Source organism: Carya illinoinensis, chromosome 14, assembly GCF_018687715.1.
Source record: "Carya illinoinensis cultivar Pawnee chromosome 14, C.illinoinensisPawnee_v1, whole genome shotgun sequence".
Classification (NCBI taxonomy): domain Eukaryota; kingdom Viridiplantae; phylum Streptophyta; class Magnoliopsida; order Fagales; family Juglandaceae; genus Carya; species Carya illinoinensis.
The window spans coordinates 12059837-12131925 of record NC_056765.1 but is presented as its reverse complement, the minus strand read 5'-3'; the positions used below and the strand labels follow the sequence as shown (position 1 = coordinate 12131925).

Sequence of the window (72089 nt, the reverse complement as noted above, 5' to 3'; positions counted from 1 at the left end):
AAAAGTTGCGCCGGTTGCCCAACATCTAATGAAGAAATTGAAGCTACGTCAGTAGAAATTGATTTTGATGATGAGTTCAAGCATTGATCTTGTTGGCATCATTGCCGAATAGTTAGGAAGCCATGAGAATGGTTGTGAAGAATTCTATTGGGAAGTTGAAATAGAATATGACGATATCCGATATTTGATTATTGCTGGGGAGGTGCGCAAGAGAGGTTCTGGTTAAACCTCAAGTTCGAGCTCCATACTTAATGTTGATGCTCAGGACAGAGCACATGATAAGAACTTAAACCGGACCAGATCAAAATCGAGGAACATGGACAAGAGTAAGTCAAGGTCTGGGTAGCAAATAACTTGCCCGAATTGTGACATGTTTTGCCATTTTAAGAGGAACTGCAAAAATCCAAAGAAAATAAAGAATGACGCTCTTAATGTGGTAGCTGAAGAAGTACAGGATGCTTTACTTCTTGTAATTCACAATCCGATTGATGATTGGGTATTAGATTTAGGGGCTTCTTTTCACACCACCTCACTCTGAGAAATAATGCAAAACTACATTGTTGGTGATTTCGGTAAGGTGTACTTAGTTGACGGAGCAGTATTGGATGTAGTGGGAGTGAGAGAAGTGGATATTGTACTCCCAACAGGAATGCGTGGACTTTATAGAAAGTCAGACATATTTCCGAGCTAAAGAAGAACCTGATCTCTAAGGACAGTTTGATGATAGTGATCATTCAGTAGTTTTCTCGAGTGGCACGTGAAAGGTCACACGAGGAGCGATGGTGTTGGCTAGTGGTCAGAAGACTAGTACTATGTACAAGAAATCAGGATCGAGTGACATGATTGCTAGCACTAAGGCTGAGAGTACTACAGAGTTATGACATTGCAGGCTTTGCCACATGAATATAAAGGAATGAAGGAACTACTATCGAAAGAAAAGCTACCAGAGTTGAAGTCGGTTGATCTGGACATGTGTGAGAGTTGCACTCTAGAGAAGTAGAAAAATGTTAGTTTCTTGAGGGGTGATAGAGCACTAAGGTCAAAAAAAATTGAAACTAGCATATACGGATTAGTGGGGACCTTCCTTAATCTCATCTTTTGGAGGTTTTCGGTACTACCTTACATTCATCGATGACTACACTAGAAAGGTATGGGTTTATTTCTTGAAATTGAAATCTAACATATTTGATATATGCAAGAAATGAAAAGTCCTAGTTGAGATAGAGATAGGTATGAAGCCGAAATGCTTGAGGTCTAACAATGGTGGAGAGTACGTTGATGGAGGATTCATGGAGTATTGCACAAGACAAGGTATCAAAATGAAGAATACCTTATTTGGGACCCCACAATAGAATAGTGTTGCTGAGAGAATGAACAAGATCATCAATGAGTGTGCTAGGAGCATGAGGTTGCATGCTGGTTTATCACCGATATTCTAGGCAGATGAAGTTAGCATTGCAGTCTATATGATAAATCGAGGACCATTAGTTCTATTGGAGTGCAGACTACCTGAGGAGGTTTGTCGTGAAAAGATGTGAAACTTTGTCATCTTAGAATTTTGGTTGTGTTTCTTACATGTTTCTCATTATAGTAAGCTTGATGCCAAGTCAAGAATGTGTTATTTCATTGGCTATGGAGATGAGTTATTTGGCTATTTTCATGGATGAGCAGGTAGGAGAATCATTAGTACTATGAAAGTTACTTTTAATGACAAAGTTATGTATAAGGATAGGTTTAGTACAGTAGCAAATGCAGCTCCTTATTAGTCTACATATGTGAGCCTGGATGAGCTTCTTGAGAGTAAAGTGCATAACAGAGGTGTAAGTGACAGGGAGAGTGATATGATGACCCATTTTTTAGTGTATTTTCGCTAAAATGGTTGTTTTTATTTTAATTAATATATTAGTTATTTATTTTAATTTATTTGCGTTTTAAAATTATTTTTTTTAATTTAATTGATGTTGTGTTTTATTTCTTTTAGTTGTTTACAGTTTTTAATCTCTTTTCGGCGGTTTAGTTTTGTTTCCCGGAATGAGGATTAGACCTCATCTCTTTTTCCCTACATCTCTTTTTCCTTTTTCCTTTTCTTTTTCCTTTTTCTCTTTTTTTTCCTTCTTTCTTTTTCCTTTCTTTTTCTTTTTTTCTTTCTTTTCTTTTTCCCTCTCTCTCTCTCCCCGCGTCGACCCCCCGGTCTCTCTCTCTCTTCTCTCTCTCTCTCACGCCAGAACCTTCAGCCGTTCGAACCGCCGCCGTCCGACCACCTTGTGGCTCACCGCCGGCACCGTTCGGTTCCCCTCCCTCTGGCGCACCTTCCCACCAATTTCCACCCCCAACCGGCCGGCCGTTTGGCTGGAAAAGCCCTTTGAAGCCCGCACGGGTTTGGCTCCGATCCGCCGCCGCCGTCGCTCCACCTCCGGCCACCATTTCTTCACCACTTCATCACCGGTCCCTTGCCGTCCTAACCCACCTATTTCCGGCCTCCAACGACCACCGGAATAGCTCCTACGAGCTAGCTTTCCTTTTTGGGAAATCCGGCCTCTTTCCGGCGATTTCGCCGCCACCCACGGCCAACCACCACTTCCAATAGCTTCACAACCATCCCTAGACCATTCCCTATCAATCCCAAGCTCTAGTTTGTCCCCGTTCAAAAGTGGGTTTTTCACAACCCACGGCCACAGTGAATTTTCACTGTGACGTTGTTTTTTCGCCGCCGTTTGCAACGCCGCGTGTTTTCTAAAATTGCCATATAGCGCTGTAAGTATTTTCCAAACCCTATTTTCAGATTTAAATGTATATTGCTCTTTCAATTAATTAATCTGCTGGTTGGTTGATTCCGGACTGAGTCCGAGGAGTTCGGGGGTCGGATGGATGGAGGACGGAGTTGCCTGTTTAATTGTTTTATGTTGTTGGATTATTTTATTATGCATTGTTATGGCATTGCATGGTGCATGCACGTGTGTTCGTGAAATAGTGTGAAAAGCCTGTATTTGGCGTAAGTGGTCTTACGGGTGCGTGTGTATCACGACCCCAAGCCGAGATGGGGTATTATCCCGGTGGAGCTCCTCTGGTCACTCGGGAGCGGAATAAACTGAGTGATGTCCCCTGCGTCGTCGCTAGACGATGGGAGCGGGGGCTAGGGGTTGCTTGGCTACGAACGCGCCGGGCACGGAACCGGGCATCGCTCTACGCACCGACTCCGTGGCCTTTCGCTGGTGAGGGCTAGAGGATGCTTGGCTACGAATGCGCGGGGCGCGGAACTGGGCATCACTCGTTAGGTGTCACATGCATGGTGGTACTCTGCGGTGTGGCACTGGAGCCAGGGTGTGCGGATGACCCCTAGGGGAGGTCATGGTGCATACGGGTTAAAATGGATTATGGTTTGAGATGAATAAAGGCCAAATGTGACTTTTGGCGTGTTTTTGGAACGGGTTTGTTTTTGGGCCAAATGGGATTTTTGGCGTGTGTGGAAAATTATGTTTTATGGGTTTTGCGCATTGGCATCACTTCATGCATGTTGTTTGAGTTATATATGCTTTTATCTGGTGGTGTTTGGATTTTCCTTACCTGCGGTACCATTTTTGGTTCCGTAGATTTTGGTGCAGGATTCAAGGAGGAGGAGGAGGCTAAGCCCGAGGATGTCCCGTAGGTAGTACCAGAATGTTTTTAAAGTTGTGTTTTAAATTTTATTTTAAGTAAAGTTGCTTTTGAATATGTTTTAGTTGTTTTATTTGTTTGAGCTTATTTGCTTGTATGTATTTATTTAGTTGTGTTATTGCATGCTGGTTTCTTTTTTTGTTTTCTTGTTATGTGGTTTGGTTTGAGTTTTTGGTTTTATGTTGTTGGTTTTATTTGTTTTTCTTAAAGGGGGTCAAATGTTGTGTTGTGGCAGGAAGGCGGTATAATCGAGGATACTATTATTAGGCTTGAACCTTTAGTGTAATAGGCTTGAATTTTTTTGCGATGTGGTTTGCTTTTACGATGATTGAGGTCAAGGTTTTATAGAATTTATGTAACAGGGCTATAGTATAGGAGAGTGTAGGTTCAACAAACTTTAAGGATGTGTTTAAGGGAATTTTGTTTAAGGATTGGGGTCTATTGCCACTGTAACCTGGTAGCACTTTAAGAAAGAATTTAATAATCGCTTCTTTCTCGCTCCGTGAGGCGGCAAAAAGCAAGAGAGTTCTCAACCTTAGTCCAAGGGAGCATGACCGTGGAACAGTACGCCTTAAAATTTATAGAACTTGGGCGATTTGCTCCCCACCCCATCGCCACAGAAAAAATGTGAGCCGAGCGTTTCTAGGAGGGTCTACATCCTGATATACGCCGTATGGTGGTCAGCCACCGGATATCCACTTTTCAGGATTTAGTGGATGTGAGCACTCTTGTGGAGCGAGAGAATAACTTGAGAATGGGCTCCCCTCCAGGACATAAGAGGCGGAGTTTTTTTTTGGTGAAGGAAATAGTTCGGGTTTGCCTCAGAAGTTTGTTCGGCAGACTGGGATTCGACCATTAGCAGCCTCGGGAGTGCGTATGGGAGGACGAGTGCCAGTTTGTGGAGGATGTAATAGAGCTCATGGAAGGGAGTGTCTTCTGGGTAGTAACCAATGTTTTGAATGCGGCCAGACGGGACATCTTGCTCGTGAGTGCCCTAGTCGAGTTCAAGAAAGCCGTGGAGCTCGTCGCAGTGGTAAAACTAACCAGAGGCATTTAGCTCGGGCTCATGTGCGCAGTGACTCTTGGTACCGTTGGAGGCGAGGTTACGGAGACTCAGAATGCTAAAGTCATGACAGGTAGGGGTCTAATCTAATCTTTAGTGATGAACGCCTTGTGTGATTTGTTTTTCTTATATTATAGAGGCTTAGAGAGAGTGGCATGATCTGGGTGATCTTTTAGGGAAGTAGAATAATTGAGTTCGTTAGTTCCGTGGAGTTTATGAAATGGTCTATAGTGTAGTAGTTTGTAAATTCAACAAATTTCAAGGATAGATTTTATGAAATTTCATTAAAGTTTTAAAGTTTGGGGCCTTATAGATTTTAGGAAAATAAGTTTATGGTAATTAAGGTGTTAGGTTCGACAAGCTTTGGGGGGGAAATAATTAAATTTCGAGTTTTAGATTTCATGATTCGGATGAATAATTTGGTGACAATTGGGGCTTTAGATTTTACAAGCTTTTAAGGTGAATGTTTTGGATTAAAGCTACCAATCTTGAGAATTTCAGAAAATGATTTATTATCTAGTAATGTTTTAGAATTTGAAGGATTTGAAAGTCGATTTTCTTTTATGGGATGTAAGTTCTTTGATCTTAGAGATTCCGGAAGATGATTCTTGTTTGATTTAAGGTTTTAGAATTGCAGAATTGAAGGATTGATTTATAATTGGAATTGAGTTCTTAGTTTTACAGACTTAGTGCTATAGCTTGATCTACTCTAGTGAGTGATTAGTTTGTAACCATTAAAATGTGGTTGATTAGAGTTGAGTTATTGATATGAAAATTTTTCTAGAGTAGATTTCTTTGAGGATTAGCGGTAATGATCTATTTCGTGTATTTCTTTGAGGATTGAAGATATCAAGCTAGTTTAGAAAATAATTATTGTTAACTCGAGGTTGTAGTGACAGATTTTAGGAAATGATTCTATCGATTCGAAAGATATAGGTCTATTAGGGTGTTGGAAATAGTAGATTTTGTGTTGGTATTGTATACGATTGAATTTGAGGCTATATGATCTGTAGACTTTTGGGAATGAATTCTTAGCAGGTTCAAGGCCATTCTCGGTACCAAACTTTAAGCAATGGCTAGTTGCTGATTTAAGGATATAAGTTGAGTAGATTTAGGAATGATTCTTGTTGAGTTGAGGATATAAGTCCAGGTGATGGAAATGTAATAATGGATCACTTGTACGTTTGAATAATTTGTGGTGTTGGCTAAGAGTACATAAGATCGATGAGTAGTAATGGTAAGTGCGTATGGATTTTGGGGAGTACTGGTTCTAGTCTCATCTATTTTTGGCTTGGTAGGAGTTGAAGAGGAATCTGTGTGATAATACTAAATTCAAGAGATTTTGACTCTGAGTCATTTGGTAAGTTGAATGGAATGTACAGTCGAATCGAGTTACCCATTGGGATGATGGTTTGAAACGACTGTTGTATTCATCTTGAGAATTAATTGCGACTTGAAATCATAGGAATTTAAATTGGTGAGGCTATACTTTTCTTTGGAGATCAAGTATTCAATTGGGAGAATTGGGGATATGGTTATTTAACTTGAAAGGGATCGTTAGGTCTCCATGTGTGGTGTATGAAGTAATAAAGCAGTAGGATCCATGAGTGTTGTTTAATAGTTTTTGATGGATTGAAGATTTAAACACTATGACCTGTCTTGAGATGTTTTTTTGTGAAGTGCTATGAAGGAATTAGTTGTGCTAAAACTATAGTTTTTTATAGTACAAGTAGGTGGGTGAGTTACCAAGAGCGTTTTGATTATGTCTAGATGATGTCAATGGTAGTTTATAATGAGTTTGAAGTATGGGATATCGGATAGAAGTTATAAGCGCTCTCGTTGGTTGGCCGGGAAAGACTTGGGCCTTTTGGAGATGTTCCTTATCTTTAGAAGAGACAGGTGTATTTTGGGATGGTGTTATGTGTTTTCAAATTGGGGCCTGGAGGTTGATTAGTACTGGTTTCTGTCATCAATCAATGGATGTATTTTTGTGGAATGTCGATTTTCGTTTAGGGCAGCGATGGCCAACTGAGGAATGAGTGGAGATTTGTGGTTTTTGGAAGTATATGATTGTGGTAAACGTTTTCTTGTGGTTAGGTGTGAATTGAGCTTGTACTTCATGATATTAATTTTAAGGATATAGCCTTTATGTATGTTGGTGAGTTATAAGAGTGCGCGCGAAAGCATGATTTTTGGAGATTTTTAGAAGTTCAAATTTTGTATCGATTTTGAGGAATTAGTAGTAATTCAGAGTTTTAATGGGAGATTAATCTTTTGGTTGTGCAAATTTTATTTATTGATGGTTAATTTCGGGAAGTGGCTATTAGGTTACCAAGGTTGGAATAGGATGAAAACTCGGAAGGTAAAGCAAAGGCGTCGTCGACATTAGCAATTTATGGTGTAAAGTTAATAACCATTGGTTTTGTTGGGAGTTGTCGACGTTATGTATCTCTCAAATATGTTCGTAGTTGTACCTTGGATCTGTTTGGCGCTGATGGTTGATCTTGCAAATTTCGAGGACGAAATTTGTTTTTAAGGGGGGAGGATGTGATGACCCACTTTTACGTGTATTTTCACTGAATTGTTGTTTTTATTTTAATTAATATATTGGTTTATATATTTTAAATTAATTTATTTTAAATTGATTTTAATTTATTTGATGTTGTGTTTAATTTATTTTAGTCGTTTTACAGTTTTTAATATCGTTTTCGGCGGATCGGTTTTTGGTCTCCGGAGTGAGGATTGGATCTCATTTCTTTTCTTTTCTCTTTTTCTTTTTCCCTTTTTCCTTTTCTTTTTACTTCTTTTTCTTTCTTTTTCTTTTTCTTTCTTCTCCTTTCTCTCCCACGTACGCCGAATAGCCTGTTTTTCTCCTTCCCGTCGCCGCCCCTTTGATCGCCCAGTTCTCCGCCGTCCGGCCACCGTTTAGTGCACCGCCACCACCATTCTCTTCCCCTTCCACCAGAGATCATCCCCACCAATTTTCAGAGCCATCGGACCAGCCGTTAGCTTTCGAGAGCCACCGGAAGTCGCTGCACCTGCTCTGTTTTTGCCCCTGTCGCCGGTTGCTTTCGCAGCCCAGAACCGCCGCTCGCCGGCGGCGTGGCCTACACCACCCACCCAGTTTTCTTCCCCTCTCACCGGTGAACATCCCCACCAAGTTTCACCTCCATCCGAGCCACCGTTAGCCACCACGAGCTCCTCCAAGCCATACAGTTTTTCACCGATTCCGGCGCCGTCGCACCACCTCCGGCCACCATCTTTTCACAGCTTCTTCCCCTACCTCTTGCCGACCTAAACCACTCATTTTCGGCCTCGATCCGTTGCCAGAGCAGCTCCCACGAGCTCAACTCTGTTCAGCCCCTTTTTGGCCTTCGACTGCCATTTCCACCACCACCCACGGCCAAAACTCATTTCCTTTAGCTTCATAAATATCTCAAGACCATTCCCTATCAATTTCGTGCCTTGGTTTTTCCCCGTTCGAAAATGGGTAATTTATTACCCACGGCAACAGTGTAAATTACACTGTTACGTTGCTTTTCTTCCGCCGTTTGCAACGCCGCAAGCTTTCTAAAAATACCATATAGCGCTGTAAGTATTTTTCAAACCCTATTTTCAGATTTAAATATATATTGCTCATTCAATAATTTTATCTGTTGGTTGGCTGATTCCGGACTGAGTCCGAGGAGTTCGGGGGTCGGATGGATGGAGGATGGAGTTGCTTGTTTATTTGATTTATGTTGATTGATTATTTCTGTGCATTGATATGGCATTTACATGGTGCATGCACGTGTGTTTTTGTTTAATTGTGAAAAGCCTGTTTATTGGCATAAGTGGACTTACGGGTGCGTGTGTATCACGACCCCAAGCCGGGATGGGGTATTATCTCGGTGGAGCTCGTCTGGTCACTCGGGAGCGGAATAAACTGAGCGATGTCCCCTGGGTTGTCGCTGGGCGACAACAGGAGCGGGGGCTAGGGGATGCTTGGCTACGAACGCGCCGGGCGCGGAACCGGGCATCGCCTTACGCACCGACTCCGTGGCCCTTCGCTGGTGAGGGCTAGAGGATGCTTGGCTACGAACATGCAGGGCGTGGAACTGGGCATTTCTCGTTAGGTGTCACATGCGTGGTGGTACTCTGCGGTGTGGCACTGGAGCCAGGGTGTGCGGATGACCCCTAGGGGAGGTCATGGTGCATACGGGTTAAAATGGATTATGGTTTGAGATGAATAAAGGCCAAATGTGACTTTTGGCGTGTTTTTGGAACGGGTTTGTTTTTGGGCCAAATGGGATTTTTGGCGTGTGTGGAAAATTATGTTTTATGGGTTTTGCGCATTGGCATCACTTCATGCATGTTGTTTGAGTTATATATGCTTTTATCTGGTGGTGTTTAGATTTTACTTACCTGCGGTACCATTTTTGGTTCCGTAGATTTTGGTGCAGGATTCGAGGAGGAGGAGGAGGCTGAGCCCGTGGATGCGGCTCCGCCGGAGTTTTGATGTCGAAGTTATGCTTTATAGTTTGGTTTAAAACTATATTTGTGTTTTTGTAATATTTTAATTATGTATGTTTTAAACAGCTTGTATTATATTAAGAAAATTCTGGTACTTAGTTATATGACTTTCGTTATCCGCTGCGTGTTCATTCGTGCACATTTGTTACTTTTGCACACACTTGGCACTTGTCGATAGGGTGGTGACTCGGGTTGTCACCATCTGGACGTCTCGATTTCCCCGTGTCCGTGCGTGGGGATTTGGGGGCGTCACAATATAAGCGACGAATGTGCACGAGAAATACGCAGCGAAAAGTAAGTTAATAACTAAGTACCAGAATTTTTCTTGTTTAATAGAAAGTTGTTCAAAACATACATAAATAAATATTACAAGACACAAACATAATTTTAAACTAAATACAAAGCATAAACTTCAGCACCCCGGTGGAGCCGCGTCCTCGGGCTCAGCCTCCTCCTCCTCATCCTTGATCTCTGCACCAAAATTCATGGTACCAAAAATGGTGCCGCAGGTAAGTAAAATCCAAACACCACCAGATAAAAACATATAGAACTCAAACAATATGCATGAAGTGATGCCAATGTGCAAAACCTATAAAATCATATTTTTCCACACACGCCAAAAATCTCATTTGGCCCAAAAACAAATCCTTTCCAAATATCACGCCAAAAGTCACATTTGGCCCATATCCAACTCAAACCATTTACCAATTAAACCGTATGCACCATGACCTCCCCTAGGGGTCATCCGCACACCCTGGCTCCAGTGCCACATCGCTGGTAACGACCACGCATGTGACACCTATACGAGTGATGCCCAGTTTCGCACCCCGCGCGTTCGTAGCCAAGCATCCTCTAGCCCTCGCCAGCGAAGGGCCACAGAGTCGGTGCGTAGAGTGATACCCGGTTCTGCGCCCGGCGCGTTCGTAGCCAAGCATCCTTTAGCCCCCGCTCCCGTCGTCGCCCAACGACAACTCAGGGGACGTCACTCAGTTTATTATGCTCCCGAGTAACCAGAGGAGCTCCACTGGAATAATACCTCATCCCGGCTTAGGGTCGTGATACACACGCACCCGAAAATCCACTTACGCTAATAAAATAGGATTTTCTCAATTTAAATAAAACGCACGCGCAAGCACCATGTAACTGCGATATCAATGCACAAAAAGATCAACCAACCATAAATTAATAAAACAAGCAACTCCGTCCTCCATCCATTCGACCCCCGAACTCCTCGGACTCAGTCCGGAATCATCCAACCAACAACAAATAATTATTGAATGAGCAAAATATATTTAAATCTAAAAGTATGGTTTGGAAAATACTTACAGCGCTATATGATATTTTTTGAAAACACGCAGCGTTGCAAACGGTGGAAGGAAAGCAACGTAACAGTGAAATTTCACTGTGGCCGTGGGTTGTAAAATACTCACTTTTGAACGGGGACAAACCAAAGCTCGAGATTGATAGGGAATGGTCTAAGGATATTTATGAAGCTAGTGGAAGTGAAGTTTAGCCGTGGGTGGCGGTGAAAACGGCGGTTGAAGGCCGGATTTCCCAAAAAGGAAACTAGCTCGTGTGAGTTGTTCCGGTGACTATTAGAGGCCGGAAATGGGTGGGTTAGGACGGCAAGGAGTCGGTGATGAAGTGGTGAAGAAGTGGTGGCCGGAGGTGGAGCGACGGCGGCAGATCGGAGCAAAATTCGTGTGGCTTAAAGGGCTATTTTCGGCTAAACAGCGGCACGACTGGGGCTGGGATTCGATGGGGTGGTGCGCCGACTGGAGGAGATTCGACCAGCGGGGGCGGTGTCGACCACAGTGGCCGGACGGCAGTGGGTCAGGGCTGATGGGTCGAACGACGTGAAGGAGAGGAGAGGAGAGAGAGAGAGAGAGAGAGAGAGAGAGAGAGAGAGAGAGAGAGAGAGAGAGAGAGAGAGAGAGAGAGAGTCGACGCACGGGGGGCTCGGGGGAGAAAGAAAGAAGGGAGAAAAAGAAAGAAGAAAAAAAAGAAAAAGAGAAAAAAGGAAAAAGGGAAAATAAAAGATGTAGGAAAGAAATGAGGTCCAATCCTCACTCCGGAAACCAAAACAGATCTGCTGAAAACGACATTAAAAATCGTAAAACGACTAATTAAAATAAACACTCCATCAAATAAATAAAAATAAATTTTAAAACGCAATAATTTAAAATAAATAAACCAATATATTAATTAAATTAAAAACAGCCCTTCAGTGAAAAAAACACGTAAAAGCGGGTCATCACAAAAAATGTATAAAAAAATCCATAAAATACACTACCAAATACGTATTGTAAATGAAGGGACGGAGGGAAGACCCACACATAAAAACCCCATTTCAAATTGTTATTGAAAATTAACCATCACCAATACCAACAAGAACAACAATAGCATTGTCCAAAGTAGTTCAAAGAAACCCCACAAACAAAAACCCCTTTTTAGACTTGCTCAAGACTACATTGAAATTTATTGTCGAGGGCAGATTCAGATTTCATGTCATTGCATCATAGGCAACCCATTCTTCATCATAGGCAACCCATTCTTCTCAAATTAACAAAAAATCCAAAGAAATGTCTAAATCATGAGAGAAAAGAAGATATTACTGTCGGGATATAAGTTACTTGGTGGGGAGATTGAAACCCCAAATTTCAAATCATTCGATGCTTAAAATTCATCTTCAAAGTTGTAGATTCTTTGTGTTTCCAATGCCATATATTGCCAGATTTTATCTAGTTGGACGTGGATGACAGTTAGGGTTTGGAGTGGCCTTGTTGGTTGGGGGCGATGTATTTTTGGGAAATGCTATGTTTTGCTTTTCCGTTTGGTTTTCTTTTTTGTTTATCTTACGTTTTCTGTTTGGTTTTCTTTTCTATTTATCTTTCATTTTCCGTTTGCTTTTCTTTTTTGTTAATCTTATGCTTTCCATTGATTTTACTCTTCCGTTAGTTAGCTTCTCTATGTCTTAGAGCATTCACATCCCATCTCCTATAAATTTCCCTAAATTTTATCTAAAATACATCATTCTTAAAATTTTGTTCTAAATTTTACTAAATCTTTCAAAAATCTCATACATCTCATTTCCTATACTTTCTCTATTCTATTAAAATAATATTTCTCTATTATTTCTTATTATTTTTTTCTCTCACTTCCATTTACATTTTTTTTCTTATGTTGAGCAATATGAACTTGTATGTAAATATTAAACACGAAGTTGATTTTTTATCTCAGGTACGAGAATAGTTTTTAAATTATTATCGTTTTACAAATAATAAATATTTTCCTTTTCTAATGGTATTTTATTTGTAATGGATAAATGAAAATAAAGGCTATGGTTTTGCCTAAATCTAACGGTGATCGAAATGATTTAAGCTTTGGGCACACTTGAAGGAAACAAATAGATAAACCTTTTTTTTTTTTTGCAAGTTAAGATAAATTACACACTTCAAAAACTACGAATTTTTTTCTCAATAACTGAAATAGTTAATGAAAAGAGAATATATACGTCCATAATATTTTCCAAGTTCTATAGACAAGTATTACTATTGCCTATGCACCGGCCCCAAAAGTTCATTATATGTGTGAACAATAAAACTATATTATAATTAAAAGTATTGAAACTACCCATAATGCCCCAAAAGTTTAGTACATGTCGCCATAAGATTGCTCATAAATTTCTAAAATAAATTGTTAAAACAAATAACCACGACATCGAAATTACTATAGTGAAACTGGTTTTCTCTTGTTCTCTTACGCCTCTTTGAAAAAATTTCTAGTCTATTTTGACTGGTTTCGATATCCATTGATGCTTGTATCTTTTGAAATTTAGTTTTTAATCGGTTAATTATCTTTTGGCCATATGTTAGTATTTCTAGATCATACCAACAGAAACTTGCAAAGTTGCCTAGTTTGCAAAATTGACCAGTATTAAATCTATAAGCACGACACTACCAACATATATTAGCAAATAAGACCACTAAAAACTGAAAAGTACCTCATAGTTTTGGCAACCGAAAAATTGGCACCCCTCATTATCCTCCATATGAGTAGCTCTTCGACATGCTTTAATACCACAAAAACATAATATGTACTCATTTTGACAATAGTTTGTTGAGCATGAGATATTACTAGTGCTACTACGTATGCAAACTAAATTCAAAATATTTTTATTACAATTCACAAAACCTTGATTAGCCGGCAATTTCCTCAATGACTGCAACAATCAGTTTTCAATATTTCATCGGTCATCTGAGTTATCCTGTCATGAAGTGTTTGCCCATTTCCATTGTCGACAATCAAGTTTCCCTTACCCCCTAGAAAAAAAAAAACATACCCAAACCATTAACCAAAGAAAGTGACTCAAGAAAGAAATGGTAACACATAGGGAGTGACAACATCCTCCATGGCTACAACAATCGATTGCTAGTAGTGATTGGCCGTCTGGGTTACCCTGTCATAGAGTATGTTACAAATTCCTTGTGTTTCTACTCAACTTTGTTTTTATCATAGCTGAGGGGGATACACAACCAAAATCAAACTAAAGAAGAAAAAGGATCAAAAGAAAAAATTACAAAAGTAGCATGTCAAAATAGCTGAACAACCTTGATCTATATTGTTAAGTAGGATGAAATATCACAGCATGGAAGGTATCACAACTCAACAAGTCAAAGAAGTAAATAATCCAACCAAGCAAAGAATTTCATGACTGGAGGGCTTATAAAAATAAACAAGATTTTCGGTTGAAATGGCATTTTTAAACTCACAAGATAACTTTGAAAATAAAAAGTTACGATTTTTAAACACAATTGAATGGAAACGAGATGAAATTAATCCAACCAATAGAATTGAATAGTAGAATAGCCAAAATGGCAAAGTAATCCAAGCAACAAAACTAACAAGGTCAGAACACCGCTTATGGCAAAGTAATCAAACCAACAAAACTAACAGCATGCCAAAATCACAGCAGAACAACAAAAATTATAAAGGTACTCATAATTACAGAACAAAATTATAAAAATTTAGGAAAGAGGCTTAGAATGTTTTTTTTTTTTTCATGCACAGGTAAACAAATAACACAAGCTTGAATGGCTACAAAACGGTTGCCTTTGTGAAACATTCACAAAAAAAAAAAATGACCATCCAGGTTACTCTGTCATTCATAGAAGTTGTGATTTTACACATTTATCATATTCAATTTTACCATTATCACAGCCTAATCACATTACACGTACAGCCTCAACGGCAACCTCTACATAACAAGAATTAAAGCTGCAAAGAACAAAGCCATAACAATAAGAACCAGAAAGCCAACAACTAGTAAAGCCAACCATACAATAGTAGGAGAGCAAAACCAAGTGTCAACTTATCCAAACAAAAAACAAAGATGCAGATATAAGTAAAATTTGTAATATTGTTTCCTCATTCAATTGTTAACTTTGAATTTAGAAAAAGTTACCAAAGTTTACAATTTTTAATTCTGAATTTAGAAAAACTTACCAAACTTATTCATAGAAAAAAATGGCAAGCTCACTTGAATATATTACAAAATATTTATCAAAATAGAAAACAAAATCAGCAGTGTTTTGAAATGGCAAGTCACTGAGGGTGATCTTAAGCAAATAAGCATGTGAAATTATTCATGAAATCAAATGGCAAGCTAGATTGAAAAAATTAGAGCACATTTATCCAAACAAAAATTAAAGAAGTAGTGTTTTGAAATGGCAAGGTCACTGACAGTGATCTTCAGCACATAGAGCATAAGAAATTATTCATAGAATGAAATGGAAAGCTCACTTGAATCAAATGGCAAGCTCGCAAAAGCAATGACAAACCCAATAAAGTATACAAAATATAAATTTCACGAGTAGTAGAAGAAAATGGCAAGCTCACTGATTTTACAGAGCACATCAGCATCTTAAATTACACATGGAGTGAAATGGCAAGCTAGATTGAATAAATTGCACAGCAATTATAAAAAACACAAATCAAACAAGCAGTACAATCAGCATGGCAAGGTAACTAACAATGAAACAAAACATATTAGAGTTGCATGTAAAATTCTTCATAGAAATCAAATGGTAAGCTAGATTGAATAAATTAGACATAAATTTCACAAAACAGAAATCAAAGAAGCAATAGAATCAGATGGTTTGGTCACTAACAATGAAAGAAAACATAAACTTGTCAAATTTGTAGCACATTGTGATGGCAAGCTAGATTGAATAGCAGAACGCATATATATCACCAAATACAAATCAAACAAGCAGTGAATCTATATGGGTTGGTTACAGACAATGAAAGGAAAAAATAAGCATGTCAATTTCGTAGCACACTAAAATGACAAGATTAGATTGTATAGCATAACACATAAATTTCACAAAACAAAAATCAAACAAGCAGTGAATCTATATAAGTTGGTCACTAACAGTGAAAGAAAGCGTTAGCATGTCAAATTTGTCGCACACCGAATTGGCAAAACTAGATTGAATAGCAGAACATATATATTTCACAAAACACAAATCAAACAAGTAGTAGACGTGATGGGTTGGTCATTGATTTTACAATTTTTTCCCTAAATCTTTACAAAAATCACCATTGTAGAAACCCTAAAGAAGCATACAAAAAAACCATTTTGGTCTTCTGGCTAGGGTTTTCGAGATCTACCTCAAGATTCAACAATGGAGTTACAGATAACCAAAATGGTAGAGCACAAATGAAATCGAGAAAACATTTCTCTCAAAGCTGATGACATGAGAGACAAAGACTCTTTGTGTGTAAGTTTGTGAGAGAATGAAATCCTATAGTGGAAAATGTTAGAGGGGCTATCGTCGATGGATGAGTGCGAGAGAGAGCCGATAGCAACTAGGGCATGAGTGATAGTAAACACAGGAGAGAGAGAGAGAGAGAGAGAGAGGGAGGGATAAATAATTAAAAATAGAAAAGGAAAAGCACGCGTAAAGATAAACCCTAAAGTAGGAACCAGATGGGAGGACATAATGTAAGTTTTCCCAAGCTGCATCCCAAAATTGGAGAAGAAGAATGTATAGGGAGCCATATGCCAGTGCTCTTATGTCCTTTAAATGAATTGGTATTCACGTGGTGTTTTACGTTTCTCTTACATTTTTGTTCGATTTTGCTAGGTACAAGAGGGATGTGCAAATGGGAGGTAATCGGGTTGTACGTAAGACTTATGTGGAATAAGAAAAATAAAAAGGACAAAAGGTAACCTCTCTCCTTCTCTTTCTTCTTTTCTCATCTTTTACTTTTTTTTTTCCTTATTTATTTTTAGTACACCCATTTCTTTTATTTCTTTACACCCATTTCTCTTCACCTTCAAAATTTCGGTACACCAATAGCTAGAGCAAACATTTCTGTGCATGACCAACCATTCGGTAATGAATCATTGATAGCAAACATTTTACTAAACAAGACATTCGGTACTCAACTATTTTCAGCTTTCTTTTTATCTTTCCTATGCTTATAGGAGCCATTCTTAGAAAAATGTATTTGATTTCGGAGCTTTTGTTGGGGACTTAACCATTGAGGAGGTCTGTTTTGTTGGGGATTGGACCATCTAAGAGGCTTGTTTTGTTGCGAAGAATTGAGAAGCATTAGGATGTTTTTAAAACTTCTAGATATGTAACAGTATTGGGAATCGCATGGCCATGAGTTCAAACTTGATACACTTCTCATGCTTGATGTCAAGGGTGCAGATGGAAAAACTACCTTGTTCATTTTGTTGTACATGCTTTGTTTGCTTTAGCTGAAATGAAAATCTAAGAGAGGGCTCGAGAGACTGAGGTTCTATTTGGCCCTAAAAAATTTTTATCTCAAATATAAAATTTTCATCTCATCATTATAATTTTTTTAAATTTCTATATAAAATATAATAAATAATTTAACTTTTTTTTAACTTTTTCAAATTTTAATATAATAATAATATTAAAATATAATATTTTAATATTTAATTTTAAAATTTAAAATTTTTATTTAAAAATTTTTAGTGATCAAACCGAACCTGAGAGATGGGAGAAGACCCAGAAGATAGGAGAGAAGGGGGAAAATGCTTTTGGACGAAGAAGCAGGATGCTCTTTCTTTACAGTTTGTCCTTGTGTCACATGTTTTTTAAAAAATAAAAATAAAATGCTGACAATGTCAACACGTAAAACAATACACTTTTCATCCATATGTTTAGCATTTAATGCATGGGAACAAAATGTATTGAGGAAGGGATAAACAAATAAAAAAATTATTAAATGGTTGGTTGCAAGCCATTTGTACTAGGCGCTTGCAAACAAACATTTTTCGTTTTTGTTAAGTATGTATAGCATTTTCCTTTCAACAAAGGAAAAATTACTGTTAGGATTTGTGGAGTTTGCACCTTTTGAAATTACTATTTAGGGATAATTAACGATAGTTTTAAATTTAGATTTTAGATTTCTTTACTATTTTTAAAGTCCTTTTACTATTTATTATAAAGTGGCATGCCATTTACGCATTTTGTTTTGATTGTCAATAATAAAAAATGATATTAGCAATCATGAAATATGTAAATATTAAATAATTTTAAAAAAAAATAAATATAAAAAAATTACACGATATTTATAATATAAAATGTCTTATCTTTTGATTTGACGACAGCGTCAACATTTTGAAACTGACGGAGTCCTAATGAGAGGACCAATTTAACCTAAGTGTTGTTTTAAAAAATTTAAACCATCGGTGAAAACATGCAGACTCAGGCCTTGAACAAAAACCTAATCGATCTTCTTTGTTGAATAAAGATGAGTCAATAGAATAAAATTACCATACTTGGTCAACTAACGATAGATAACCGCGGTTAACGAAAACTGGACCATTGATAAGGGAAAATGTTAGGATAATAATTATATTTTAAAATAATTTTATTACACATTATCTACATGATATAGTTTAATTTAAAAAATAAATTTTAAAATTTAAATCTTAAAAATCAAATTATATTATATTGAAAGTATGCGGTGTACTTTCAAATAGCACTACAAGTCTAGCTGAGACTCTTTATATATATACATATATATAATAAAATAAAATAAAAAGTAGATACCGTTATAAAAATATATATATATATATATATATATATATATAAAGTCACTTTGTTGTAGGGGAGTCTATTTTTCTACAAAAAATTACAAACATGTACACCTCAAACTTGCATATAAGTGTTACTCTTTAAACAAATTCTTTCCAATCCCATTCTAAATGGATTGATATTTTTGTATAGAGTATTATTTTTTTACAAAATGGTAATATTATATATAGTCGTAAAAAGAGTGATATTTATAATTAAAAAATTAATTTTTTTTTTTATATTAGTCTTATATTTATTTATTTTTTTAAAAATAATTATACAACAATTACACACTCACGATTACAAGTATTATTTTTTTTTTTACAAAAATGCCCTTCTTGTGCAAGCGGCTGGAGAGGTGTAATAAAGTTGCGTTTCTACTGTTACTCTTGAGGCAATCCTTCGGCAATGGAGAAAGGGTAATAATATCCTTACAATTGTTTTATAATTGGTTTATTATCCGTATTAGTTGATTTTTTTTTTTTTTTTTTTTTTTGAAAAGAACATCTCTATTATATTCCTTATGAATGATCTGTATACAAAGTTTCTTGTATAACAAGATTCTGTATCTCTGGTGGAACACTCTCCATCCAGATCCTTTCCTCAACTATAGACAAAGAAATTTTTGCTAGATTATGAGCAACCTGGTTGCCTTCTCTATGGATATGTTGTACTCTCCATCTTGATCTATTTCTTAATACTCCTTTCATGTCTTCTACCATTTGCCCGAACCACTCCCAATTCTCCTTTTCACTGTTAACAGCCTTCACAGCAATAAGGGAGTCACCTTCAAATATTACCTTCTCAAAGTTCAGTTCTGCACACAATTTCATAGCTCTCCAAAGTGCATGTAATTCTGCTACAATTGGACTGCAGCACACTCCCTTTGAACTGCATAAAGCCACCAACACCTCTCCCTTGTCATCTCTAACCACAACACCTATCCCTGTTCTTTCTTCTTTCAGATTCACTCCCGCATCCCAGTTTACTTTCACCACCTCATCACCTGGAGCCTTACTCTTCTTCCTTCTACCGGACATCCCTTCCCCTTTTGATCACTTCTCTGTGCCAGCTGAAACTCCTCGAGAGTTGCTTCAGCTTGTTTAACAACAGCACTAGGACTACCAAATTTTTTATCAAAAAGAAAGGTGTTCCTTCTCAGCCATACTCCTCTCATCACAACTGCCACCCACTCCACCTCATCTCTATTCAACTTCTGATATAGATTTTTCCAAAGGTCCATGAACTGTACCTCAGTACTTGCCCACTTCTGCACCGGGCTTTTCCTTTCTGCCCAGACATCCATAGCCCCTTTGCAACTCCATAAGCTATGCGTGACAGACTCCACCTCAGATTCACACACTGGACAAATAGGATTTTTCACCACTTTCCTTTTAAACAAATTCCATCTAGTTGGTAGGCTATCATTTAAAGCTTTCCAGAGAAAAACTTTAACTACCCCCGACACATTCAACCTCCACACCCCCTTCCAGTCAATATTGATCCCAGCTGACATCTCACCACTCTCCCTTTTTTTCCTGCTCACCTCTAAATGATAAGCACTTCGTACACTAAAAATCCCATCTTTTGTAAGACCCCATATTTGTTTGTCAGGCACACCAGATTGACTGATAGGAAGGCTGCAGATAACCTTAGCCTCATTTTCATTAAAGATTTCCCTTATCAACTCTTCTTTCCATCCCCCTGAGGGGTCAATTAATTCCTGGACTCTAGCCTCCTTACTGAGCACAGTATTTTGAGTTTGAATACAATGAGAGACCATGGTTGGGATCCATTTATCTTCCCATATTTTGATACTATGTCCAGTGCCCACTCTCCACACTAGACCTTCCTTCAAAAGTCCCATTGAACTCCACAAACTCCTCCAAATTAATGAAGGTCTGTAGCCTAGCTTGGCTTGTAGTAGATCTGAGTTTCTATAGTACTTATCTTTGAGCACCTTTGCAGCTAGGGATCGAGGATTAGACAGCAACCTCCAACACTGTTTTGCAAGCAAAGCAGAGTTAAAACTCTCAAGCTCCCTGAAACCCAATCCTCCTTCAGCTTTAGATACCCCCATTGCAGGCCAGCTTTTCCACTGGATCCTCTTATCATTTGCCTTGTATCCCCACCAAAACCTTGCCATAACAGCAGCTATTTCTGTACATAGCTTCTTTGGTAGCCTGAAAACATTCATATAGTAGTTAGGGATAGCTTGAATGACTGCCTTTAGAAGTACTTCTTTCCCAGCTGGAGATAAAAGCTTATTCTTCCAATTATTAACCATTTGCCAAACCCTGTCTTTAATGCACCTGAAGGAATTATACCGTGATCTTCCAACCATTACTGGCAACCCCAAGTACTTCTCACAGTTCAGTATTAATCTAGCCCCAAGCTCCTTAAGAATACCCATCTTTACATTTGCCTTTGCATTCGGACTAAACAACACTGTGGTTTTTTCTTTATTGAGACTTTGACCCGAGGCCAATTCATATAATTCCAAGATACTTCGAATTCTTCTCCACTCAATCCAACTAGCTCTCCCAAAGATAATACAATCGTCTGCAAACAGGAGGTGAGTCACTCTAGTCCCACCCCTAGCCACAGCCACACCCCTTAGTTCCTTCCTCCTCTCAGCCTGATTGAGCATAGCACTTAAGCCTTCAGCACACAAAAGGAAGAGGTAGGGAGACAATGGATCTCCCTGCCTCAAACCCCTTGTTGGTTTGATAATCTCACCTGGCCTTCCATTTGTCAACACTGCATAAGAAACAGTTGATACACACTCCATAATCAATTGTATCCACCTGTCACCAAACCCCAGCTTTTGCATAATTCCTTGGAGAAATTTCCACTCTACTCTGTCATATGCCTTTGAGATATCCAATTTAAGAGCCATACTTCCCATTTTATCCTTCTGTCTTGTCCTCATGGAATGCAGTACTTCATAAGCAGCCACAATATTGTCTGTGATTAACCTCTCGGGTATAAAAGCACTTTGATTGCTTGATATCACTGCACTCAGCACTGTCTTCAATCTATTAGCAAGGACTTTTGCAATGACTTTATACATCACGTTGCACAGACTTATTGGTCTGAAATCATTTACTGACTTTGGCTCCTTTAGCTTAGGAATTAATGCCACAAAGGTATGATTTAATTCACTATCCATCCTACCACCATTAAGAAACTGCAAAGCTGCTCTACACACATCCTCTCCAACAATACCCCAGTAATTTTGATAAAAACATGCCCCATATCCATCAGGGTCTGGAGATTTGAGGGGACCCATCATTTTCAAAGCTTCCACCACCTCCTTCCTTTTAAATTCCCTCTGCAGATAACTATTCATATCTGCTGTAACCCTACCCTCCACTGCTTGTAGACAGATATTAATGGTTCTTTTTGAAGGTGCAGCAGTAGTATATACTCCAGAAAAATGCTTCCTAAAAGCTTCAGCAATCCCATCCTGATCTATCTTTAAATTGACATTTGAATCCAACACTGATAGAATCAGGTTCTTTTTTCTTCTCTGGTTGGCACAAGCATGGAAGAACTTTGTGTTCTTGTCTCCCATGCAGTACCAATTCTTCTTTGCTCGTTGCTTCCACTTTAGATCTTCCTGCTCCAACAGCACTCCCACTCTCATCTGAAGTAGTTTTAGTTCCTCAACATTCTGTGGCCCTTCTTGTTCCTGCACCCCTTGAATTTTTTTAGTCAGCATTTCAATGTCCTTTACCCTTTCTTTATCCTTCCTTCTAAACCACCCTTGAAGAACTCCCTTGCATGACATCAACAGTTTTTGTATTTTTTTTATAGGGTCCTCTCTCAGCCCTTCCTTATTCCAACCCACCCTTACTAATTTTTCAGCCTCTTCCTCCTTCATCCAGCTTGCCTCAAATCTGAATGGGCATTCCCTTCTCCCAATCTTTCCTTCATCTCCCAACAGAGATAATAAAATAGGTAGATGATCAGAACATCTCCCTGCAAGACCCTCCACCTTAACCTCCTTATACATCAATCTCCATTGATTATTTGCTACACACCTATCCAGCCTCTCTTTTGTGAATGTATTATCTTTATGTCTATTACTCCATGTAAAAAAGCCACCATGACATCCCAAATCCGAGAGACTATTACACTCTAAAGCCTCACGAAATTGTAACATCTGATTTTCACTCCTTTGATTACCCCCACACTTCTCTGCCTGTACCAATACTTCATTGAAATCTCCAGCTACACACCATCCCTCCTGGTTTGATGGCCTTATTTTCCCTAACAAATCCCATGACATACTCCTTTTGCTTGCATCCGAATGGCCATAAAAGCCTGTAAAGATCCATTCACTCCTCCTTCCTTCCTTCTTTATCAACACACTAATATGCCACTGAGAAAAATTTACCAGCTCAACCTCACTCTCATACTTCCAGAACATGGCAAGCCCCCCTCTTCTTCCTATCGGATCTACAACAACACAGCCATCCATTTGCAATCTCCCCTTCAGACTCTCCACCTTTCCTCCATTCACCTTGGTTTCCATTAAGAAAACCACACTGGGCTGCTTATCCTTTACCATAAGGTAAAGATCTTGAACTGTCCGAGGGTTCCCAAGCCCTCGGCAGTTCCAACTCATTATTTTCATAATACCTGGCGGGGCTGCATCTCAGCCACCGCCTCACAGAAGTCCAAATTAGACTCTGCACCAACATCTGTTCTTGCCTTTTTTCCTGCTATAACCATCTCCAAATCCATTTCTTCATCTACTAAAGATCTTTTGAAATTAGGCACTGGAATACGTACCTCAGTAGTTTGATTTTTCCCTCTAGCTCTTCTTTTCCATCTTCTAGTGCTTTCATTTATTCTACCTCTATCACCTGTCTCCTCACTTTGTGCTCGATCCACCACTGATTCTTGATCTGGTCTAACTGAGTTTGGCCTTTCCTTGACTATTAAGCACCCCACCTCTTCTTGTAGATCTGACCTGTCCTGGCTAGGTTCCTTTAACTCCCTTCCTCCATCCCCCAAACACTCCATCTCCCCTCCCGGTTCCCTTACCACCTCCCTATCCTTCTCAGACAAAAACACAAACACCTTCTCCTCCTTATTCTGTCCATTCCCTTCCATAACTTCCTCCCCCTTCTTCCCCTTTCCTTCATCACCTTCTTTCTTTTTGTTACCAAATGTAGTTCGATCACTCTGTTTTTTATTCACCACCTTTGCTCTCAACCACGTGCCATATTGCACTACATCTGAATCTCCTTCCTTCGTACAACCATCCTTCCCGTGAACAATACGTCCACAATCAAAACACATCTTAGGTAACTTTTCATATTGAAAAGGTACCCACAGTTTACCTCTCATTGTCTTTACATATCTTCCCCTAGCCAATGGACTCTTCAAGTTACATTCAACTTTAACCCTCAAACACCGTCCCCACGCCATTCCATCTTCAGTGACATCCACATCAATTACCTTTCCAATCGACTTCCCGATCTGTTCTCCCATCCACTTATTCATATGTCCCAGCGGGAGATTGTGCATTTGAATCCACAGATCTGCAGTGTCAAAATCCAGCAAGTTAACTGGCGTCTCACCATCATAGTCCTTCAAAACAAACAGGTGGTTATCGAATAACCACGGACAACCATCCAGCACTCTGTATTTATCTCTTGAACATGCTAACGTTATAACAAAGCAATTGAATCTGATTTCCTCAAAGTCCAAAGGCTTCCTCACCCTCCAGATCTTCTCCATCGTCCCCTTTACAATTTCCTTTCCGATTCTCCTCGTCGAGCACACTTTCCCTACAATACTCTTTTCTCCCCTTTCTCTTATACTTACGTCTACTTCCTCATTCACTTCCAACGGCGTATTCTCATCTTCATTCAGCCGTAACCGACTCCATACCTCAGCTATCTCTTCCATCACTACCACCGTAGTGAGGAGGAAAACCACCCTTCACCTCCCTCCTGCGCGGGAAATAAAACGGACTGAACTTCACCTTCAATCGCCTCTCAGCAGACGGTTACGAGAGAAGACTTGCAATCACCTAAGATGAATTTAGATGTATTGACATCATATCCGTATTAGTTGATTAAATTGATTTTCTTGTGACTTATACAAAAATACCATATATTAAAAATTCTAACTTAGATTCAATTAGCAATTAGAAAAAAAAAAAAAAAAAAAAAAAAAAGAAAGATCTTAATAAAACATTAGTAATGCGGGTGTAAGTAGTAAAAGTAACATAAGAAATACTAAACCTACCGAATCACCGATTGAGGGTCCCGATAGTATATCCCAATCTATTTTTTATTTAATAATTAAGTAAATATTTTTTTAATAATATTATAATTAAAAAATTAATATTAGATTCATTCCCCTGCGTGTCCATCCGTACACACACATTTAACAGAACTTAAAGAACGAGACATGTAAAGAGTTTAACCAAGCCCCTCTCTCTCTCTCTCTCTCTCTCACTCAAACATGGCTGAGCAGCTAGAGGTTTTTCTTTCTTTCTACAATTTTCTTTTTGTTGTTACAAAATAATAAGAAAATAGAGTTCAGAACTCAAATCTCAGTTTTAAATGCGTTTTCCTCCCCAATTAGAACATTCTATAACACAACGCTTAATGTTGATAACGATGCTCAACCCAATTTGTCCAACTCGTCCCCTTCAAATAGAACGTACCCAAACAAGAATCTCCAAATGAAGCATTTTTTTCTCCGAGTTTCCTCCTAACCAAACACCATCACTCTAGTTCTGCTCCAAAACCAATTATATCTCTCCCAAAAGTTAAAGCAGAAAAATAAAGCAGAGAGAGAACCACGTTTTGGATGTTTAAAAAAATGGAAATGATAGAAGCAGCCACACATGAGTGCACTAAGTTTGCTGATACAGGGAAGTTCTGTAGAAGTATTTCTCTCGGAAAAGAAGAAGTTGAAGAAGGAGTAAATAAAAAAGAAAACATTTCTCGGGGAAAAATCTTCTTCTCACACCTGACACCTGGCAGCATGGTCAGGTACTGAGAATGGCCGCGAATCGCGATTTTCTCTGGCTGGAGAACGGGCTTCGTATATACTGGCACTCGAGGAATGCTGGCAGATATGCTTCGACAGTTTGACTTTGAGCTATGGAAAAAGCTGGCTTGTCTACTGCTCAAATGTACTGTTTAGAAAAAAATTAATTACTTTTTTATTTAATAATTAAAAAAATAATTTTTAATATATTAATCTATTTTTAAAATTTTTAAAAATATTTAAAAAAATATGAAAAAATAAATGAAAAAAAAATTTGGTCTAAGCGGCACGCCCGGCGGTATAGTAGAGCTCCCTTCCTGATACCCACCCGAAAAGAAAGCTTCGGTACGTGGATTAAAAAATCTCCTCTGCGCATTTAGAGGGGAATTTGAAGCTGTTGATGTGCTCGGAAGTCAGAGGCCATCGATCGATGCCTTGGAAGGTGGATTCAAAAATCTCCTCCATCTGCATCCAAAAGCACGTAATTTAGATGGCTTCAAAATCCTTCCTTAACTTTGGAGTATAGACAAACACTGGGCGGGTATGAATGTGTGTGAAAGCGAGAAAACCAAAACTACACATGATAACGCAATTTGCATTTTTTAATATATATAACAAAGCTGTCTCTGTTGGGGAAGGTAAGCTGCCATGGCAGCCACTTCGTTGACAAAAATGGACGGCTAGGATCGATGTACCATGCCCTCCTCGCTCAGTGCTGCCATTGACCGAGCACCACTAGGTAGTTGTCAACGCGCAGGCTTCAATACTCAAAAGATTGCAGACATCCTCTCTCTCTCTCTCTCTCTCTCTCTCTCTCTGAGCTCTTCGTTCTCTCTTTCTCTGATCCTGGAAACTCCTCTTTATCCCGTTTTTTAACTCACAAGTTTTGTCTCTTTTCCAGTCCAATCAATCTCAATCCCAAGAAACACCTCCATTCACATGGTTACTCCAACCCTTCCATCATCTTTGGAACACGGTTCAAATCAGTGGAATTATGACATCTTCCTTAGTTTTAGAGGTGAAGACACTCGTAAGAATTTCATCGATCACCTCTACTCCGCTTTGGTGAGAGTCGGGATTCATACCTTCCGAGATGATGACGCTCTTCGAAGAGGGAAAAATATCTCTACCGAACTACTCAATGCGATCCGTGGATCAAGGATTTCCATTGTTGTCTTTTCCCAAGGCTATGCTTCTTCCAAGTGGTGTCTTGACGAGCTTGTGGAAATTGTGCATTGCAAGAATACTAAAAGCCATACTCTTTTTCCTGTATTTTATCATGTGAGCCCTTCGGATGTTCGAAACCAGACTGGAACTTTTACCGAATCATTTGCGCGGCATGCGGAGCGGTTTCAGGAGGACCTGATGAGGGTAAAAAGGTGGAGAGCAGCTCTTACCGAAGCTGCAAACTGTTCGGGCTGGGATCTTGAGAGTGTTTCCAACGGGTATTATACTATTGTTTTTAATCTAAATCCTATACGCATTCAAAATTAATCTAGATTTGCTTGGAATATGGAATAAAGTTGATTTACTTGGAAAAACTGTCCCTGAATCTTGGCAACTTCTTAACCATTACTTTCTTCTGAATCCTTAAACCCTAAGTAGAAAATATTATCCTTTTTTTTTAATCTGTCTGTGGGGAATTGCTATAGAGCATGTGGTAACAGTTGTAATTGATCTATCCATTGGCAGCAAACTAAAGATTAGGTAAGAAAAGAAATAGTATCTCTACAAAAACTCATGACTAGTTGTTTAAAAGAAAAAACAAATCATATCAAGTCTCTCCACTGGATCACATAATATGTTAACCCTTTTCACTATTCTTTGACTGGTCCTTTTTTGCTCATCCAAGCAGCAAGCAAGCAAGCGGGATTGGTATTGTGGATTTTTTTTTTTTTTTTTTTTTTTTGAATCTTTTCTTTTGTGATCCATTAATCCATCCCGAGAGGATAATATTCTTGGATCCACTACTGAAATGGTGTTTGGGCACATACCTTATAATCCAAGAGTTCTGCAATATTCTTATATATATATATATATACACGCACATGTACATAGATTTTATATATATATATATATATGCACACATATATAGATAATACACACGCACAAATGTTATTAATGTTAATGAATGGTGCTTCAAAAGACTTGTTTTTGACATTTCAGAACGTAGAGACCATTCAACCAAAGATATTTTCTATTCCTAAGCCTGAGGTATCTCTACCTTTTTCTTTCTTTGTTTTTCACCATCTAACTGAAATTCATTATTTTTCAACTAAACAACATGCAAACAGAAGAAAGAAAGCACTATCAAGTCCCTAAAGTTTTATTTCCTTTAATTCTCCTTTTTCTTTATAATCACCGGGAAAGACTCGTGGTTTGCTGAATCCCATACATAGGCATAGCGTGCATGTATGTGTATCTCCAATTGTAAACTTTACATGCTACAAATCTTAGTAAGTGTGATGAGTTTGATCAGTCTGCCATGTGTGACGTATGACAAGAACCTTGACAGAAATAAATGTAAATTATATTCTTAATAACTATGATAACTTAATTGCTTGGAATGACTTGCTGTTTTATTTTCCATTTGAGTTGTAATGTGCAGGTTTGAAGCAAAGTTCATCGAGAAGATCACCAGAGAAATCTTGCATCAATTACACCCTAATCGCTTGAATGTGGCCAAACACCCAGTAGGAATAGATTTTCGAATTATGGAGATGAAAGCCTTATTAAATCTGGAAACAAATGATGTTCGCATTGTTAGTGTCCATGGGATGAGTGGAATAGGTAAAACAGTCATAGCAAAAGCTGTTTATAACCAAATAAGTGATGGATTTGAAGGAAGTAGTTTTCTCTTAAACATTAAAGAAACTTCAAGACAGTCTGATGGTTTATTCAAGTTACAAAAAATTCTTCTCTTTGATATCTTGAAAAACAGAGATTTTCCATTTGAAAATGTTGATAGCGGAATCTATTTGATTAAGAAACTCCTTGCTAGGAAAAAAGTTCTTGTTGTTCTTGATGACGTGGATCACGTTGATCAACTAAGCGCATTAGCCGGAAACAGTGACTGGTTTGGTGCTGGAAGTAGAATCATTGCAACGACTAAAGATGAGCATTTGCTGAAGCAATTAGGAAACTATAAAAAATATAAAGTGGAAGAATTGGCTTGTACGGACTCTCTTGAACTTTTTAGCTGGCATGCCTTCAAGATGCCCCATCCAATGGAAGATTACCAGGAGCTTTCGATTAGTGTAGTGAAGTATACTGGAGGGCATCCATTAGCTCTTGAAGTTTTGGGTTCTTTTCTCTTGGGAAGAAGCATTACCGAATGGAAAAGCACAGTGGAAAAATTACAAAAAATGCCTGACCATCACATTCAAAAAATACTTCGAGTAAGCTTTGATTCATTAGATGAGACAACAATGGACATATTCCTTGATATTGCGTGCTTCTTTATAGGGATGGACGCAAAATATGTTGCCAAAATTCTCGATGGGTGTGGTTTTTTCCCTGATATTGGTATTAGTAATCTTGCCCGGAGGTCTGTTGTGACAATAGATTGCCATAATAAGCTGAGGATGCATGATTTGATTCGAGATATAGGGAGGGAAATTGTTCGCGAAAGTTCATGTAAAGATCTAGGAAGACGTAGTAGGTTGTGGTTTCATGAGGACGTGTTCAATGTACTAAACAGTGAACATATGGTAAGACATTCACATTTATGCATAACCATGTGCACGTATATATCCACACGATATAAATGATCTCTTGGCTTGCATAAGAGTTCTATCTTGTCGATTTTCATGCATCATTGTGTGAACATATTTTAACCATATGTAGTTCAATCCAATCCAAACTTCTCTAGATCAGTTAGTTGAAAGTTCATCTGACAATATTGAGAAGTATTCAATCACGTTTTAAGCAATTCTATTCATATCTAAATCTCTCAATTCTTTGTCTGTGTAGTTATGAGCAGAAAAGCTAGGCCTACAATTCAAGTTTGTTCCAGCCTTACGAAAGATGAGGTATACATTCCTAATCCAACTTCATATTTTGCTAGGAATCTCATGTAGTGGAGGGTCTCATGCTAAATCCACCTGCACCTAAGGAGATACATCTAAAAACCGATGCATTTGCAAAGATGAAGAATTTGAGGTTGCTCCAGATCAATAATGTAAATCTCACAGGACGCTTCGAGCTTCTTTCCAAAGAGCTAAGATGGCTATGTTGGCATAAGTGCCCATTAAAAATTCTACCTCCAAAATTTCATCTTGAGAACCTTGTTGTGCTTGATTTGCAGCATAGTAATTTTATAGAAGTCTGGAAGGAGAACATGGTAACGAATTTTACTGTACCTTTTATTCCTCTTTTGATGTTAGTAATCATTCACACACACCAAAAGTCTTCGCTATTCCAAAAATCTCAGTTGTTATATACATAATGCAGATATTCAACAAGTTGAAAGTCCTTAATCTCAGCTATTCCAAAAATCTCTGCAAATCACCTTGCTTCTCACAAGTCCCACATCTACAGATGCTAATACTGGAAGGTTGCATAAGCTTGGTTGAGCTTCATGATTCTGTAAGATATCTTGAAGGGCTTGTTTTGTTGAATTTAAAAGGATGCAAGAACCTTAGGAATCTCCCAAAAAGCATCTCTAAATTAGAATCTCTTGAAACTCTTAACTTGTCTGGTTGCTTAGAGCTTGAAAAGTTGCCAGAGAATTTGGGGGATATGTTGGCTTTAAAAGAGCTGTTTATAGGAGGAACTGCCATTAAGCAACTCCCATCGTCCTTGAGTTTTTTGATGAATTGGAAAGGCTTATCCTTATCCGAATGCAAAGAACAATTCTCAGGATCTTGGCTGTCACGTTTCTCATCATTGTTATCACCAAGAAATTGGAATCCCAGAACTTTGCTACAAGCTTCTGTTCCTGGGTTTGACACTTTGGGAAAACTGGTTCTTAGGGACTGTAATTTGTCGGAAGATAAGATTCCCCTTGATCTTGGGGGATTCCCTTCCCTCCAACGCTTGGATTTATCAGAAAACAATTTTCGTATCCTACCAGATGGCATCAGTGGCCTTTCTAAATTACAAAATCTGTATTTAGATCAGTGCAAGTCTCTTTACTCGATTTCGGGACTCCCTGCAAATATAGAGACCCTAACAGCATTTTGCTGCTCATCATTGGAAACACTCTCATTTTCCTCGAGTTCTGAGTTAGCTGCACTTTACCTTGGTGACTGCTCCAACCTGGTTGATATTCAAGGCTTAAACTTGGAATCTAACATACAAGTTGATTTGGTTGGGTGCAACAATCTGTCATATGATTTTAGCAAGAGTGTTCTTCAGGTTCTCTCTCTCTCTCTCTCTCTCTCTCTCTCTCTCTCAACAATTATCTGAACCCTTTTTCTTTTGTTTGATACAGTCTACGCGGACCAACTATACTCCTTGTTACCGTATGATTATCTTCCCTACTAGTGATATTCCAAATTGGTTCAGCAATCAGGAAATGGGACCTTCCATATCCTTTCATGTACCTTCGCTTTCAGAGGGTGATTTTCGTATATTATATATTTGTGCTGTTTATACATGCACAGAAATGTTCCGGTTAGATACCGGTATCGAATGGTCTCAAATCAAGATGGCTGTTCACAATAAAACCAAAGGCTACCAACAGATTATTCTTCCAGCTGCACCAAGTATCTTGCATGTGAACCATTCAGCTAATTTGTTCCTATTCCGATGGTCTATTTTAAGAAACAAGTTTGTGATCCTTGGTAATTCTTACAAAATAATGGAGCTAGTAAGTGGAGACGAAATCGAGTTTTCCTTTGATTTAGGGGCATTGGCTGAGGTGAAGAAGTGTGGAGTTCATGTCTTGGTTGATGCCCCAAACATAATGGACAAAAATGCGAGTGATATCCAATATATCTGTTCTGATACTGTTACTGATAGGGTATCTGAGGATGATGCCTTTGTAGTTGATGAGGTCTCTGAATCAGGTTTTTCCATTGATAGTAAGGTTTGTGAAAATGATATTAGTACAAATGATGAGATCTTTGAAGCTGATGCTGCTACAAATGGTGTGGTCTTTGAAGGCCATGTTGCTACGCATTGATGAGGTCTTTGAAGCTGATATTGCTGCTATGGATGGTGTGGTCTTTGAAGGCCTTGTTGCTATAGATGGTAAAGTCCCTTAACATGATACCACCACAGATGGTGAGGTATCCGTGGTTCGATATGACAAATGTAAGTGATCCCATCGGCAAGCCGAGGGTTACAAACCTCTCGAACAGAGTAATGCTAGCTGTCATCCTAGATTGACATTTCTGGTCATAGCTACTGATGTGATACATTTTAAATGATTTTTAAGTTTGTAATATAATTTTTTAATATTATTTTTGATTAAAAATTTAAAAATGTTAAATTGTATTTTATATTTTATATTTTATTTAAAATATGATAAAGTTAAAATAATTATATAAAAAAATTAAGGGTTTAAAATTTAAAAGTATTTATATTTAAATATATTTGAAAAGAAAATAAGATGTGATGAATTTTCATTTTCTACAAATACTATTTTTGGGTATTTACAAAATCATGTGTAGAGACTCAAATAAATATTATGGTAAAAAAATTTTACAGTCCTTCGTTATTCCTGGGCTCCGACTCCGACGGAGTCGGAATTGCCATTTCCGACCTCCGACTGGAGTCGGAACCGGAAGTTCACTCCGACTCCGACTCCGACGAGGAGTCGGAGTTCGACTCCGATCGGAGTTCGGAGTTAGGAACTCCGATCGGAATTCGGATGGCTTCCAATCGGAAATGGGACATCCGTGGAAGAAGTACCGGTCGTATCCTTCGATTCCGTCGACCTCTCCTTCTTGAATCTTGACGACCGCTACCTTCACTTCCTCCTCCTCACGACGTCGTTTTCTCTCGCCAGACTCCGGGGTTGTATCCGAGTTCCCGACCTCGAGTGGGAAGTTGAGGATCGCTTCTATAGCTATGTCGAAGGTCCCGAGCCATACACGAGATCTGCGCCGGTTAGGGTCTCGGATCTCCGCCGGGTACTTTCCCCAAGGCCTTCGTCGAACCCCTCTGTAGTGCTTTGTGGCTTCGAGACTCGCATTTTGCTCTACGGAGGAGAGCGATGATGCATCCGGCTGCCGGCTGGTGTTTGGGATTGCCGATTTGGATCCAAAAACGGCGTCGTTTAAGGTTTTCCTAAAAAAAATAGTTGCAAAATGTGTAATGGTGCATGAGGGGATTCGAACACAGGATCCGGAGAAACAAAACCGAGCCTCAACCATTGAGCTACCTGACTACGTAATATTCATAATACAATATATAATATATAAGGTATAAATAGTCGGAGTTCGGAGTCGGAATTCGGAGTCAACAAGGCCTCCGGACTCCGACTCCGACTCCGAATTCCGAGAACTCCGATTCCGTCGGAGTCAAATTCGGAGCGGAATTCGGAACGGAGTCGGAAATCTCGGAAATTTGCACAGCCCTATTCGTTAATGCTAATTTACAAAGTTATATGACATGCAGTGCTTACGGATAAGAAGGTAACAAATAGTTTCCGCAGTGAACATGTTGCCCTGTCATTGCACTTCCTTTTTGCAATGTTGACCATCAATGATCAATAAGGGAAACTGGCTTAAGTTCTAAGGCACTTTGTCCATATGTCACGTAATGGAACTTGTCGTGCTAAAATAGATATTTTAAGATTGGTGATCACAAGTAGAAAATAGAATAAATTTAAATAATGCTACTTCTAATTATAAAATGTGTAAAGATTGTGCAGTCATTTTAAAAAATAATAGAATTTATTATTAAAAAATTAATTTTTTTATATAAATTTTATATTTATTTATTTATTTTAAATGATTGCACCGCACGCTCATATTCACGACGACTGAAAGAATTATTTCTCAACAAATTTTAACAATTACACGAGAGTCTAAGATTTAAGTGGCTCGATTTAAACAGTCAACGTCCATGATGGAGACGGAAAAGTCTACTAATACACCTAACTCGCTCACACTTCAACACCAAAATTCTCTTGAAGTATTTGAATTAGATTTTGAGAAATTTTGGTCAAAAAACAAAAAACAAGGTAAGCCAGAATATCCAAAATTTACCACCATGCTCTTTATTTGAGAAGAAACGGGAAAAACACAGCTCTCGACAGGTGGGAGTTAGCTTCTTTTTTTTTTTTTTTTTGAAGGCAATGAAAGGTAATAAGGCAATGAAAGGTAATTTTTACACTTTGAAAATGTTTTAAATGGAGAAGTCTACTTTTATTTGCAATACCTCTAACAATATTCCAAACTGAAATTGAATTGATCAGGAAATTATTTGAGTTTTTGTTTTAGGAATACTCTTTTTCATTTCATGTATTTTGACATGTTAAAAAATATTTTTAATATATTTTTCATTTCATGTATTTTGACATGTAATATATTTTTAATCATGATCAATTATATTTAATCACAATTAAAAATAGTAAAAATGTAGTTACGTATTTTTGCTAGTTACAATATTTAAAATAGTTCTGTTATATACAATCATTTTTGCGTATTCTTTATGCACTTCATTGATGTGATTGGCTAAAACAGTTATTTTATATAAAAAAATATTGTAGCTAATCACATTAATTAAGTATATAAAAAATACATAAAAGTAACTGCATATAAAATTTTTATATTGGTATATATAAACTTTAAATTAAGTAGTGGCGGAAATTTCAATCCGCTTGCCATATATAGAACAAATTATTTGTGTTATATATATAAGCAGTGGCGGAAATGTCCTAGTTACAGTTTTGCTATTTTTAAATATTGTATATTTTTTAGAATTGAATTAATATACATCAATTTTGAAAATTTAAGAACCAATACAAGACCGATTCACTACCGAAACCACAACTTTTACTTTTTTGGTTTCAGTATATTTTTTTTAATTTTACGGATTATCAATATTAATAATAATATACTATGAGTTTTGCTAGGTACAAACAAGTTCGTATACTAATTCGCGCACCGATGATTTGTTTTATTTTAAAAAATATATAAAAAAAAATTTAAGAGAAGAAGAAAATCTTCTATCTCATAAAAATTATTTTCGTCTTCAATTTACATCGTTTCGTTTAACATATGACTTACATATCAATATCGGTGCACGAATTGGTGCACGAACTCTGCTTGCAAGAAAATTTTTCTAAAGTAATAAAGGATCAACTCTGGCAGTTAGTATGTTCCTAATATTCATCACCGAATTCATGTGCTTATAAATAACATTTAAAGATAACACATAAAATTCATTCATAAATACAATTCGTCATCACTTTTCTGACTTAGGCATTGAAGATCCTCTAGGTACATTGTGCCGCCATCTTCTTTTTTACGGGTCACACGTGTAGTTGGAGGTGTATTTATCATTGATATATATCTTCTTAAATATAATAGTCCCAATGTGAAAAGCAATAGTGTTTTTTGGTATGACATTATTCTTCCCATTTTACCCCCATGTGCATTTGTAAATCACGGTTTCGTCCCTCTTTTCGCCTTGCTGATGAATTTTAGAAGATGATTCCACCACTTTGCAATGATAGAATTTAGTCGGGGGGGTTTTTCAAACAAAGCTGAGCCCAGAAGTAACTCATCAAAAATAGGAAAAACAGAGATAGAGTTAGTTAAGCTTCTTATTGAATTAATGAGCCCACGCTTTCACAAAACGCACCAAGGACAGCAGAGTACCGCACTCAATTGTTCTGTTTAAGACATGCAACACAGGATAGATTACAGATGTCCTGATCCAAGAAATTCTATACCTACTTATTTTATAATTTTAAAAATACAAACAACTCTTGACTCTAACGAACGCTAAGAAATTTAAGTCAAGGCACTATTTGATAATTTACAAGTTAATAAAATGCAAGCAAGAAATAGGCTAGCATAAGTCCAAACTCAACCTACTAAATACACAGATCAAAGACCAAAGAAAAGTATGTTATTCTGTAATATAAATGATAATTACAGTCGTGAGTACGCATGCACCGACTAATCATTTTGAAAAAAATAAATAAATACGGAACTTATATAAAAAGAAATTAATTTTTTTAACAGTGTACCTAACTTTTTTTCAAAGCTATTATATGATATTTGTGTATTCTACGACTATACGTAACATTGTTTAATCCCAAAAAGATAGTTTCTCAGATCTAAATAGAGTCAATCAGCCAATAAGGATTCGAGTATTGCAATATCGAGCTTTGAATCTTGATAGCCTCCTCGCTGACATGGGCACGTGTGAACGAAACCACTCGTATAATTCTACGTAACGTATCAACTAATTTGATAATGCTATCCTCCTAGATGTTCATTTATGTCCCCACAAAATGTATTTTGATACAATGTTTTAACAAATTGTCTTTTTAATAGGTTGTATTTTGATATGTTAATAAATTGACTTATAAATATATTTTAATATTTATTATTGTCTGCATTAGTTTGTTAACAATACTAAATACTCATTAAATAGTATGATATTATATCTAGATCTTTTAATTCTAATAACACAAGAATATTAGAATTAAACTGTGTCATTTGCTAACCAATATCTCATGATCTATAAATAGGAATTATTTGTACACAATGAACACACTTGAAATTCCCTTTCTCGCATCACCAATTTGTTGTTCAAATACCTTCACGAGGGCATCACCATATAATCAAAATTCTACATTTTTATTCATATTATTTGAGAATTTCTATATACACAAAAATAAATATTTAAAATGATGTGGTTTTATAGAATTTGTTATATTTATTTTATAATAAAATAATTTTATAATCTGATATATTATATCAATTTATATATTTATTTTTATGTAATCTTTTTAGATATAAAGTATTTCTCTTATTCTATATAATTCTACAGAATTTGAATACCAAACCGATGCTCAATATTTATAGTCTTTTTTTTTTTCTTCTTTAATCAAATATTTCGAGAAAAAATATCAACAGCTGGGTAAAGATTGAAGTTTTCTTTATGCTTTCTTCTCTCTTAAGACACTAGCGCATTTGCCAATAAAGTGATCAACGACTGACATGATATGTTTCGGGTTCGTCTTACACGTGTAGGGCAGGAAAGCATCGGTCATCTTGATGCTGCTCGATTCTGAATTTCCGAAGTACCATTGCGTTGTAGTTAAGAGAAATTTTATAAATTGATTTGATTTAACGTGTTTTTATTATATAAAAATTATTTATATTTTATCAATTATAAATTTTATAAATTGATTTGATTTAACGTGTTTTTATTATATAAAAATTATTTATATTTTATCAATTATTTATTATTAAAATAAATCTATTCTTCTCATAAATAAATATTTTTATTATAAATAATTTATTATACATGATTATTTTTAAATTTAAATTATAAAATTATTTTTATTATAAGATAATCAAACAAATTAAATAAAATTACGAGTGCTTTTAAATCATAATTTATTGCGTTGGCACCACGGACCATTTTATGACATCATTTTTTTGACTTGGTATCATTTTATGACATCAATTATTGCCTTGGCAAACGTGGCACCAAGCGTTGAACATAGCGTCACCATATTTGTGTCGATCGTGATTTGAAGTTTTCGTCGATCGCGATTTGAAGTGTGAACCATCGTCCTACGTGGCTATTAACGATAGGCAAAGACAAAGTAGTAACATTCCACGAAGAGCGGTGCGAGCTGGGCTATGTGCTGGCCAGCGTTTACCGCGTGACACGCCAAGGCATTTTTTTTTTTTTCATATTTTTTAATATATTTAAATATTTTTAAAAAATAAAAAATACACTAATAAACTTAAATCATTTCCTTAATTATTATATAATAAAAAATAAAAATTTTCACCAACAGTCAACTAGCGCAGTCAAACATAAGTAGCATACAAGCTTTTCCCGATGCTACTCTGTCGTCTAAGTAGCACCGTTTGTTTGTAACATTAATTGTTTTTATAGTTTTTTATTATTTTTTATTATTTTTATATTTTTTTAATATATTTAAATATTTTTAAAAAATAAAAAAATACATCAATATACTTAAAATTATTTCTTTAATCGCTAAGTTAAAAAAAAATAAAAAAATTACTTAGTGGTACATTCTAACAGTCAACTATAGACAGCATATAAGCTTTTATCTTCAGCAAAAATACCATAAACTACTGTTCAGGGTGTTCCCCTCACTGAACCTAGTCCCCCGTTCTACAAGCCAGAACAAGGCTATATATACATGTGGTTTTAATCAAATGCATCCACTGTAGATGGAAAATCCTTAATTAAAGGCTTTTCCCACAGGCTTCCATTTTCTGAACACGGCAATGTTATTTTTGCATTTGCTTCTTTCTTCGTTGGTTGGCTCATTAATCCCAAGTATATGGTAACAACTAAAGTTGCTGTGGCACATTCGTCACAAATACGACATTTTATATTGGGGTTACCATTCTTGTTCTATCATTTCTCAAAATTATTGGATGGCTCATCTATGTCCTATCGCTCTTTGCAATTTCATTAATATTCAAAACGAAATTAAAAGAATATTATGATCAAGCTAGACTTCTCAATACGACAAATACTGGTGAATTTTACCAGGCCATTTTACTCCTGTCAGCCTCGCACCTTTACAAATTTTTCGCCGCTATTGGCCATGGCCGCCATCGTGATTTTCGGCTCTAGCCTCTAGCCATCTCTGATTCGTTGAACGTTTCTTCTCCCTCGTGAGTTCCCGCTCCATGCTTCTCTGATTTCAAAAGCAAAAATTTTTTTGAAATTTTAGTCTTAAAAGTTTAAAAAGTTATAATAATCATTCTCGAGCACCATATATCATATTTATTTTTATTATTTTATTATTTTTTTTAAATTAATTAAATTTTTTTACTCATCATTTATATATTACATATTTAATAAGAAAAAATAAAAATATTTAAAAATATATATAATATATCTTCTATATATAAAAAGTGTGTATGAAACGGAAAATCTTGTTTTAACGGTTTTTCTTGTTTTTCCGTTAAAGTTAACACCGTTTGTTTTAACGGTTTGACATATATATAAAATGAAGACATAAATATTGAGAGAGATAGCATTCAATGTTGTTATATGATTTATTAATCACAATAATAATAATACTTAATAGTTTATATAATAATAAGTAATTAAAGATTAGTTATTATATTTTTCTCAATTTCCTTAACATATACACATGTATTAGGTGCATAAGACGTAAATCCCAAAGTATAATATACGTGTATTATACGTTTCATTAACTCAGATTATTGAATATTTCAAATTTAAAAATCTCATATAATATATAATACAAGTGTGTTTAATCAAAGTGTTTTTTCTTTTCCCATGGTAGTAGGACGTAACTTCCGCTAAGTCATATTCCACACGTAGGCTTGCTATGATGGGTACGTGACAAAGGCCGTGATCCTTGAGCTAATCAAGAAAGAGTAAATTCGGCCAACAATTTCAAAATATATTTTAGGATTTATATATATGCTATATATAGAAAATATTATACCACAAATTTTATAAAAAGATTATGTTTTAACTTTATGTTGTCCCTGATCGACTCAACCAACAGCAAAATAAGAATTTCAATGTTGTCTCTATTGATGGTCTACAGGATGACATAAATTGATGAATAATAATACAAACATCAAACGACACATATTTTGAACTACCGTTTATGTTAGACTTTTATTAAATTTTTCGTATACATCTTTGTTAAAATTATAGATGTTATAAACATGTATTGGATTATATGATATTTTGAACTAATTTTTTTATTTTCTCTAATATGCCTTAAATTATTAAGTGACATTAATAATTTTTATAAAATATATATTATTTTTTACAAATAATCATTTCATAAAATTAGACAAACGTGCTTTGCTCGTTGCTCCTACCTAGTAACATATAAAAAGAGCAATGCTACATACAGTCGTAGAATTACAAACAACACGCAATCGCTTTGAAAAAAAGTGAGGTCCACAATTAAAAAATTAATTTTTTTTTTCATATGGGTCCCATATTAATTCATTTTTTCAAAACGACTACACACCGCTTGCACAACCACGACTGCAAATATCATTTCTCATATAAAAATGATAAAAATTTTCCTTCGAAAGAGCACACATATTTTAATGTAGTTCTGATTATATTGCCTTTTTTTATCTGAATAAGTACTATCCTCTCTCTCTCTCTCTCCCCATCATTTCTTTTCTCTTTTCTTAATTTATTTTATTTCATTCAAGACTGAAAAGATGAATCTACAGCTTTCTGACACCTTCTGTGAGGCACGACCAGCACAAGATATTTCCTAGATTGATTGTTGGGAAGATAATAGTGGATCACCAAATCAAGTCGTACAGATTTAACTTTTACGGCTGATTTCGAAGTATACCGAAATAGATCTAAACTATAATTTATCATTTTCATATCTATCTTTCTGTTTTCATTATTGTTTCATTTTATTTAGTTTATAATAAAAAAAAAAAGATTATCTCTTGGACGTTTTATTCGTAGAAGTTAAGTCCTCCCCTCCTATGGACGGTGAAGTATGAGTCTATATTTTAGACATAGTGCTATTACTAAGACGATTTGTCTATAGAAAGCTACAACAATAATTAAGACTATACCTATCAAAAAGGTTTTTTTGTACTGGTTGAGCTCCAAATGCAATAGTTAGCTTATGATATGAAAACTTTCTTATATATATTTGGTCATGGATGTAACTTTTCTCCTATGAATGAATGAAGTCAATTTCTCACAAATTTTTTTTTAATGTAGTCCTTTACTAAAAAATAAAAATAAAAGGTAAAATAGAAAGGGATAATGCTTTATCCACAAAGAAAAGCCACTGATTCCCTTTTTTACTTAATGACTAAGAAAATATTTTTAAATGATATTGTAAATTTTTTTTAAAAAAATTAGATTTAAAGATAAAAAAAAAAAAAAAATTGTATGGAAAAAAAATTGCATGTTCGGTAGCCATCTTCGATGGTCTTTCTCTTTGGCTGTATCTAGGTGCAACAAAAAGAGATAATAGATGGGAATAGATGGGTGTGGTGGTGATCGACGGATGGACGGTATGAGACTTCATGAACGACAAGACCCAGTTCAAGAAGAGCGTGTATGAGAGTTTCGCAGCTCTTGACCTTAACAAGGACGACATCCTTTCTTGCATGAAACTCCACAACGCCTTCAAGACCATGAGGCTAATCGAGACCCACTTCGGCATCGATGAGACCACGACCCTAGAGCCACTCACCAAGCTGTACGATTCCATCTTTGAAAAGTTCGATTGTGATGGGAGAGGGACAGTGGATCTGGAGGGTGAGGGAGGAGATGAAGAAAATCATGCTTGCTATTGCAGATGGGCTGGGGTTGTCCCCTAAGTTGGATAGGACTAGTTTAAGAAGTTTTCTGGGTTCTACAATATCCAAATTGCATTTATCTTTTGACATAAGATGCTAATATTTTTGTGGTTAAGCAATCAATGTCGATGATCTTGCATCAGTACAAATCTTGTATTTCTTCATGAACGAAAAAATATCTAGTGTGGTGTCATGTCATGGAAAAGAGAAAAAATATAAAAGGATGAATGGTAGGGGATGAACCTTGTGACAGTGCGGCATATGGATGCAATAGTGCAATACCTCTGCATCACAAATGTGCAAGTAACAATTTTCGTTGAGACAAGGAACTCTCTCTCTCTCTCTCTCTCTCTCTCTCTCTCTCATTTTTTGCTTAGCTCTCTCTCTCTCTCTCTCTCTCTCTCTCTCTCTCTCTCTCTCTCTCTCTCTCTCTCTCTCTCTCTCGTTTTTTGCTTAGCTCTCTTATTCGCAATAATCAAAGTATTGATAGCATTTTCTCTCTCAACCTCGTTTTACATACAATTGACGACAGATGTTAGGTTTCTGGGTTGCAATGTAAGAACGTAATGGATGTGAGAATGGGTTGTAAGTAGGAGTGGTAATATGCGATATAACCCGTTAACCCAATATGAATACGACACAATAAAAAATGAGTTTGGGTTTAGTCTAAATGGATTTGGGTTAAAACGGTTTAACATTAAGATACGATTGTTTAATGGGTCAACCCGTTAAAAAAAGTTAAATTTACATTTTTACCCTTATACCTAAAAACTAAAAAATCCTACTCCAATCGCACTCTAACTCAAACTCCATCACAATCTCGAATTAATTCTTCTTCATATATATTTGAGTCTCTCTTAATTCTTAGTTGAGTAAGTTTTCACGAGTCATGACCACCTCTCACACTTCTCATAGATTGTAATTTTAGTGTTTTTAATATTTGGATTGTAATTTTAGACCTATATAGTTAGTTTTATATTTTTTGGAAATATTGTGATTTTAGATTTTATGTAAAATTATGTTGATCATATCAAATGGATTATTTGAGTCAATTCAACTCGTTTACAAAAACGGATTGAAATGTGTCGATATATTTTTAATTAATTCATAATGGACCAAAACGAGTCGTGCCTTATCAACTTATTTTTTTAATAAGTCGTATTAGGATTTGGAAATCTAACCCATTAAGCTGGGTCGTGTTTGAGTTTACCCATATCGTATATTATACACGACACGAACATGACTCATTAATACGATTTAACACTCATAGTTGTAAGACTATTAGGCTGTTGATGCAATGAATTAAGATGCATGTGAGGTGTTTGAGAATTGAACTGAGAAAACTGTATTGATAATAGGGTTTTTTCGAGAGAATTTCTTAACCTCCAAAATTTTCCAACGTAAGCAATTTTTAGATGCCTTTTCTTTTGCTAGTTTTCCTATTAAATCTTACCCTCACCCAACAAACTCTATAGCAGACTATACTAAAATAATAAACTGACCAATAATGTAAGAGAAAAATAATAGTAGCTAAACACATTGTTTGGTGTCTTTAATTCCCAAATGGTGCATATTACAAAGGACCACAAAACTACAACTATGACTTAATTAAACGGTGCGTATCACAACACTAAAACGATAGACTCAACCAACAACGATCAAATGCGTTGATTTGCCTAGTCTTCAAACATTGTCTTCCTCGTCAACCAAATGATGCCGTTTCCAATTTAACTTCTTTCACCTCACTTCATAGAATCATTTCTTCAGTTCAACACTTCACTTTTTCCTTTCATCTTCTTCCTTAGGTTGCCGATGGCCGATTGGGTTGCCGGCCTTTTTTCTATAAATTTTTTATTTTGATTTTTTTTCTTTCTTGTATTTATTGTTTTTAGAGGCAAATTAAATGAAGTGTAATAATACACACAACACATTTTTACAATATATTTCACAAAAATATTATAAAATAAAGATATTTTTATAAAATAATGTTACATATATAAGATGTTTTACAAAAATAACTCTAATTTAAAATATAATTTTATAAAATATTGTGAAAAATTTCGAGGGTAAATCTATATGTACCCTCTATCCATCACGCATGCGCCGTAACTTGCTGCCACCTAACTTCTGTTGTGAAAAAGATAAAAAACACTTGAAGTCTCGTTGCAAGAAAATGTCTCACAAGGTACTGAACTTCAAAAGAACAAAAACAAAAAACATTTGCAGGGTTATATATTTTGACACATCTGTAGAGAATTAATTGTTTTGATGCTCACAATAGAAAATATCAATACACACTATTTATTGATCTGTTTCCGTAGTCATTTATATAGAGGTATTTCAAAGAAACAATCTAAGAGATTTGTACAGCTAGGAAGATATTATAATTATCGTATACAGATTTGAATTACAAAAATAAAACAAACTACAGCAACTAGAGATCATGAAACTCGGCTTGTTGGTTGCTGCAGATAACTTCCAAATTTGTTGATGAGTTTGAATTCTATTGTTATCTTGTGACACTTTCCTTAATATGCCCCCGCAAAATTGAGCTTCCATCGGCAAGACCAATTTTGGCTCTTAGAAATTCTGTGCGTTCCCTGGACAGCGGCTTAGTTAGTAAATCAGCCAATTGATCTTGAGTATGAACATGACTTACTTTAAGTTCACCTTTCTGGACTTGATCACGCACAAAATGAAGATCAATTTGAATATGTTTCATTCTGGAATGTTGGACCGGATTGAAGCTGAGATGAGTAGCTCCAAGATTGTCACATAGAAGAGAAGGTGGCATATTTAAGGAAGACCCCAGTTCTTGAAGGAGACCAAGTAACCACATTGTTTCTGATGCACCATTGGCCAGCGCATGATATTCTGCTTCTGTGGTGGATCTAGCAACAACACGTTGTTTCTTTGAACTCCAGGAAATGGGATTGCAACCCAGAAAAGTTATGTAAGCTGATGTGGAAGTGTGATCATCAATGTTTCCAGCCCAGTCTGCATCAGTGTAGATTGTTAAACATGGTGCTGCAGTGGATTTGAGGTGAATACCATGAAAGATGGTCTTTTTGAGATAGCGAAGAAGTCTCTTAGTGGCAGTCTAATGAGTGACTGTTGGCTTGTGCATAAACTGAGAGAGCTTATTCACAGCAAAGGATATGTCGGGCCGAGTGAGGGAAAGGTATTGTAGGCTACCAATAACAGTACGCCAGTACTCCGTGCTATTTACAGCAGCTGTACCATCCACCAAGTGAAGGGATTGAGTGGTTGACAACGGGGTGGAAACATCCTTTGCACCATCCATGTGTGTAGATTCCAAGATGTCACGAACATACTTATGTTGAGAGAGAAAGACACCTGCAGTAGTTGGTATAACTTCCACCCCGAGGAAGTAATGAAGGGAACCCATATCTTTTAAGGAAAATTGATTACTAAGTTTGGTAACAATATGAGCGATAAACTTCTTGTCATTACCCGTAATGACCAAATCATCAACATAAACAAGGAAATAGTAGATATTGGAATCATTGCGATAAACAAAAAGAGAGGAATCAGCTTTAGAATTTTGGAACCCAAGTGCTAAAAGAGCAATTTTTAATGCTGAATACCAGGCCCTTGGGGCTTGTTTGAGACCATAAATTGCTTTCCTTAGCCGACACACATAATCAGGGTGAGACAAATCCTTGAAACCAGGAGGATGCATCATGTAAACAATTTCAGTCAGACTTCCATGTAAAAAAACATTATTTACGTCCATTTGTTTTAAGGACCGCCCATTCATGACTGCAATACACAGTATTGTCCTTATGGTGGCTGGTTTAACCACAGGACTAAAGGTTTCATTATAACCAACTCCAGCTTGCTGATTATAACCATTGGCAACAAGCCGGGCTTTAAATTTATCAACTGAACTATCTGCTTTCCTTTTAACTCTAAAAACCCACTTACAACCCACTAGATGACAGTTTATGGGAGGAGGAATTAAATCCCAAGTACCATGTTGCATGAGAGCAGTCAATTCACTAGACATGGCTTCACGCCATTCAGGATAAGATACAGCTTGAGTCACGCATGTTGGTTCTAAAGGTAAAGGAATGGAATGCTTGGACACAGTGTGAACTTGCTTGGGTTTAAAAATTTTGTTCATAGATCTAGTGGTCATGGAATGGGTTTGGTGGGAAGTGGATTCGGCTTGGACAGGTGATGATGAACCAGGAATTAAACTAGATGCAAGTGGATGTGAAAGAGAGTCATGTAAAACATTCATATGTAAATCGGCATATGAGTTCAGATTTAATTCACAAGCATTATCATTCGAATCACAAGGAAAAGAAGGAAAGATAGAGGGTGATGTACCTGGAGGTTCAGCTTGAATGGTAGCTGCAGATTCCAAGTTCGGTGGTGGCTCCAAGAGGCGATCGGGACATACTGGATGTGTAGAATTTGAAGGAGCAGAGGATTGGGAATTAGGGCATGGGATTTGCTGAGGGAAATAATGAGGTGCAGGGGAGAGGAAATGTATTTCGGCAGATGGGTCGGTCGTGGGCCAGGCTTGTGACTTTGAGGCTAGGGCGGACGTGGAAGCTTCAAACGGGCTGTGCAATTCATGAAAAGTCACATGTCGTGAGGTGTACAGCCTAGATGTTAATGGATCCATACATTTATAGGCATTCTGGGTTTTGGAATAGCCTAAAAAAATACAAGGAATTGATTTTGGCTGCAATTTATTAGTATTGTATGGCTTTGTGAGAGGGAAGCATAAACAATCAAATTTTCTCAATTTGAGATAATTTGGGCGTTGACCAAAAAGAACCTCAAATGGAGACTTGTTTTTAAAGAGAGGTGTTGGTTGACGATTTATGAGGTAAGTGGCTATTTGGAAGGCATGGGGCCAATAAGAAAGAGGTAAAGAGGCATCGTGAAGCAATGTGAAACCCGTCTTGACAAGATGACGATGACGTCTTTCAGAAACACCATTTTGTTTAGGAGTATAGGGGGCGGTGGTGTAGTGACTTATACCATGATCGGACAAATATTTTTTTAATTTTAAAAATTTGCCACCATTGTCCGAGTACAAGCTTTTTATAGAGCATTTGAATCTTGTTTTAACAAGTGATTTAAACTGCAGAAAAATTGTAGAAACAAGAGATTTTGTGGACATTGGGAAAAACCATATATATTTGGTGTAATGATCTACAAAAATAAGATAATAACGTTCACCATTCAAACCGATAACGTGCGCGGGACCCAAAACATCACTGTAAATAATTTCAAGGGGAGAATGACTTTGAAAACTCGTAGAGCCAAATGGTTGTTGATGTGCTTTATTGATTGAACAGGAAGTACATGACAATGGTAATTTATTTGTGGTGAGAGGAAGGGAAAAAAGATTAACAAGATTTTGAACAACTTTAATCGATGGGTGTCCAAGACGCTTGTGCCACCCGTCGATTGAAGTCCGTTCATGCACATATGCAACCATTTTAGGAGGAGAAGAAGCCACCACTGAGTTGGGAAAAATGTAGACACCATTCTCACATGCACCTTTTAGGAGTATCGCCCCCGTGGTTCGTGCCTTCACAAGAAAATATAAAGGGTGAAACTCAAGGAAAACATCATTTTGCTCGGTGAAATGATGAACAGAAATGAGATTTTTATATTTGGAACGCATAACGTATCATGTAAATGAAAATTTTTTTTGGGTGTGGATAATGCTAAAGATCCAATATGCGTGACTGCCAAACCTGTACCGTCACCAAGAAGGACTTCGTCAGTGCCATCATACTCAGAGTGAATTGATAAATTTTTTATATCTCCTGTGATATTGTGAGAGGCTGCACGTCAATTAACCATTTATTTTCTTGATCACCTGAAGTTCCTGCACAATTAACAGTCATTTCAGAAAAATTTAATTGAGGGCAGGCTTTTGCCGTGTGGCCCATTTGATCACAATACTAGCATTTGGGCTGATAGCGTCGCTGAGTGAACCGGCCCGGATTATTGGATCTGCGTGGGTCACGAAATGGGCCATTGGAGCTAGAGGGCCGATATTGGCTTGGAGATCGAGAAGACCCAGTTCTTCAAAGGAACTTTCTGCTGCTGAGAGGCTGAAAAACCAGATTGGCGACTTGTGAAATTCGCAGCAGCCACAAGCTGCTGTGTTGAAGTCTCCATCCTGCGCAGGTAATTTTCGTGCCCAATGAGGAGATCATGAAGCTCCTCAAAGGTAAGAGATTTTTCTCTTGCCAGAATAAGGGCAGCAATTTCATGGCATTCAGGCCCTAATCCGTGGAAAACATAGAGGGTAACATCATCGTCAGAGATGGGTTGATCGATGAGTGCGATCTCATCGGCTAGGCCTTTAACGGCATGAAGATACTCCGGAATTGAACGATTGCCACGCTGGATTAAGGTGAGCTCCTCCTTGAGCTGCATAGCCCTGGTACGTGATTTACTGGCATACATGGTGGAAAGTTTTCTCCAAGCATCGTAGGAGGTTTTTGCTGTGGCAATAAGAAGGGTAATGGTTGGGAAAGTAGAGGCAAGAATAGCACTAAGAATTAATTTGTCTTGCCTAACCCAGTGGTGTTTCGTGGCTATAGACGATGGGGTACCGTCGGAGAAGGGGCAACAGAATGCACCAGTAACGTAATCCATAAGATCATAGCCGATGAGGAGAGCCTCAAACTGAGCTCTCCATTGGGGAAAGGAGGAAGGTGTGAGTTTCTCATTTATCTGAACTGTGGTGTTAAAAACAACAAGGGGAATTTCGGAGATAGGCTGAGTTGGGGAAGACATTAGGATCGAATTCTCGTTTGAGATGGGGTCGTCTGATACCATGTAGAGAATTAATTGTTTTGATGCTCACAATAGAAAATATCAACACACACTATTTATTGATTTGTTTCCGTGGTGATTTATACAGAGGTATTTCAAAGAAACAATCTAAGAGATCATATACAGATAGGAAGATATTATAGTTATCGTATACAGATTTGAATTACAAAAATAAAACAAACTACAGCAACTAGAGATCATGAAACTCGACTTGTTGGTTGCTGCAGATAACTTCCAGATTTGTTGATGAGTTTGAATTCTATTGTTATCTTGTGACACTTTCCTTAATAACATCTTGATATACCAGTCATGTGGAAAGTAATCACATTAATTTATAATTTGATTTTTTTATAGGTATATTTTGACACATAGTGATATACCAGACTTGTATATAATATAACTCAAGAATCGTATTTTAAATTGCATAATATACAATGTTCCAAACTTTGAAAGTATTATGAAAATATAGCTCTACAAAGTCGTCATCTGAAAGTATCTACTAAATTTCTTTCCTTGAAAAAAAAAAATCTTCCACGCATTTGAGTAGACCCATTCTAATTCAAACAAATCATGTATGTTTATATGATCTAAGATGGTGCATTAATTTGAAGTATATCGGTTTATGCACTTGATTCAACATTATACACAGGAATTGAGACATGATGGCTACCAATGAACAATAGAACAAGCAAAACCCTGTGAATATGGTCAAAGGAAAGTGTGTTTATGTGGGAGAATGTGCTTTGCATTTTTTGGGCAAAGCAAAACCAATTGGGATTAAAATTACAACATACAAAACTCCTTATTGTAATGAACGCTAAGAAATTATCAACAGGAACGGATTCATCTTCCATCGAATTATCAATGCACTATTTGATATATGCACAAGTCAATAAAATGCAAGCAAGTAATAGAGTCTAAATTGAACCGAGTAAGTCCAAATACATAGGCTTAGAAAAAAACAAAAGAAAAAAAAAAAAAAAAAAGCTTAGAAAAAGTCCAAATACATAGATCAAAGACCAAAGAAAAGTGGCATGTACTTGAAAAAAGATACTGATTTGCACGAAAAATAAAAAATAACAAAAGGGGCCACTTTTCTGTAAGTATTGTACTAATTGAAGGTTATATATACATCCACTGTAGATGGAAAATCCTTCGTTTATGGCTCTTCTTCCATTGCAGAATGGCATATAATTTCTTCCGGCTTTTCTCAAACTTTCTGCACCAAACTCTATTTTCATGGCAACCTTCTATGTTTTTAGGGTTGTTTTGGATTTGTAATTTTATGAATTCTTTTTTAATTTTGATTTTGTGTTTTTGTTGATTTATCAGTTGTGGGTATTTTCGTTGTATGATAGTTGTTTTTATTTTGATTTTTGTTGTAATAATTTTCTCGTTTATTAACATAATTCAAAGGACTAAATTGGAATCATAATTATTATATCTATTGTTATAAAAAATTAGACAATTTTATCTCATCTAAATAGGGTCTCTTTAAAGTTGCGTTGGGAGTTTTAAAAAAGGGCAGTTCTATATACAGGCCGATTAAGTGGACTGTATTGCAGTCCGATTATGAAAATTATCAAATTGTCCTTACTTTTAAATATGAATGTACTAAATTACCCCCATTCTACAAGAGCTCACTCTACCAAATTGTCCCTACTTTCACCGACCTCACCGTCTCTTCCACGCCCTTCAATGCCTTCGGCCCTTTTGTCATTCTCGGTAACTGAGTTGTGCGTATAATTTGAAAAGGTGGAATCGAAACTCTGGCAATTACGGAAGCTTTTGGGGAATTCCGGTGAGAATATCGCATCTTATTGTTATTCCTAGTGGAACTTGAAACTTGAAATACTCATTTGCCTTAATAGAACATCTCTATTTTACGGCTTCTCTTTCAGGTCTGGGAAAACACAGCTTGCACATACTCTATGCGTTTCTACCCAGGTTCCTTTCTCATCAAGCATGTATTCTTTGCCGTATTGAAGTCCATGTTAGTGGCATTATCTCAAGCATAAACCAGTAAGCAAAGGGGCATAACAGCAGACAAATTTGGAAACGACGCTTGCAAATATAAACCACTAATAATAATCTTGATGGAATAATCTCAAAATATAATGTTTTTATTTTATATTTTTTTGAATCATCAAGATATAATGTTAAGCCTAGCTGATTGTGCATCCTGATGATTCGCTGTTAAATATTCCTGGGCACTTGAATCTTAACCTTACACACATCGATTTTTCGGGTAATAGGCTTAGGGGGGATTCCCAGCTCCTTCACGCTTCTCGAAGACCTCGTACTCTTGAATCTTTCGTCGAATGGGCTCGTTGGTGAGATACCCACTTCATTTGGGGACTTGATTTCACTAAAGAACGCGTCCTTGGTGTCGAATTCTTTGTCCGGGTCGATACCGGAGTCGATGTCGGCAATACCCAGCTTGGTTCATATTGATCTGAGCTCGAACCAGTTGAATGAAGTTTTTTTTGCTGCTCTCTGAGTGATGTAGACGCAGCTCTGCGCCGATTGGAAGCGGCGACGACGACAGCGAGGGGGTCTGCTGGGTATCGGTAAAACAGCTTCTGCCGACTCAGTCTTGGGTCTCTGGGATGAAAGGACTTTGCAGCGTTTTGCTATCTCCCTTGGGTCTTCGTTAAATGAAACGCAGTGTTTCATTAAAATGAAACGCTCCGTTTCATTATGTTTGTATTGCAGGCCTCTTAAGAGGACTGCAATAAGAATTTTCCTTTAAAAAATGCTTAAATATTCTTAAAAGGTCTTTAATGAAAAAATTAAATCGTTTAGATGTTACATATTAAAGTACTTTTAATTTCAAATAAGTTAAAAAATACATTTGAGGAAAAACATCATTTTCTTAAAAGTACTTTTTCAAATAATATGAAACGTAATTTGAATTTTAAAAAGACCGTCAATGGACAAAAATATCCATACAATTTCAAGATAATTATAACTTTTAAACTTTCAATGATATAATCATAATCTTTAAAAATTTAAATAATTATCATTTTTACCTCAAAAAATATTTTTTTAAATTATTTCCAAATAAACAAAAGTATTTTAAACATATAATTACCAAACAGAATAATTTTTTAATAGTAAAACTCATTACTTAAATTATAAGTTATAAATTCTAAAATTATAAGTTATATTTTTCACCACAACTTCAAACATACATTTATTATAATTTTTTTAAATTTTCATATAAAATATAATAAATAATTTAATTTTTTAAATTTAAATATAAATTTAATATTAAAAAATTATATTATAATAATTTATTCAATACCATTCAAAACATCTAATAAAATATCTAACCGGGCCTCGTCTCCCCTACAGCTCGTGCCGCCGTCGTCCAACTCCAGTAGGGGTAGATCTCTCTCTATCTCCCCTTCTCTCCTCTTCGACCTCTCACCCTACTTTCTCCGCATCGCCGTTTGCCCTTTTGTTTTGTTTTGCTCCACCGTGTCCTGCACGACCAACGCAACCCCCCCATAAACACCTTAGCCGCGACAACCCCTCGCCGCCGTCACACCGACCCAAGCACGACTGTCGCGCGGTGACCAGCACCACCAAGTCGATTGGCCACCGTTTGGGCCCTTCGGTTCCTCCATCAAAACTCACGCCCAGCCGCGTCGCACTTCTCACGGCAACGCCACCGTGAACCTCCCCACCAGAGCAACCCCAACAGTGAGAACCACCACCACCAGCCACTGATTTCCGCCCAACCACCCCTTAAGCAAGTTTTTTTTTTTTTTTTTTTTTTCCCGTCTCTCTTGTTGCTTTTGAAGAAGAGAGTAATTTTCTGATTTTTTTTTTTTTTTTTTGTGCATTTTCGCCCAGCCCCGTCGCACTTCTCACGGCAACGCCGCCGTGAGTCTCACCACCAGAGCAACCCCAACGCTGAGAACCACCACCAGCCAGCCACTAATTTCCGCTCAACCAGCCCTTAAGCAAAACCTTTTTTTTCCCGTCTCTCTCTCTCTCCCTCTCGTAGCTTTTGAAGAAAAGGGTAATTCTTTTTTTTTTTTTTTTTTTTTTGTGCACGTTTGTTTTCTGTTTCTTTTTTTTTTTGTTTTTCAATGTTTGTTTTGTGAAAAAAAATGTATGGATTTCGTTTTTTGGGTTTGCATGTCATTGTGTTATTGTCTTTTTATTTTTTTTCTTTAATTTAATCTGGTTTTATTTTTTGCAGGAATTTTGGACTGTGGGCTGGTTTTTGTGGATGTTTTTAACTGCTTTGTTGATCGGTTTGGTTTCTGAACAAAATCTGTACAGTTCGGGTTTTCTTTAATCTTTGTGTTTCTCTTCTTCTTCTTCTTTTTTTTAAATGTGCTAACAGTGTGTTTCTCTCTTATTTTTTTCCAGTTTTTTGGCCTGAAGATCATGCTGGTTTGATGTTTGTATATGTCTTCCCTTAAAAAGTTTATTCTCTTTTTATTTTTTTATTTAATTGATCTGATTTTGTGGTTTGTATTTTGCAGGGGCATTGGACTGTGATTTGATTTTTTTGCATATTTTTATGTGATGGTTACTTCTCTACAATTTTTTGAAAAAAAGCAGATGGCTTTGACTTTTTTTTTAGCTTCCCTCGGTTTGTTTCTTTTTCAGCTCTTAAAGTCTACTTTTACTGATTCTGTGTTTTCTCTTGTTGGTTTTGAAGAAAATGGCAACTCATGCAGAGAATGTGTTCCCTACCAGATAAGAAGCATGGTCGACTATTCTCAGCATGAAATTACTTATGGGCAGGTATAATTTTTGGAATATAATGGTAGACATACCTATTTTTGACAAAACAGGTCATATATTATAGTTACAGAAAGACTTGTATTGGAAAGAATTTAGTCAAGAACTGGTTGAATAAGGTTAATCATAAACGATTTTGAAGATTGTAGGAAACAGAGAAGACTGAGAGAAAGAGAAACAAATAAAGTAACAAAAGTTTTGAATATCAGTGATTCTGGATTGCTCACACATATGGCTTGTATTGTTTCAATTTGCTTAATCATTGCGATCATAATGGTTATGTGCTGCCTACTTGGGCATAAATTTTTGTAAAATCTGGAAACTAGAAGACCATGGTATCTCTTATCTTGCTTAGCAGAAAATGATATGCTTTTAAGTGGATGCTTTTCTATAACTTAAGATTCTATTTGATAACTTGCATTTCATAGTGTTTGGATTCTCTGCAAAATCTGGAGTATCTGAATCTGAATGGCTGCCAAAAGATCTCCAATGTGGGAATTGAAGCTATAACCAATGTTTGTCCTACACTGAAGGTCTTCTCTATGTATTGAATATGAGGTATTTAATATTCATTGGGTTTGCAAATTTACAAAGTTTTCAGGCCCTATTTTTAGATCCAAGAGGCTAATAGATTGAATAGAATGTTCATAAATGTTTATGTTGGCAGGTTATATATTGAGTATATTGGATATGCTATGCATGAACAATGGTTGGGTGACGGATTTGGGTTGAGCTCAAGTGATATATGGATTGGGTATGAGTATGTGTATCGATTTCAAGAGCATTTTCAGATTTTGTGATATGTGAATTGGGTTATGATTATACGGTTGTGTTATTTATTATGTTGAACTCGGATGTTAGATGGATAAAATATCTACATTTGTGTTGGATTTGATTACATGGGCAGCAAGCATGTTGATATGCCTTACAATTTGAGTTATGTATATGGGAGTGTGAAGTGGAGTGATGTGAATTAGTACTAAATATTGAAGTGATATGTTGGTTGGGATTGTTGCTGGTTTGTATCCAGCTTGAAAGAGCATTTGTAGGTTGATATTAACAGCTGGACAGACTAGATTGAAAGTGGTTTTATTGCATTTCATGGTTGTGTTGATTGTTGCGTATTGAATTTTAATGGATGGTGATTTAAATTTGTGTGTATATTGATTGGCATGTTACAGTTGGACATGTTATGTATGTACCTTGTTCAGGTGGTGGAAGCAGCAGAGACTGAAAGCAGAGGGAGGGGAGAGGATGTGGTCCATCCCCTCAAGGTTTCTTTGGAGGACCTCTACAATGGGACATCTAAGAAGCTGTTCCTCTTGTGATGCAATCTCCTCCAAGTGCAAGCGGTTAGTACTGTATTTTTACATATTTTGACATGTTAGGTACTTTCTCTTCATTCTTACCATATGGAATTTGTGTGGCGTTTTTGCTGTAAAGGCTCCATGTCTGGTGCTTCAATTAAATGTTCTGGTTGTCAAGGTTCTAGAATCGAAGTCTCCATTAGGCACCTTGGCCCTTCCTTGATCCAGCAAATGCAGCATGCTTTCAATGAGTGTAAGATATCTCTTGTGAGTATAGTAGGACAGGAAAGAAGTTAATGTCACATGTAGAGAGTTATACTATGTTTACTATATGGTGAACACAAGTATTTCATATTGGATGTATACTGATAGACTGGAAATAATTATGTACAAAATCATTTGTTATGTTCTAAACTATTTCAGCTTTAATACCAATACTTTTGTGTTGTATGTAATGAACACATTTATCAATCAATTTGTACTGTTATCTGCTTCTACAGTGGGCTTTTATATTCTGGTAAAACTTTATTTATTAATACCCCTGTTACCTTTCACGTTAAAATTGACTAATAAATCGATATCTCTGTACATTAAGCTAGCTAGATTACTGTTGCCCTAGTGCATAGTTCTAGAAAGCGCGTGGTTATGATTGGGGAATAAGATTGATTGATCTATGCATGTTGTCTTAGGCAATGTTAGGTCAAAAATTGTATGGGCCATCAGGTATATTAGGATTTGTGTTGGTCTATTTCTTTTTGCTTTTTTTTTGTTTGGATTGATTTACTTTTTGAGCCTATTTGCACCCCTGGGTAATTGTAGTATCCCCTCTTGATAGATAACTAATATGTGCATATTTGATACATGCGCTTAACAATATAGAAATAAGAGCCAAAATGTCAGTGAAAGAAAAAAGCAAAAATGACATAAGCACCTGACTGTATAATAGTTGTTGGCTTTATATGTTATGTGATTGTTTATCAGGATCTTGTGGGTAAATTCTATTTAAAGCTTTATGGAGGTGCTATTTTTTGCTTGTTTAAAAGGGCATACATTAGCCGCCAATACTCCTGTATATATATTGTAAAGGCCATTAAATTCGAAGTTTTTATAAGTTCTTATCCCTACATTATCCGTATGGTGTCGGTTTTTTCTGATGTTTGTTAGCTATTATGAAACTATGATATGATTGCATATGACATTTTGGTAGTTTTGGCAGTTTCTGGTTCATCTAATTGCAAACCGGCTCTGGAGTGGAGGTCTAGGTCTACTTTCTTTTTTTGGATCAGGTGATGCTCGAAAAATGGGTTCAGAGTCTGTTTTTGCTCGTTGTTGGAATAGGTAATTTAATCCAGTTCAGTTCCCTTTTGCCACACTCATATTGATGTTCAAGGTCAAATGTGTCAATTAAACCATGCTCATAATTCAACCATGAGCATAATCTGGATATTGAATTGAGACCTTCTCTTTCAGGTAACAATTAAGTCCAATGATCCAGTACGGGCAACGGTCCACCTAATTAAGTAGCGGTGTTTTTTTTGGATAGATGCCGGTGCTTAATGGACTAAAATGCAAGTGATATCCAATATATCTATTCTGATACTATTACTGACAGGGTATCTGAGGATGATGCCTTTGTAGTTGATGAGGTCTCTGAATCAGGTTTTTCCATTGATAGTAAGGTTTGTTAAAATGATATTAGTACAAATGATGAGATCTTTGAAGCTGATGCTGCTACAAATGATGTGGTCTTTGAAGGTCATGTTGCTACGCATTGATGATTTGAAGCTGATGCTGCTATGGATGGTGTACCGTGTACGCGGTCTTCGAAGGCCATGTTGCTATAGATGGTAATGTCCCTTGACGTGATACCACCACAGATGATGAGGTATCTGTGGTTCAATATGACAAATGTAAGTGATCCCATCGCCAAGTCGAGGGTTACAATTCTCTCAAAGAGTAATGCTAGTTCTTATCCAAGATTGGCATTTCTGGTCATACCTACTGATATGACACGTTTTAAGCAATTTGGACCGTTTGTAATGTAATTTTTTTAATATTATTTTTATTTTGAGATTTGAAAAAGTTGAATTATTATTTTTTATTTTATTTGAAAGCTTGAGAAAATTGTAATAATTAGATAAAAAAGTTAAACATTTGAAAATGAAAAGTGTTTGTGTTTATGTATGTTTGGAAAGGAAATGAGATTAAATGAAATGAGATGAGATTTGATATTTTTTTGCTTTCTACAAATATTGATTTTTGGGGATTTAGAAAATCACATGTAGATAGAGTCATATAAATATTATGTTTATTATTTTTAACAATTCCCTGATTAATGCTAATTTACAAAGTTATATGTATTTTGACTTGTTAAAAAATATTTTTAATGATACAAGAAAAAATATTTGACATGTAATATATATTTTTAATCATGATCAATTATATTTAATCACAATTAAAAATAACAAAAATATAATCAGGTTCTCAATACACAGGCTATCGAGAACATTGTACTTTTGCTCTTTAAAGCATATATAAATATATATCGGTAGAAGTGAATTCGATTCGGTCCAGTCGGTCTATGAGGAGTTTTGGGGATGGGACCGAACCCTTTTGGTTTAGTATTTTTTTACCTTGGACCGGATTGAACTTCGATATGGACCAGATTGGACTAGAACCATTCGGTTTGATCGGTATATCAATCTGGAGATCCATTCAATTCGACCCAATATCAAGCAAATATTGTTTCATCTTTATTTGTTTTGGCAAATAACTTAATAAAAAGTTATCTAAATTATTAATATTAAAATTAAGTTAATTCTTAATGTGGATTATATAATTAAAAAAATATTTAATTATAAGTATATTTATGATTTTGATAGTTATAACTTAGACTTTAGTATTCATAATCATTAATAATGGCCTATATTAAAAATTAAAATTCTAATATTTTATGTATCATACATGGTTAATGAACATTAAATAACTTCATTGTCCATAGATTATTGATGCTTACTTACAACTTAGATATTTTAAAAAAAATTACCTAATTACTTTAATTAAGTATAAATAGTAAAGTATGTATGAATGTATGTTGTATTAACATATAATGACATAAATAATCATATGATTTATGATATATTATTAATTAATAACATATATTATTTAGCAATTTATATGGTCAAATAGAATAGATTAGATGAAAATTACATAATTAATTTATATAATTATTATGTAAAATCATATTATATATATACATTGTTGTTTCGGTTTCGATTTCGTCCGGTCCAAAAATCATAGACTTCAAAACCAGACTGAAATCTCTTCTATCCCCAATTATAAGACCAAAATTGACTAAACAAATTTTCGAACCGGTCCAATCTGAACCATATATATTAGCATAGACTATAGAGTCATTCTCTAAACCTCTGAAAAGCAAAATTACAGACTAACCAAAAAGTATATTAGCGTAGAGTCATTCTCCAATTATTGGAAAGTAAAAGTACAGACACAAACCGACCAAAAAGTATATTAGCATAGAGTCATTCTCTAAACCTTGGAAAGTAAGTGTACATACCAACCAAAAAATGAAGATGCGGGCCGTTATAGAAATAAAATAAATTAAGTGAAATTACAAGACGAGTGGGACAGTGGAAAAATTGTCGTCAAAAAGTAAATATACATACCACCCAACAAGTGAAGACGAAAGTGGCTGTTGAAATAAAAATATAAAAACGAATGCATCCATGTCGGTTCGTGTGTGAGAGGTGTACAGCCGGATAAATTAAAATAAAATAATATGAAAGTTAAAAATTAAATAAAATATTATTATAATATATTTTTTAAAATTAATTTTATTTTATAATTTATTTTTTAAAAATTATAATAATTAAATAAGATGAATTGAGGTGAATTTTAAATTTAAATAATCCTTTAAGTGTGGTTTAAATAAGAAATTGAGATGAGATATATTGAGATGAAAATTAAAAATTAAATAACATATTATTAAAATATGATTTTTATAATATTGTTATTAATTTAAAATTAAAAAAAATTTAATTATTTATTATATATTATATTAAAATTTTAAAAAGTTATTAATTAGATAAAATAAGTTAAAATAAAATGAATTAAAATAAATTTTATATCCAAACAGCACTTTAATCTTTTTCGCTGGTGGGTGGCATCTTCACTTTTTCGTTTGGCTTATTGCCACTGTAGAAATAAAATAAATTACAAGAAATTAGAAATAAGTGGCTGTGGGACCCATTGTCAGGTGTGCCATGTGAAGGCAATACGAACACAAATGACAAGAAGTGCATACTTTTCATTGGAACACAAATGACAATAAGTGCTGAAACCCTCGTCAAATCACACAAATGGCAAGAAGTGCTGAAACCTCGTCACCATCAGCTTACTTTACCCACAATAATCATTTGGTTTTTTCAAGGAACATAGGGATCAGGACCAGAAATCTCAGTTGCATGACCTCATAACTGAGAATTTTTATTTAAAATACGTTAATTATAAATATAATTACATTTTAATATCAATTTAATATAATTAATTAAAAAATAAATTTTATTAAAAATAATATTAATTTAAATTTTAAATATAAAAAAATTAATATTAATATATAAATTAATACGCGATTTAAATTATATGTAATAAAATTCTTTTTTTTAAAGAAAATGATAAGAATCGGGATCCTGCTCCCTTTAAAAAAAAAAATTTCAACTTAATAATTAAAAATTTATTTTTTAATAAAATTCTAACTTTTTCTCTGTTTGAAAATATTTAAAAGTATTTAAAAACAATGTAAAAACAAAAACAAAAAATAAAAAAGCTCAAAATACAAAACCGGTGACCTGCAGCGCGGGATCCTATCGGCTATCACCACCTTTTTTTCAAACCCTCAAGTTAATATAATAACTTTTTATCGACGACACCCAAATACAAAAATAAACAATTTCGTCCCCGAATGGGGCCGGTGGCCCATCATTTAGAATCGGAAAGGTCTACGTCTATATTACTATATACATTGAGGGTGGTCGACAAGGGCCACACATTTTGGATGGTTCTTCCTGAGCACCGACAAGGAGACTAGGTTCTCTCTCGCTCGTTTTTACCATGTTGCCCTTACATATCACCCCTAAATCCCTACTGCCCCCAAGCCCGGCTCTTGAAGTTTTGATAGCCTCCTCGCTGACGTGAACGGTCCAAGTGGAGGGCCGGAGGGTTTTGTAGCCTTCAGCAAAACGCCATTACAAAACACTTGGACGCGTTTTTCATAAGATAAGTAAATGCTTTTCATTCTCACGTTATATATTAATATATAATTTATAATTTTTATCTTTTTATTTAAACACATATACTTACGTATCAATATATGTATTTAAATAAAAAATAAAAATAATAAATTACATGTTAATCGTACGGTATAGAAGATAATAATTATAATCTTTTTTTGTATAAAGTAAATTAAGTAACAACCCGCATGATATGCTCCTGGTTTGACCATATTTATAAGTATTAATACAAATTTGGAATATATTTTTATGATGCTATTATAAGACTTTTGGATCTTTATATCTCACATCTAATGTATATTTTCAAGAAACATGTTTGTACATAACATCTTATGCATATTTTAAGGACTATGTGGCATCCAATCACATTTGAGAAATGTTTGTGTATGTCACATCTAATGCATAGCATGGCACCCAATCACATTCAAGAAACCTGAGTCTTTTTTTATAAAGAATAATTCTATTTATCATCCCTATACACCACTCCTATTTTAATTTTAATTTTTTATTTTTTCTACAACATACTAGAACAACTCAATTAGTTTACGATAAATAGTATCCATCTTTTATAAATTATGTTTACGATGTGCCATTGCCCATAAGCAGGGGTGGAACTACTAAGGAGCTTGGCTCCCCAAAATTCTTAAAATTTGATAAAAATTAAAATTTTAAAAGTGTTTTTATAAACTAAACTATATGAAAATTAGTATTTGCTCCTACATTATTTTTTGAGAAAATCTATTCTTGAGCCTACCATTTTACCATCTGCACCTTCACCTACTGTGATAGCTCAGTGTGGGATTTTTTTTTCTTCTCCCATTTGATTACATAGATGAGATGAGATGTTTTAAATAGTAATGAATAAAATATTGTTATAATATAATTTTTTAATATTAGATTTTTTTTTTTTAATTTGTAAAAGTTAAATATTGACAATCAAATCTTTCCATACTCATGGATTGCACACAATCAGGAATCTCTTATTCTTAGGCATATGTTACGATAGTATTTTTTCCTTTTATGTAGATTTCCATAATTAGTCCCATTGTACACTTATATATTTTGTAAAGCCGTGTACCAAATGTTCAATATACTGTATTATTCAAACACGTCTTCTTTCTCTTAACATGGTATCAGGCTAGACAAGGTCTTGTATTATCATGACAGAATCATCCCCGATCCCTCCTTCCCTCTCTTCCCCTTACCTCCTCCACCCCTCAGATTCCCCAAGCTTAATCCTTGTCAATGGACTCCTCACCGGCGACAATTATCCCAAATGGCAAAAAGCCATGACCCGAGCTCTCAATGCCAAAAACAAGCTTAGTTTTGTTGATGGTACCCTCACCCCCCCTGCCCCCAACACACCCGAATACACTCAATGGAACCAAACGAAGGATATGGTTCTCACTTGGATTCTCAACTCTATTAGCCCCTCTCTTGCCAACTCTCTTGAATATCATACCAACCCACGTGATGTTTGGGTTGATCTTTCCTCTCGTTTCTGTCATGGCAATAATGCCAGAATTTACCAACTCAAACGTACTCTCTCTTCTCTACACCAAACCACAAATTCAGTTCATGATTACTACAACCAAATCAAACAAATTTGGGATGAACTCAGTCATCTCCAACAAAGCACTGACCTCAAAGCATTGCAGCAGCAAGCCGATGATGAACGGGTCTTTCAATTTCTTCTCGGCCTCAACGATTCCTTCGCTTCTCTCCGTACTCAAATTCTGGCCATAGATCCCCTTCCACCCATCAGCAAAGTCTTTTCTATTTTATTTCAAGAAGAACAACAGAGGTTGCTCAACCTTCATCCTCCTTCATCGGAAACCATGGCCATGGCTGTCCGATCCAGTGGGCGCCCGAAACTCATTTTCAAGTGCACGGCTTGCGGCAAGGATGGACACACCAGAGACCGTTGCTGGACCCTCGTGGGTTATCCTCCTGGCCGCAACCCGAGACCCAAACCCCAGCCTTCTATTCTCGGTCAGCCACCGTCCAGCGTAAACCAGGTTGCCGTGGCCCCTTTGGCCTCCAGTCCGGTTCCTGGTTTGTCACCAGAGCTCTACCAGAAACTGCTTGGCTTGCTTGCACCGACCTCCTCTCCGATTGAGCCCACTGTCAACTTTGTTGGTAATCTCTTCCCCTCTTCTCTTGATTTTTCTCTCAATCGGTGCCTCCATTGGGTGGTAGACAGTGGCGCCAGCCACCACATTTGCCACCACAAGGATGCTTTCACCGATCTTCATCCTCTTGCAAACCCCCATTCCATACGGCTTCCCACGGGTCAAGATGTCCCTGCCGAAGGACTCGGCACCTGCATCTTATCTCCATCTCTAATTCTCACTCAAGTTTATTTTGTTCCCCTTTTAACCTTCAATTTACTATCTGTTTCCCAAATTGCCCTTCACAATTCTTGCATTGTTACTTTCTCTTCTAATAGCTGTTTATTTCAGGACCAACAGTCGAAGAAGCCGATTGGAACGGGTGAATTATGCAATGGGCTTTACGTGTACCGTCCCGACCCCTCCATGGTTTTTGCTACTCAATCCACTGCCAATAAGACCCTATGGCATCAACGTCTAGGTCATCCCTCTAGTTTTATTATTCCTACTATTTTTGATTCTCCTTGTATTCTTTCTGATTGTGATGTTTGTGCTCGTTCTAAGCACACTAGATTATCATTTCCAAATGTTGCTACTAAAAGTCTTTTTGCTTTTAATAGAATTTTTTGTGATATTTGGGGTGGATATCATACTTCCTCTTTATCAGGAGCACATTATTTCCTTACCATCGTAGACGATTTTTCCCGTACTACTTGGATATATTTAATGCGTTTTAAATCTGAAGCTTACACCCACTTAACGCATTTTTTTGCTCTCATCAAAACTCAATTTAACACCAATGTTAAAATCATTCGCACTGATAATGGGCAAGAATTTCTCTCTCATCAATTTCAAACTTATCTTCTTGACCATGGCATTATTCATGAACGTACTTGTGTTGAAACTCCTCAACAAAATGGTGTTGCGGAGCGTAAACACCGGCACCTTCTTAATGTTGCCCGCAGTCTTCGTTTTCAAGCCCACTTACCCCTTCCCTTTTGGGGAGATTGTATTCTCACTGCTGCTTATCTCATCAATCGCACTCCCAGTCGTACTCTTCAGAATAAATCACCTTTTGAGATTCTCTTCGACAAAACCCCCAACTACGATCACCTTCGCGTGTTTGGGTGCCTCTGTTATGCACAAACTCTTTGTGCTCATCGTGATAAATTTTCTCCTCGTGCTACTAAATGTGTCTTTCTCGGCTATCCCAGCACTCACAAAGCATACAAACTTTACAATCTTGATACACGTTCCATTTTTTATTCTCGTGATGTCACATTCCATGAACAACAATTTTCTTTCCAGGATACTTCAGACACTTCTTTTTCCTCTTCATCTCCAATTATTCCCCTTCTCGTCCCTGAACCCATTTTACCTACTTCTCACACACCTTTAAATCCTCCTCCAAATCCACCCTCCCCATCTTCACCTTCTCAATCTCCACCATCTTCCCCTCCACCTGTCTCTCGTCCTCGCCGCCACACTACACGGCCTCTCTATCTTCATGACTACATATGTCCCACCTTACCCACAGAGCCCACGGCATCTTCATCCGCTACACCGGCTTCAGGTACTGCTCATCCTTTATCTGCTTTTCTTTCCTATTCTCGTTTTTCTCCCCCACATGTTACTTATTTAAATGCTCTCACCTCTTGTGTTGAACCCTCATGTTATTCTGATGCTCTCAAACATTCTCATTGGCGCGAGGCAATGTCTGCCGAGCTCCAGGCTTTAGAAGCTAACTCCACTTGGACTCTTGATCATCTTCCCCCTGGCAAAAAACCCATTGGCTGTAAATGGGTTTTCAAAACTAAACTCAAAGCTGATGGAACTATTGAGAGATACAAAGCCCGACTGGTTGCCAAGGGCTATACTCAAGTTGAAGGTCTTGACTACCATGAGACTTTTGCTCCGGTAGCCAAAATGACCACTGTCCGCTGCTTATTAGCCATTGCTGCTACAAAAAATTGGATCATTCATCAGCTTGATGTCAACAATGCCTTCTTGCACGGCGATCTTGATGAAGAAGTCTACATGCACCCTCCTCCCGGCTATTGCATTAAGGGGGAGACCCGTGTTTGTCGACTCAGAAAATCCCTCTATGGCCTCAAGCAAGCCTCCCGCAACTGGTTTTCCAAACTAACTACTGTGCTTCTTGATGCAGGTTTTCATCAATCTCAGGCTGATCACTCCTTATTTACTCTTGTCACTCATACCACCATCACTCTTGTTCTGGTTTATGTTGACGATATATTAGTTGCTGGCAACGCTCTTTCCCAGATTGAGTTTTTCAAGACCCTTCTCTCCACTAACTTCAAAACCAAAGATCTTGGCTCTTTGAAGTTCTTTCTTGGTCTCGAAGTTGCACGCTCTTCTGCAGGCATTTTTCTAAACCAGCGAAAGTATGCTCTTGATATACTTTCTGACAGTGGTAACCTTGGTGCCCGGACTGCCTCTTTTCCGATGGAACAACATTTGAAGCTTTCTAATGAAGATGGATCCCTTCTTCCTGATCCTAGCATTTATCGTCGTCTTGTTGGCCGTCTCATTTACTTGACCATCACTCGACCTGACATTGTTTATGCCGTCAACATTCTTAGTCAGTTTATGCATACCCCTCGGGCTCCTCATATGACTGCTGCCACGCGTGTTCTCCGCTACATCAAAGGAAGCCCTGGCCAAGGCATCTTTTTCTCTTCTTCCAGCACCACTCAAGTAACGGCTTATACTGATTCTGATTGGGCCAGCTGTCCCACCACCCGTCGTTCCACCACGGGTTACTTCATCCAGCTCGGCACTAGTTCGATCTCATGGCGTACAAAAAAACAGACTACTGTTGCTCGTTCTTCCGCTGAAGCTGAATACCGCGCCATGGCTGTCACCACCTGTGAACTCATCTGGCTCAAGCAACTTCTCACCGATCTTGGCATCCCTCATCCCGAGCCCTTCCACCTCTACTGTGACAATCAGTCTGCACTTCACATTGCTCATAATCCAGTATTCCATGAACGCACTAAACACATTGAGATCGATTGCCATATCATTCGCGACAAAATTCGCTCCGGCCTCCTCAAAGCAATTCACACTTCTTCACATGAGCAAATCACAGATATCTTCACCAAAGCTTTAGGCCAGGATCTCTTCCATCACTTCTCTTGCAAGTTGGGCATTACGGATCTCCATGCACCAACTTGAGGGGGAGTATTGACAGAATCAAATCTTTCCATACTCATGGATTGCACACAATCAGGAATCTCTTATTCTTAGGCATATGTTACGATAGTATTTTTTCCTTTTATGTAGATTTCCATAATTAGTCCCATTGTACACTTATATATTTTGTAAAGCCGTGTACCAAATGTTCAATATACTGTATTATTCAAACACGTCTTCTTTCTCTTAACATTAAATTATTTATTCTATTTTATTTGAAGATGTGAAAAGATTGTAATGATGAGTTAAGATAAGATGAGATAATTTAGATTTTGTTAAACAAACGGAGCGTTTTCTTCCTTGATCACGATTAGTCAACAGACAGTTTTGATTAGTCCAAGTTAAAAGATAGTTTTGGTAGAGGATCGGGCTACTATGCTAGTGTTTACCGCTAGGTGCCACTCGGGCATACTTTTGTTTTTTCTCTTTTTTTTTTTTTTTTTTTAAATATTTTTTTCAATATATTTAAATATATTTTTTTAAAATACACTAATATACTTAAAACTACTTATTTAATTATTAAGTAAAAAAAAAAAATTAACTAGCAGTCAACTAGGGTGTTCAAGCCTAGGCTGCATAGCTGCTTTTCCCTTTAATAAATGTGAGATGAATTTTAACTTTTGGCTATTCCATTTACATAAGTCTCACATTGGAATAGCTATTTTTTCATTATATAATAATAAAATAATATACGATGAATTTCACTTTGATTATTCACATCAAATCTTCATATTGAATTATCTATTTATTCATTATATAGTAATAAAGTAATTAATAATTAATTTATATATTAATTTATTTTATTTTATCACTTTTTACCATTTTATAATTTATTTTATTTGAGTTGTATGCGGTGGATTTTACATGCATGGAAACAGTGGTTAGACAGAATATCTAAATTAATCTCTCAAGTGTTTGTCTGTTAACTTATGATGAATAGAATATCTAGGCCTACTCCAATTCAAGTACGTTCTAGCCTTAGAAAGAGGAGGAATATGTTGCTAATCCAACTTCATATTTTGCTAGGGATCTGATGTAGTGGAGGGTCTCGTGCTAAATCCTCCTTCACTTGTGGATCACATACATCTGAAAACTGGTGCATTTGCAAAGATGAAGAATTTGAGGTTGCTCCAGATCAATAATGTGCATTTCACTGGACGCTTTGAGCTTCTTTCCAAAGAGCTAAGATGGCTATGTTGGCATAAGTGGCCATTGAAAATTCTACCTCAAAACTTTCATCTAGAGAACCTTATATTCCTCTTTTGTTGTTAGTAATCAGAAGTACTAAATCTTTTTGTTCACACATCTCAAAAGTCTTGGCTATTCCAAAAATCTCAGTTATATACATAATCCAGGTATTCAACAAGTTGAAAGTCCTTAATCTCAGCTATTCATTTGTTTATAACGTGCCACACATTCAAATTTAAAAATTATAAAAATGTAAATATATATAAAAGTAGATCTTGGTAATTTATAATATATACGTAAAAGTGAACTTTTAAAAATAAAGCATCTTAATATATGTTTCAAGTTTTTGACGATAATGTTTCATGAAATAATATTCAGCTATTATATTTTTATAATGAAATATTTATAATTTATTTATTTCATCTAAACTATGAAATGATTTTTTAGAATGTTATATTTTATTCTAGTATATTTGTAATCTAGTTTATTAAGTTTTATGTAAATTCTAGATATTTTCATGTCACATTAAGCATATAATATTATAACAGAGACCTTAAATAAGATTTTTCTTATTCAATTAAGTCTAGAGTATAAAATTTCTCAACTATTTTCTATATAGATCACCAATCTTAAATGATTTTTCTTGTAATTTTACTTTAGATTTCAAATTAAGAAACTTAATATTGTATAATAAAAAACTTTTAGATTCATATTAGTAAGTTTATTATTTCACCTAAACTTAATTTTGATTTAATTTTGGTGATACCACACTCTTGAAAATAAATAATATATATGAATTATATAAAATTTTGAGACTATAGAAAAAAAAATTGAAAATATATTTTTATGTATATTAAAATTTTATAGAATATATAAAGATTATAATTTTTTTTGAAAGTCCATTTTCTATATTTATAAAATTGTGAATAAAAATTAAGGTGTACTTTTATTTTCTACGTGATTCCGCTGCAGTATCATCGCATCAGCATAATGATTGAATCGTGAAGTAACTGAAGTTTTTCCTCGTTTTCACGTACATTCACACCCATCCAGTGTAGCCAACCCTCAAAAACTTTCCCAAAATGTTCGCCGCGGCAAGCCTGGGGCCTGGATGTCGAGTGAGTGTGGTCTTGGGGACCGTGCGGTTCCATCAAAAAACCGAGAAAGAAGAAATTTCGGAGAAATTGACTTTTGAGATCAATGCTATGGATTGAAGAAAGAAGAACAGTAGGCACAATCGTCCAGGGGGCCCCATAAAAATCTTTGGGGGATCCGGACAACTCCCCCTATAAAATTCTTTGGGGGCCATTCGCTGATGGCAGTGCGGCATATTTCGTCCAAGTTTTCTCTAAATTTAATCTACAGCTAATTCCATGGCCATTGAAGCTTCTACTACTACTGATCCTGTCGGCGACATAGAAGCAGGAGTTGGGCTACCAGCTGTCGGCTTGGGGGTTGAATTACTTGAACGGCGCAGGCGCCGGCGCCGGCGCCACAACATGAACTGGGCTAAAATTATCATTCCTTCTTGCTTGACAGGAGTTATCGATGTAACACTTGTCTACATTCAAGTTCACTCAGATTTTCCCACAGCATTCCATTTTCTGAATATGGCAATGTTACTTGCATTTGCTTCTTTCTTCGTTGGCTGGTTCATAAATCCCGAGTACATGGTAACAACTAAAATTGTCGTTAACTGTGGCGCATTCTTCACATATACGGCGTTTTTCATCGGGGTTACTACTCCTGTTCCATTGTCTCTCAAGATTATTGGATGGCTCATCTATGCCATATCGCTCATTGCAGTTTCGTTGAGCTTCAAAACGGAAATAAAAGAGAATTATGATCAGGCCAGACGTCATATTTCAGCATACTTCAGGAATTAACGGTAACCGGTTTCTATTTTAACCGATACTGAAGATTTACCTGAATTGAATATCCAACCACGACATCATTTTAATCACATATATATTAACACAGCAGTCAGCCACACATCTCCCTCTTTCTCACTCAAAGGCCTCTCCTCAGTCCTCACTTTTCAGAACTATTTGTATCGCATGCAGTGCTCTCTCTCTCTATAATTCTGTATCTTTGTCCCTATTTTGATTTTATGAGATGCTAGGGTTAGGGTTTGTATGGTAGATTTGGATGTGGAATTTTATGATTTCTTTTTCTATTTTTATTTTGTACGTGTTTTTGTTGTGATTTTTGATTTATCAGTTGTGGTTATTTTCGTTGTAAGACAGTTGTTTTTATTTTGATTTTTATTGTAATAATTTCCTCGTTTATTAACATAATTGAAAGGGTCAAAATGGAATCATTATTATATATATATATATATATAAAAATTCTGTATGCAGTTATTTTTACGTATACTTTTGTGCACTCCAGTGATATTATTGGTTATATATTAAAAAAATTAATCTAGTCAATCTTATCAGTGACGTGCGCATGCAAGAAATACGCAAAAGTGATTGTATGTAACATTACTCATATATATATATATAATATGAAGTTAAATATAAAAAATGGGCTGTTTTGTGATAATCAAGAAGAGATTCCCAAACCAATCAAATCGATGAAGGGGATTTCATTAATGAATTCATCTCCTCGCTCTTGCTCCGCAGCTGGCCTCAACTTTGCTATGTGGGTACTGACTCATCGCAAAAACTCAATAACTCCGATGATATTGGTCTGAAATTTTTGAGTGCTGACAAATTGCAACAACTCATTCCAATTATTATTAAGAAGGTGAATAATTTTATGTTTTATTATCATTGTAAACATTCTATTATTGTTATTATTATTACTATTATAAATTTATTAAATGTTATATCATTAATAAGTTGTTCATTTTAATTCGGATTATTATTATTATTATTATTACGAAAAATGAAGTTAAATGGTTTAGACTTCTGTCACTTCTTCTCTTATCTCGGATGATTATTTTGTGAGTGAGATCGCAACAGTTTATCATTATCCTCACAGCAATCACTCCTAGGCACCGCAAGGCAGTTCAGCTGAAAACCCACTACCAGTAGAGAACCCAACGCATCACACCTAGTAATGATTGATAAAATAAAACACTCTTTTGAATTACTGTTATCATTGGCTTCCTTTCAAGTAGCTCTGTCATATAAACCATTAGAGAACCTAACGCATCGTAAGCCTGCACTAACATCCCCACAGTAGATCTCAGCCCCTCACTCTGTAACACACCAAGTAATAAGCGATAAAATAAAACACTGCAATGACTCACTTCGAGGGAGCATCACCAAAGAATAGAGGAAGAAGATGACGATAAATAAGGAAATAAGGTTTTGATTACTTTCGGCATGGAATTTTGTAGAGCCCTGCCCCTCCTTAGAAGTCTTTACCATACTGTCCCACATACGGCCTAGACTAAAAGCTCACTAAAACAATTGAAATAAGAATTACTTTAAAGGGCCCAAGCCCATTAACCCACAACAACTACATTCAATGAAACAAAGACCTAAACCTGTAATGAAAATTAACTAAATAAACGTAAGGTGGCCCATGGCCCAACAAGCATATAAACCCAAACTAGTTGATGATGCCTTGTAAACGTTCTCGGACTGTGACAAACCTCTCCCTTCAGAACACATCGCCCACAAGGTGGGGATATGCTTCTTGAACAAGATATTGACATCAGTTGTTAAGATCCTGACATCGGGTATCCCACCACCTAAGTAAAAAACGAGGATGTTCTTTTTACAGCACCTGGTCGTATTCCCAGATTCCATGGCTCCAACACAAGCAGCTTGTACTTTCTCAGTGGAATCCAAAAGTCTTAACATTCTCATTCAGTTGTGCCCTATGTGAAAGCCCTTGCAACCAAGCAAATATTAAGGCAATGCTGTTTGTGCTAGTTTCACCACCTTTCTGGTGAATTCTATAGTGCCAGGTCACGGTACCACGGGCAGCTTCTACTTCCATGGTCTTTCTATCTGGACACATCAGTACAGAAGTCATCAATCCAAGAGATCCAGACCCAGTTAAGAAATCCTTCTGGACATCACCTAGATTCATAGTTCCTGCATGTCCATACATAACCTCCTTCACTCTTGAGAGCATGAGCCACCATATCATTAATGATTCTGTATTCATACCATATACCAGTAGCCTCATACTTTAAATTCCACTTGGTCTCATAAATCTCTTGAAATATGTCCTTGAATCTTCCATCATATTTCTTTAGAATTTTATTTTTTGAGCCAAGATATAGTGGCCATTTTTTTTTCACGTACAAGGTTCTTAGAAGCCTCAGCAAAAGCATGCATAGACTCCTCAGTGTTATACATTAACAATGCCACTATCCCGGCACCTGTAAAGTTGAAAACCTTGAACTCCTCTAAATTTTCACGAGAACTCCTCAAGACAGGAGGCCCACCTGCATATTCAATCCTTGGGTTCTCACTTAAGCCTTTTTTGTCATAACCATTGTAAGGTTCATACTGGTCAAGTCTTTGCCCAGTAGCCCGAATGAGAGAAGTCTCACCCTCTTCAGTTTTTGCATCAACATCAATTTCGTCGCCAGGTGTTAACTTGAAATTACTCTTATCCATCACCTGAAATACAAATTTCAGGAAGTTCTGTTCTAGTACATTAGTGTCTTCAAGAGATAGGTTCTACTGCTCCAATTCTGAGCCCAATGTATGGGGTCAAATAGGGAGTACGGTTGGACGGGTCCTCAAAACGTAGAAGAAACCAAGCTCGAACTGTGTATTCAACTCTTTTGCAAAGCTTTAAAAACTCATTCCGGTCCGTATTATGCTCACAGAGAAGAGGCAAACCCAGCAATGGATTAGAAATATAACCAGGCACGCTTCATGTAGCAGAACCTGCTGCCTCTTTATTGACCATTACAACTAGTGCTGAACCTTTTTTCTTAGCACTCTTAATGACAACATCTTCCACCAAGATTTGGGACTCACCCCTGAGCTTCTCGAGAAACTGAAGCACGATCATCTTCTGCTAAAAATTAGGTTCAAAAATATTTTCTAGAACTCTCATAACAATTATAGGAAAAAAGAGTCCAATTTTTGCTTCCAATCTTGCTCTAAATCTTGATACCAGTCTAATACAAATGGAGCCAAAAAGCTGGAAAATAGTCGTAAGATTTTTTTCCAGGCAATTCGTCAAACAACTACGCCATACCTGGTCAAAAAATCCATTCAAGTAACTAGTGCCAGATCCTCCCACTGTCGTTGGCTGCTCGATTATTGTTCCACCAAAGAAAACTTTATAAATCTTATCATCCAAAACATCACGGTCAGTAGTAAGAATATGAACGAGTTCTTTTGACGCCATGATCACTACCTCCATTGAGGAATAACAGCAGCTGATCAAGCCTGGGGTAACCAGAGGAAAGAGCAATAACAGAGTGTTGCATCGGTTGAGGCAGAGCAGCTAGCTGTATCAATTTCACCATGCTCTGCAGGTAGTGCCATCTCTTCCTCTTCACTACCTTTTGAAATTTCTCCACTATGATTAGAATCGGCGACAATGGAGACTGAAGATGTAACGCCCTGAACCCCACCGGGTCGGAGAATTACTACCTGTAACTTAAAAACTTATCTCCCTAGACATCTAACAATTTTCAAAGACTTCGAAAGTAATAAATAATGTCATAATTTCCATATAAACGCATAATGATGTCCATAAAATTCAACATAAATCAAAAGGGTCCACAATTTCCCATTAGCTTCATCAAAATAGATTGACAAATCCTTAAGTCTTACTAAACCCAAAAGGGCTACACGATTGAAATAGGAATAGGAGAGTAAGTGGGATGTGGATAAGAGTTAGAGTGGGACTGGGACTGAAAGGGGAATACTGACTCTTGAAATACCACATCACAAGAAATAATGATTTTTTTTTTTTTTTTTTGTACGTGGATTATAGCACTTGTACCCCTTTTGTTTAAGCCTATAATCCAGGAAGACACAACCTGTGGAAGATGGTTGAAGTTTATGCTTATTGTAAGGGCGAAGATTGGGCCAACATGCACAACCAAATACTCTTAAAAAACTGTAGTCGGGATTGCATTTGAATAACACTTGAAGTGAGGATTTGTGATCTAGTAATGGTGTAGGGAGGCCGTTTATTAGATAATTATGACAAGCTGTGTGAAAGGCCTCGTCCCAAAATGGAGAGTGACTTGACTGTGATGTAATAGAGCTAGTCCTATTTCAACAATATGGCAATGTTTACGTTCGATTGCACCATTTATTTATTTATTTATTTGTGTGTGTGAGCATGATAAGCGATGATTGATGCCAATGGAGATGAGTAGTATGTAAAAGTGACTCACATAGAGTTTTAGTTTCTTCAAAGCCATACTTCTTCCAAGTGGTGTCTTAAGGCTTGAAGGGCTTGTGGAAATCATGCAATGAAGAGAAGGTGTGGATAGCTTTTGTTGTACCAAAACTCTACCTAAGCTAAATAGTAGCAGTCTCAATTAAAAATTTACCTCTCTTTTGATCGATTTGAATAATCACTTATTTT

The 72089-nt window shown here is 36.4% G+C and overlaps 3 protein-coding genes and 1 pseudogene across 23 annotated transcripts; 2 read left to right on the top strand and 2 right to left on the bottom strand.

Moving 5' to 3' along the window:
- Nucleotides 1-25746: 25746 nt before the first annotated feature.
- Nucleotides 25747-31718, top strand: LOC122293230 (disease resistance protein RPV1-like). The gene is made up of 5 exons (XM_043101750.1): nucleotides 25747-26813; nucleotides 27977-29078; nucleotides 29435-29710; nucleotides 29821-30726; nucleotides 30803-31718. Exons 1-5 carry the CDS (start codon nucleotides 26308-26310, stop codon nucleotides 31493-31495), a joined length of 3483 nt encoding a protein of 1160 aa, XP_042957684.1. The 5' UTR covers nucleotides 25747-26307; the 3' UTR covers nucleotides 31496-31718.
- A 282-nt stretch (nucleotides 31719-32000) lies between these two features.
- On the bottom strand, nucleotides 32001-32690 carry LOC122293574 (ethylene-responsive transcription factor 13-like). Its single transcript, XM_043102123.1, has one exon. The coding sequence runs from the start codon at nucleotides 32688-32690 to the stop codon at nucleotides 32001-32003; it is 690 nt and encodes a 229-aa protein (XP_042958057.1).
- Nucleotides 32691-50974: 18284 nt separating this feature from the next.
- LOC122294124 lies at nucleotides 50975-55819 on the top strand. 21 transcript variants are annotated; one of them, XM_043102612.1, is made up of 12 exons: nucleotides 50977-51374; nucleotides 51528-51696; nucleotides 51880-51961; nucleotides 52053-52087; nucleotides 52348-52433; nucleotides 52859-52988; nucleotides 53098-53190; nucleotides 53642-53782; nucleotides 53923-54004; nucleotides 54954-55075; nucleotides 55208-55383; nucleotides 55493-55819. In XM_043102612.1, the coding sequence occupies exons 6-11, from the start codon at nucleotides 52984-52986 to the stop codon at nucleotides 55209-55211; spliced, it is 447 nt and encodes a 148-aa protein (XP_042958546.1). In that variant the 5' UTR covers nucleotides 50977-51374; nucleotides 51528-51696; nucleotides 51880-51961; nucleotides 52053-52087; nucleotides 52348-52433; nucleotides 52859-52983; the 3' UTR covers nucleotides 55212-55383; nucleotides 55493-55819. The 21 variants fall into 21 exon arrangements, 15 of the variants coding, with proteins under 15 accessions (XP_042958538.1, XP_042958546.1, XP_042958536.1 ...); XM_043102602.1 differs by having other exon boundaries at nucleotides 51880-51934; nucleotides 52053-52433; XM_043102600.1 differs by having other exon boundaries at nucleotides 51880-51956; nucleotides 52053-52433.
- A 13209-nt stretch (nucleotides 55820-69028) lies between these two features.
- On the bottom strand, nucleotides 69029-71032 carry LOC122294122 (annotated as a pseudogene).
- Nucleotides 71033-72089: the final 1057 nt, after the last annotated feature.

Coding starts and splice junctions, on each gene's coding strand:
- LOC122293230 (XM_043101750.1), top strand. CDS start 26,308: ATGGTTACTCCAACCCTTCCATCATCTTTGGAACACGGTTCAAATCAG. Junction 29,711..29,820: donor AAGTCTGGAAGGAGAACATG/GTAACGAATTTT, acceptor TACATAATGCAG/ATATTCAACAAGTTGAAAGT. Junction 30,727..30,802: donor TTAGCAAGAGTGTTCTTCAG/GTTCTCTCTCTC, acceptor TGTTTGATACAG/TCTACGCGGACCAACTATAC.
- LOC122293574 (XM_043102123.1), bottom strand. CDS start 32,690: ATGGTTGAGGCTCGGTTTTGTTTCTCCGGATCCTGTGTTCGAATCCCC.
- LOC122294124 (XM_043102604.1), top strand. Junction 53,191..53,641: donor GATATATGGATTGGGTATGA/GTATGTGTATCG, acceptor TACCTTGTTCAG/GTGGTGGAAGCAGCAGAGAC. Junction 54,005..54,953: donor ATGAGTGTAAGATATCTCTT/GTGAGTATAGTA, acceptor TAGTTTTGGCAG/TTTCTGGTTCATCTAATTGC.